We start from the raw sequence: 72,089 nt of genomic DNA, 5'->3' as shown, positions 1-72,089 counted from the left end.
ACTGCACCTCACTGCTAGAAGCCTCATTTCCCACAACTCCAGCCACCTCACACTCTCTCCCAGACCCATTAAGGTGGACCTTCAGCCTCCTAATCTCCTCCTGGAATAGCAAGACCTCCTCCTTCAACTCTCCAGCCTCAATTTTTAAAACACTGCAGAAGCAAGCCATGCTTTGTAACCGTCCACGCTAATCCCCAAAGCAGCTCAGGGTCTGTGACCTCACGTGACGACTGACCACTGACGACTGACCACTGAGGCGGGATCAGGAGCTGTGACTCGATCCCTGCAACAACAACTGAGTACAACTAGGCGAGTACACACACCAACAAATATACACACACCAAAACACAAATACACACACACAGAAAATACACACACACACACACACACACACACACACACACACACACACACACACACACACACTATAGGAGGACTACGACATGACCCAGCAAACAAATTTTCGGAGAATTGGGTGATTTGCGAAGGGAAAAAAAGCGTCCAGTCAAAGTGATTTTCAAGGCAGAGTCAGCTCGAAACCGGATCCTGCAGGAGAAAGCGCGCATAAGGGACAAACTGCTAAAAGAGAGGGTGTAATGTTGCAAGGAGGAATGGGAGTCAAGGAAGGTGGGGAGCAGGGGAAACCAGGCCCAGGTGGATGAACAAACACAACCCCCTCCACTACTACCCACAAAAGAAACCCAACCATGGCAATCCCAAACTAATCAAACAACCTAACCCCAAACCCACTCACTGTACCCTCTGCCCCATCCCCCTCAGCACAAACCCCACCCCCACAGAAACCCACAGTAACCCACACAATGTACCCTCTCCCCCATCCCCCTCACCACAAACCCCACCCCCACAGTAGCGCACAGCAACCCACACACTGTACCCTCAATCCCAATCCCCCTCACCACAAACCCCACCCCCACTGTAACCCCCATAGGCCCTCTCCCCATCCTCTTCACCACAACCCCCACCCCCACTGAAACCCCCATAGGCCCTCTGCCACCACCCCCACACCACAGGACCCACCCCCAGAGCAACCCCGTTTAGGCCCCTGCCAGCACACCTACCCCTAACCCACCATTCTCCCCAGACCACAGTTATAGAAAAGATGATGAAGGTTTGGTACACAAAGGCGGATGGAATAGCGAATAAATGTGAGGAGTGGCATGAAAGAATCAAGGAGATGTCCCCAGACATCGTAGCAGTCACAGAAACAAAACTCACTGGGACCATAACACATGCAATCTTCCCACCCGGATATCAGATCCTGAGGAAGAATAGAAGGAGCAGAGGGAGAGGAGGGGATGCACTGCTAATTAAAATCCGGTGGGGTATCAAGAAATGGAAGGAATGGACGAGATTGGAGAAAGGGACTACATAGTAGGTACAGTTCAGTCAGGGGAACATAAGGTAGTCATTGCAGTGATGTGTAACCCACCACAGAACTGCAGGAGGCCAAGAGAGGAATATGATGAGTGCAACAGACCAATGGCGGACACACTAGCTGAGGTGGCAAGAAGAGCTCACTCGAGAAGAGCTAAGTTACTGGTTATGGGCGACTTCAACCACAGGGAGATTAGGAAAATCTGGAGTCACATGGGAGTCCTGAAACATGGAGAGCCAAGATGATGGATGTGGTACTGGAAAATCTCATGTACCATCATGTTAGGGACACTACCAGAGAGGGAGGGGAGGATGAACCAGCAAGACTGGACCTTGAGTTCACCTTGAGTAGCTCAGACATTGAGGAACATCACATATGAAAGGCCCCTTTGAGCTAGTGACCACATGGTTCTGAGCTTTGAATACCCCTCAGGGAAGGTTCCTTGATGTTGATGAGGGGCTCTTGATTTAGGGAATTGGATATGTGCCCTAGTTCCCCGAATTAAGCCTGAATGCCTTCCACATCCCCCCAGACGCTGTATAATCCTACGGGTTTAGCGCTTCCCCTTGCTTATAATTATGAGCTTTGAATACATCATAGAGCTACAAGTGGAGAGGGTAACTGGAGTAGAAAGGGAAAAGCCAAACTATAAAAGGGAGGACTACACAGGTATGAGGACCTTCCTGGAGGAGGCTCAGTGGGAGAGAGAGAGTTGGTAGGAAAGTCAGTAAATGAAATGAACTACGTAACAATAAAATGCAAGGAGGCAGATGAATGGTTTGTTCCCAAGGGTAACAGAGATAATGGGAAGAACAGAGCCTGAAGGTGCAGGGAGGCAAAAACTAAGTGCGCTAGAGAATGGGAAAAGAACAGAAGGCAAAGGACTCAGGAAAATAAGGAAATTAGTCGACGAGCCAGAAACGAGCATGCACAGATAAGGAGGGAGGCCCAGCGGCAGTACGACAACTACATAACATCGAAAGCCAAATCTGACACGAAACTGCTTTGCAACCACATCAGGAGGACGACAACAGTCAAAGACCAGGTAATCAGGCTGCGGAAAGAAGGTGGGGAGCTCACAAGAAATGACCAAGAAGTATGTGAGGAGCTCAACATGAGATTTCAGGAAGTATTTACAGTGGAAGGTGAAGGGACACTGGGAAGACAAAACACCAACAAGAGATGTACCAACAAGTGTTCGATGAAATACACACAACTGAGGAGGAGGTGAAGAAGCTCCTAAGTGACCTTGATACCTCAAAGGCGGTGGGACCGGACATCTCTCTGTGGGTCCTTAGAGAGGGAGCAGAGACACTATGTCTGCCACTAACCACAATCTTCAACACATCCCTTGAAACTGGGGAACTACCTGAGGTATGGAAGATGGCAAATGTAGTCCCCATCTTTAAGAAAGGAGACAGAAATGAAGCACTAAACTATAGACTAGTGTCAATGACGTGTATAGTAAGCAAAGTCATGGAGAAGATTATCAGGAGAGTGGTGGAACACCTGGAATGGAACAAGGTTATAAACGACAGCCAGCATGGATTCATGGAAGGAAAAGTCCTGTGTCACAAACCTACTAGAGTTTCATGACAAGGTAACTGAAATAAGAAATGAGAGGGAGTGGTGGGTTGATTAGATTTTCTTGGACTGCAAGAAGGCCTTCGACACAGTTCCTCACAAGAGTTTAGTACAGAAGCTAGAGGATCAGGCACATATAACAGGAAGGGCACTGCAATGGATCAGAGAATACCTAATAGGGAGACAACAGCGAGTCATGGTACGTGATGAGGTATCACACTGGGAGCCTGTGACGAGCGGGGTCCCACAGGGGTCAGTCCTGGGACCAGTGCTATTCTTGGTATATGTGATCAGCATGACGGAAGGGATAGACTCAGAAGTGTCCCTGTTTGCAGATGATGTGAAGTTAATGAGGAGAATTAAATCAGATGCAGACCAGACAGGTCTATAAAGAGATCTGGACAGGCTGGACGTGTAGTCCAGCAACTGGCTCCTAGAATTTAACCACGTCAATCTGGCTACGAATTGCTTCGGCAGTTATTGATTCCATAAATTTTTCCACTATGGAGGTAAGGCTTATTGGTCTATAGTTCGAAGCCAAGGACCTGTCACCTGCCTTGTAAATAGGTATTACATTTGCCATTTTCCACTTATCAGGCACTATGCCAGTTTGTAGTGATATGTTAAAAAGATTAGCCAAAGGTATGCTAAGTTCCTCTTTACATTCCTTTAACACCCTTGTAAACAGTTCATCAGGACCTGGGGATTTGTTAGGTTTTAGTTTCTCTATTTGTCTGAGGACCATGTCACTAGTTACCGCAATCGTGCATAGTTTATCATCCTGTTCTACATAATCTATTATTTCAGGAATATCGTTAGTATTTTCCTGGGTGAAAACTGAGAGGAAGTAGGTATTGAGAATTTCACACATATCCTTATCACTGTCAGTGATCTGACCAGAGTTACTCTTAAGTGGGCCAATCTTGTCCCTAATCTTACTTCTGTATACCTGAAAGAACTCTTTTGGGTTAGTCTTTGAATCCCTTGTGACCTTAGCCTCATAATCCCTTTTTGCTTTTCTTATTCCTTTCTTTCTCACTTTAATTGAATATACCGATTTCTTAACTGTCCATCCCCTCTTTTGATACGCCTATATATGCTTCTCTTTTGACCAACGAGATGTTTTAATCTATTGTTCATCCATTTAGGATCATTTTTGTTAGATCTAATTTCCCTTCTCGGAACAAAAGTTGTCTGGGTAGCTAGAACTATGCTCTGAAAAACGTCATATTGGCAACCAAAATCACCTACCTGACCCATAGTCAGGACATCCCAATTTAGCCCACCCAGGTAATTTTTCAGTCCCATGAAGTCGGCCAAGCGAAAATCTGGGACAGAGATTTGATTGCAATTATCTGGGTAATTCCATGTTATATTGAAACTAAGTGATTTGTGATCACTTTCCCCAAGCTCATCATTAACCTCAAGATTATTAGCGAATCTTTGTTGGCAAGAAACAAGTCAAGCAGATTGTTTCCTCTAGTTGGTTCTGTCACAACCTGTTCTAAAACGCAATCCTAAACCGTATCAAGAAAGTCACTAGACTCAAGATTTTCAGTCATATTGTTCCAATCAATTTGTCTAAAGTTAAAATCTCCCATTATCACAACATTTTCATATCTAGATGCCTTATGAATTTCGTCCCATAACAGCTTACTGCACTCCCTATCAAGGTTTGGGGGCCTATAAATCACACCCAAAATTAATTTGTCATGTCCCTCGAGAAACTGTAGCCAAACAGATTCTGTGTTCGATGTTTCTAATCTTATATCATGTCTAAGACAACAATTTAAATTTTCTCTGACGTACATCGCCACTCCGCCACCCTTCCTGTTGGCCCTATCAGTGTGGAATAGTTTATAACCCTGTATGTTGCATTCAGAAGGGATTTCTCTATCTTTCAGGTTGAACCAGGTCTCTGTTATACCAATAATATCTATATTACCTACACATGCAAGTAATCTTAGCTCATCTATCTTATTTCTTAGACTCTTACTATTTGTATAGTAAACCTTAATGGAGCTAGTCACTCGTTGCCTTCTACTATCTCTCTTTGTTGATCAATTGATTTGCCATTACTAGCAACTATTTTGAATATTTCCTTTAAAACATATCCCTGAGATATCCCGGTAATAACTGCTGTTTTTAACCCTAATGTTGCAGCCTGATTGTTTCCCACGAACACCCATACCTCTATAATCTATCAGTTTAAATTCCTATACAAGCCATCAATTACCCTCTCAATTGAATTGGCTAATGCAACCACTCCATCCCCAGAGAGATGAACCCCATCCCTTGCATACATATCACGTTTGCCAAAGAATAGGTCCCAGTTATCAATGAATGGGATTGCAAGTTCCTTGCAGTACCTGTCTAGCCAGCAATTTATACCAATTGCCCTAGACATCCATTCATTGCCCTCTCCCTTTCTAGGTAAGATGCTACATATGACTTGGATCCCTCCCTTAGACCTAACTACTTCTATGGCTGACCTGTACTTATCCAGCAGCTCCTCTCTACTCCCCTTCCCAATGTCATTACCCCCAGCACTAAGACAGATAATGGGCTTGTTCCCATTACCTGACATAATATTATCCAACCTGCTGACTATGTCACCAACACCAGCTCCAGGAAGACACACTCTCTGTCTGACCTTTTTGTCTGTTACAAAATGCACGGTCCATATATCTTACCTGAGAATCGGCTATTAAAATAGTCTTACCTTGATTAGCAGGGGAATCAGTGGTACCTTCAGCCTCACTAACCACTGAAGTACACTCGTCATGGAAAACAGAGAATCGATTTCCTACCTTCACATCTTCTGTTAACTCTCATCTTCCTTTTTCCTGAACTGTGAACTACTTGCCACTTAAAGCGGCTGCCATTATCGCTGCTGGTGACCATTTCCTCCTTAACAGCTAAATCCTTCTCACATTCACTCCCAAACTCATCTAAGCGAAGCTTCAGCCTCCCATTTTCCTCCTGAAGTAGTAGAATCTCCTTCTTCAACACTTGAACCTGAGATTCTAAAACACTGCAATAAGCAATGGTGCTTGGTAACAGCCCACGCTAACTCCCAAAAGCTTAGGCAGGTATGACCACACGTGACCACTGACCTCAGCGTACTCTGTGATTGCAGCATCGGTAGACGATCTAGAAGAGTTCTTATTTTCTTCTTGAATTATTTTGATCGCTACTTCTTTTCGCAGTGGGCACCTGGTTGCAAGGGTATGATGGGCACCCTAGCAGTTTAGGCATGTTGGGGTAGAGTTAGTAATTGTGCAGTCTGTATGGTCGTGCCCTTCACTACCAGTTTGTGCAAATTTCCTATTCTTGATGGGGCAGTCCTTTGTAGCAGGTCCAGCAGGGAGAGATGTTTAAAACGTTCAGGTTCGATGTGGCTAGAGTGAATAAAGTATTATGAAGTGGCCAGTCCGTCAGATAGAGCTTGGGCAACCAGAGCGATGTCCCTGAAGGTGATCTTGATCATAGAAGAGGCGTTTGGAATCTTGGTAGTTTCCACCGAAGTCCAGATGTTCTGTTCTTCGATATATGACTCGAGTTCTTCACTTGAGAGGGCACTGACGATTCTGTCAAGATGTTACACGACGACAGAACGTTTCGCCTTCAAGTAAGGAGAGGTGGAATTTTCAAAGCCTCGGTCATGCAGAGTCGTGATGGCAGTAGTAGACAGGATTTTTGTCGGCCACCTCAAGGCAATTACATGCGAAAAGAAGGCGTCATTCAGGGTCGAGATGCAGGAGAATTTGACCTGCAGGCTGCTCTTCAGGGCGGCCACAAGTACAAGCTTTGAGGCATCATTCACCACAGAACTTGCAGGTTTAATCTTAACATGATGAGACATCGTGGAAAAGTACAGTGCCCTTGGAGAGTATAAAAATTTCCCTCTCCAACGGGAATCGAAGGGAGACTTCTTGAGAGTAGATTGTGTCTTGCCAGTAGTAAGGTCAGCAGTGGAATGGCAGTTGCCCTGTTTCTACAAATTTATTGAAGATTGTTGTTACCGGTACACACAGTGCCTCACACACACTCCCCCTCTGTACTCACCTAGTTGAGGTTGCGGGGGTCGAGTCCGAGCTCCTGTGTGTGTGTGTGTGTGTGTGTGTGTGTGTGTGTGTGTGTGTGTGTGTGTACTCACCTACTAGTACTCACCTACTTGTGGTTGCAGAGGCCGATTCACAGCTCCTGGCCCTGCCTCTTCACAGGCTGCTTCTAGGTCACACTTCCTGGTCCATATTATCCATAGACAAATTATGAATCGCAATTTCATTATCGCTGGTGGAGATCGTGACCCTCTGTTATGAAGCTGCTGGGTCTGACACATAAGTCAGACTGCTTCTTGGTATGTCGCCTCATACATTGTTCCATTTGTCTTTATTGGTATTAAAGTGACATACTATTATGGCAATGTCATTATTAATTAGCAGTTACTTTTCGTCAAACTGTGTGTCTTTCTATATGGAAAGACTATTAACCACAGAGTGTATCAATTATTTTTACCTCGATGAATTCTAAAATAAATGGAATCGTGTGCCTCTCTATCATGCTTTTAATCATAATTATATGAAATTCCTTGATAATTATTTGGATTATTTCATCATACGTTTTAGTTAGGGAGTGAATATTAATTGAAATGTTACGTCCAGTCACTGTTTTTGCCGCTGACAAGCTACTCCTAGAATCACTCCAAGATTATTCCCATTATTATTATTATAATCAAGGGGGAAGCGCTAAACCCGGAGGAAAGATTATTCCCAGCAATAAAATCATGGCTCTCCCAGGATGTTTTTGAAAATAATCTGCCAGTTTTTATATTACGTGATTAGGTTAGGTGAGGTTCGTCAGTGTGAAGGCTTACTCAGCCCTGTAACAACTTCAGACAGTATTACCAAGGCTGGCTCCTCCTCAGGAAAATTAATGAATAGAAAAAGAAATAATTCACAAAGATAAACACTTTATTATTTATTAAAGCAAACATAAAACAGTGAAACATGAAAGGTATATCCTTTTTGAAAGAAAAATGAAAAATGAAATGAAAAAAAGACATTTTAACTCAACGCTAATATATGGTGATACTGGGGTGTCTGGTGTTGGTGACACTGCGTGTTGTTGAAATCGTAGCCGTTGCTGATGATGTGGGGGGGGGTCGCAGGTGTTGGTGACAACCCACCGGCTCGTTCTTCACAGAGTCTATAGCCTTGAATAATTAGTCCAGATGACAGGAAAGCAGGTTTGTTACCACTGCTGTGATGAGGGGTTATGTCCTGAGTCTGCATACATAACAGGTAGATAGATCCAACATGGGACGTCTCAGGACGTTAGTCCGTCTCCTTCAATTCTTCTCGTTGGTTGGCAGGTGACCCAATCTGTCATTTCAAGCTGGAAAGAGAGACAGGTTACCCACTGCTTAAGAAATCACTCTCCATGATAAGTACAATACCTAAAAGACGTGGTGATTATTAAGACATTTAAGAGATATCAAGGCTGAAAGGACTAAGTTTATTATTGGTCAAAAGTGAAGCTTTCAACCAATAACCCCTCAAGGAAGGCTCCTTGATGTTGGTGAGGGGCTCTTGATTTAGGGAATTGGATCTGTGCTCCAGTTCCCCGAATTAAGCCTGAATGCCTTCCACATCCCCCCCCAGGCGCTGTATAATCCTCCGGGTTTAGCGCTTCCCCCTTGATTATAATAATAATCAACCAATAAGTCCACTAAAATATGAGCAGGCATGTACTGATAGTAGTGCTGGGAGCTGTGAGTCGAGTGATTACTGTTTGACCGGAGCCCCACACGTCACCTTTCGGGTGTGGGGATAGCGGGAGCTAGACTTACCCTACCTTAACAAGCAGCCGGCAATCAAACTATCACTTTCGGGGTGAGGGGAAAAGGAAGGGGATGATAGCGGGAGCTAGACTTGCCCTACCTTAACAAGTAGCCGGCAATCAAACTATTGTTACCATATACTCACTTGCTATTCCTATCTGTTGAACTTTTCCCTCACAGTCAGGAAACATAAGTGTTTCCCGACCCGGGTCTTAGATGATGACCCGCCGTTGGAGCTTTTGGTCATCTAACCAAGGTCTTCCACTGGCTTACCATCCCACCCCATTAAAATTTATATCATGTGGACATCCGTTTAAAGATTTATACATTTCATCCAAATGAACTTGTCTCTCAAGTGTAATTTTCACTATAAACTTCAAGTTCAACATCTCGCTCCTTCCCTCCCATCTTCCCTCTCTTTCACCTCTTACTTCCATTCTCATTCTCTGTGACACATATTTCTGCTTTAGCAAAATTCTTGTCAACCTTGCATTTTACACAGTATTCATATGCAGAACCATACCCCCGGCCGGGATTGAACCCGCGGTCATAGAGTCTCAAAACTCCAGCCCGTCGCGTTAGCCACTAGACCAGCCATCTGTTAAAACACATCGTCCATTACTAAACAATGTAATGTTTTATCCATTCCACAAAAGATTTGTATTTTGGTTTATTCCAATGGTTTAACTGTGTTTGCAAGAGTTTAAATAACGTCTTGTTACTAATCCTATGGCAACACGTCTCCTTTTTTAATTTCTTCAGGGGATTTACCATACAAGGTGTTGCCTCTGTTCGCTCGATTTTAAATCATTTGTAGCCACACGAGCCAAGAAAACTGTCTCGAATTGCATTAACTCTTCTTGATGAACTCGCGTATCTTTACTGCAGAGAAACAAAATCATCCCCATGCTCTTGTTTACAAAACAAGAATGAGCAATTGTTTAGCAGGGAAATATCTGCTAGTAGCGTGTCAGGTTCTGCCCGAGAGACTAAATCACTTTTCTAGATTTGTCCCTCTTAACGAAACCTTGAAGTCGCTTACATATAGAAACACAGGAAAGATCACATATACAGCACCTTTTCGGTGTCCCACGTTTTCATTGGCTTCAAACTAAGCCATTGTTCATTATGTTCCATCCGCCGGCGATAGTCACCGGTGGGCTAAACAATGGCTCAGATGATAGCCATGGAAATCTTTGAACACCGAAAATAGGTGCTGTACATGCGAGGCCCTCCTGTGCTGACAAACTCTGAATTAAATTGTTTTTGCGACTACGCCATATCTTTCTATTTTCAAGAACACGTGAGCACTTATCAGTCCATAAACCTTATCAAACATGGTGTTAAGCTTTTGTTTGTTCAGGTACATTGTCTTAAAAAAAAAAAAAAAAAAAAAACTTGTGTTAATCGCCGGTTGTCAGGCCAGTGAAAATATCTTAATGAAATTACGTTTTACATCCGTTAATCTTTTAATCGAAAGAAAACCCATAACACGATCTGTCATCTTGAAGGATGGGGTCCTTACAGAGAGCCAATAAGGTGACCAGGAACCCACTGCGTACCGGGAGGATAGCCAATAACCTTACTGAGTACCAGGAAGGTGGCCAAGGATCTTACCGACAGCTGGGGAAGAGGCCAGGGGTCTTACCGACGAGGGTCTTAATGACAGTTGGGAAAAAGGCTAGTGGTCTTATTGCCAGCTGGGCAAGAGGCCAAGGGGACGAGGTCTTACTGACAACAGGGAAAGGGGAAAGGGTCTTACTCTCTGATAAATAGACACATGTGCAACTCTTGGGTATCTTTATTAAGGAAACGTTTCGCCACACAGTGGCTTCATCAGTCCATACACAGGAGAAGCTTGAAGAACAGGAGGAGAATGAGGTAATCAGTCCCTCAACCTTGAGTCGATGTGGTCAGTCCATCAATCTTGAGTAGAATACGGCATATGAGCGGAGAAGGAGCTTATAAACCGTGGGAAGGAGAGGTGCCGTATTCTACTCAAGATTGATGGACTGACCACATCGACTCAAGGTTGAGGGACTGATTACCTCATTCTCCTCCTGTTCTTCAAGCTTCTCCTGTGTATGGACTGATGAAGCCACTGTGTGGCGAAACGTTTCCTTAATAAAGATACCCAAGAGTTGCACATGTGTCTATTTATCAACGTGCCGGTTCTGTGAACCATTCATCTACGGTCTTACTCTCTACTGGGGAAGAGGCCAAAGGTCTTATTGCCAGTGGGGAAAGTAGTTACCTATTTTGCTGACAGATTGGAAGTAAGCCATGGGTTTTACTGATAACTGGGATAGTGAGATAAAGGTTTTACTGAAAGTAAGGAAAGTTAAATAGGAGCCCAAAAATTACAGAGGTGCTACGGGTTCTTAATGAGAGCCGGAAATTGGGTTCAGGAGTCTTACTGGGAAGCATTTCTGGGTCAGGAGATTCACTTAGAGCTAGTAGTGTGCCAGGATTCTTACCGAGAGTTAGTAGTGTGCCAGGATTCTTACCGAGAGTTAGTAGTGTGCTAGAATTCTCTTACTGAGAACCAGTAGGCTATCGAGAGCGAAGACAACATTAAAAGATTATTTACAATCAAGAATCGATACTTTTTGCCGACTGTTAGACTGTCATCTTTATTTACGACAGAGTCTTTCCGGCCACAGACAGGAAAAACTGTCAGCTGGAACAACTTACAATGTGAAATAAACATCTGTGTTATCTGTGCTTATCCATAATAGTTACCGAGCGTAAATTAACTCTGCCAACTCTTGATCAAGTTTAAAGAACAGCGTACACTGTCACCTTACAGGGGAAGACCTGGAAGGCCAAAAGCAGAAAAGGAAGGAGAGGAGAGGGACGGGAAAAGGACAGAGAAGGGAAAGAAGGGATGGGAAGGATGGGTTAGGGAAGGGAGGGGGGAAAGTGGGTGGTAATTAAGTTCGGTCGTAGATAGAAGACTTAAGAGTTCAGTTCCTTAGATTAAAACCGTCTTCACCGCGCCAAGGAACTCCCCCTTGAAGAGGATATTTTGCCGATATTAAAAAAGGAAAAGAAAAAGGTGACAGGGGGCCCTTTAAACTATAGGCCGGTTTCATTAACAAGTGTATACCCGGAGTGTACCTGGAGAGGGTTTTAGTGGTCAACGCTCCCGCGGCCTGGTCAGTGACCAGTCCTCTTGTGGATCAGGTGGAGCATGGTGGATAGGCAGATTGTATTTACGTAGGCTTCAAGAAAGTTTTCTATAAAGTCCCACGTGAAAGACTAATTTGAAAACTGCGCAATATAGGAGGAATTATTGGTAAATTATTACTACGGATGAGAGACTTTTTTGGTTGAAAAGAAAATACGAGCAGTTATAAAAGGAGAAACGTCTACATGGGGGGGGGGGGTTGTCACATGTGGGGTGCCACAAGGTACTGTACTTGCCCAATAATTTTCTAACTTATATAATAAAATGCTAAATGGATATGTTTTTAGATGATACAAAATTGTTATGTAAAGTTAATAATAATATGACGGTAAATATTTCCAAGAGGATCTGGATACATTAATCACAGGAGTGATAGATGGCTGACGGAATTAAATGTAGATAAAATGCCACGTAATGGAAATGAAATTAAAATTGATAATATCAGATAGAGAAAGAGATGTAAGGGGAGATTATTAACAAACATTTGTATATGGAAGATCATATAAATAGGTGTGTAATGCTACACTGGCAAGCTATAAATAAATTTCGTGTATCTGGATGGGTAAATGCTATGAAAGTAGTTCATAACTTACAGTAGGTCAAAATTTTGGTATGGTGCCCACGCCTGAAAAAAATACATGTTGCAAAAACGCCGAAGGAATAGTTACAAAATGGTTGGCAGAGTTGTACATTACGAAGTGTGATGATAACGTTAAAGATGCCTATGATGGCTGACAGGAGGAAAAGAGGTACTGAAAGGACTTAAGAAATTTACTTTATCCACTTAATTAAGACTTGCAACAGGGATAACAAGAGGCCTTAGTTACAAATTGAGGAAAATATGAAGAGGAAAGGATAGTGGAGTTTAATTCTTCTTATATAAGACACACAAGCACACACACACACACACACACACACACACACACACACACACACACACACACACACACACACGTGCCCATACACCAACACAGTCCCAAGTGTATCCTCAAAATCTCCACGTCACGAGCAACCATTCCACACTGCGTCCACCGGATGTTTCCGTCACGTTAGTTCTGCGGGTGTTATTTGCATTTGATGAACACACTGGCCCGGATGCACGTCGCTTCCTTTGCAAGCGAAGAGTCACTATGATTGTTGAGTCATTATGAGATATTCACGGCTGCATTCACCGAGTGTTTTAGAGGTTACTAGACGTCAGTGAGGGAAAGATGTTCAAAATTTTATGCAGAATATGTGTATGTACGTATATATATATATATATATATATATATATATATATATATATATATATATATATATATATATATATATATGTGTGTGTGTGTGTGTGTGTGTGCTTGTATGCATGAATGTGTATATGCATACATGTGTGTATGTATGCATGTATCTATGCATACATGGGTGCATGCATGAATGTCTGCATGCATGTATGCATCTACGTATTCATGCATGCATTTATGCATACATGCACCTAAGTATGCATGCATACAAACATACATACACATAATTAAGACTTGCAACAGGGATAACAAGAGGCCTTAGTTACAAATTGAGGAAAATATGAAGAGGAAAGGATAGTGGAGTTTAATTCTTCTTATATAAGAGACACAAGCACACACCCACACCCACACACACACACACACACACACACACACACACACACACACACGCGCGCGCGTATGCGTGACTGAGGATGAGTTCACAGAGGAGAACTTGTCTTCATGTTTCACAAGTCACTGAGTCACCTACATCGCAGCTGAGCTTTTTACTGAAATATTTATTTTTAATTTTCTACGTTATGTTGCAAAATTTATTGTTGCTATGGAATAAAGTTGATAAATTAGACACATGTGTATCACTTGGATATCTTGAGTATGGAAACATATCGCCACACAGTGGATTCATCAGTCCATTACAAAGAAGAATGATGAAAACCAGGAGGAGTTTGAGGTAATCAGTCCCTCAGAATGAGGGACTGAAGAAGCGAAAACTCATGTAAACTCATCGTCCTCAATTCTCAAGCTGTGGTAGACCAGACGATGGAGAAAATTTAAGTATATGACAAGGAGCATCACTAAACCTTGTTCAAAGAGTTGCTTACTGAGCGTAAAATCCCTTATATGTTAATATTAAGAGGAAAAAAAATGACGCTCAAATCTTCTCAAACATTCCCATAAAAATGGGAATGCTTGAGAAGACTTAACTATATGCCAAAAGCTTGAAGGAGATTTTAGGGGCATAGATAACCAGCCGTGATTACCGTCCACATCTTACTGGAAAAAAATCAGAATATGTAGAAATTCAGATTTGCTGTAGTGTTCACTGGACCTTGTCAGTCTTCTGACAATACGCCGATTATTATAAGAACATAAGAACATAAGAAAGGAGGAACACTGCAGCAGGCCTGTTGGCCCATACTAGGCAGGTCCTTTACAATTCATCCCACTAACAAACATTTGACCAACCCAATTTTCAATGCTACCCAAGAAATAAGCTCTGATGTGCAAGTCCCAGAGACGTAATTGTAAACACGTTCTCTTTATATAAATATCTTAATTACTTATGCAATAGATGGATTTAAACTTTTTGTCTTGAAAAACTTCCGGGTGTTGAAAAAATTGGATCTTATCTTGAATGTACATTCGAACTAATCTTTGTAAGCAACTATGAGGGCCAGCAGAAAGTATTTAGTAATAAGAAAGTTGGAAGCTAACATCTAGAAAAGTGAAGTATGTGAAGTAGTGAATGATGCTTTCATTTCTAAATATGGATTAAATAAGGTTCTCTGTGTGAAAACACTGAAAGATGTTCACACACACATCAACATGTAAACCTTCTCATAGGTAGTGAAGCAAGGTTCACTTTCATTATCATTGACAAGACAACCTGCAAAGTATAACAGTACAGTCACAGGATGAAATGTCACGAAGCTTCGACCCTCTGTTGTGTGCACTTTTAAATATTTTTATCTAAACACTTTCAAGTTATAATAAGTTTTACAGTGCTGCTGCATGAAAGAATCAATGACACGGATGTTAAAGCAGTCAGAAAACATCTCTTTACCAGAAGTAACAGAATCTCTGACATTTCGTTTAGTCATCGTTGTTACAACATGTGAGGCTTCCTGGAACATATGATAGAGAGAAGGTGAAACAAGAAGGGAAGGTACAACAATTAGGATGGGGAAGTGGTGGACTTTACCTTGAAAGGGCAGACAAGACGTTTTTGTATACATCAGCAAGGTTATTGAGGGTTGCCAAGGGAGTTGAAAAGGTGGAGGAAATACTAAGGATTTCAAGGGTGACGTAGGACGCTTTCAAGGTACAAAGATCAAGTGAGATAGGCGGCTGCCAGGACATAAACACCAAGTTTATTAATGCGTAACACTGATAAATACAAAATAAAGTTTTGCAGTGACTTGAGTTTTTATTCTATTTGTCTGTCATGCTGACATAACCAGCAAGTTGTAGTATGTTATTAAACCATGAGGTTCCATTGTAATGGTAACATTATACCCAGTTCTTGTAATACTATGGAAATATTATTCATTGTTGCTGTACTGATGGTAATATAATACCCTGTGGAATGCAGTGTTGGTAACTTTATACCCACTAGTTGTAATATGGTAATAGCATTATGAGCATAAGTCACAACACAATTGCTGGAGCAATAAAAGTCATAATTCCCTGCTGGAACATCTCACAACTAACTCACACTTTAGGAAGGAAACTCTCATGCGGCATTTCGGTCCGTTCTCAATCATTATTAGTTGTGATTTGATAATAGTCAAAGACGGAAGGGTCCCATTTCATGTTATGGCTGTACCTAAGATCGTAATAATATTTCCTATTGCTATTTCTAGTGTGTATTTTTTTCTACTTGACTATTTTTGTCTTATATTATCTTCTAAAGGATTATAAAGTACAGCGGGGAAATAATGGCCTGTTGAGGTAGAATTAATCTGGAGATGAGACGAATACTTTAAAAGAACACAACCCATTCTTGATATTCCATAACGGGATCTTCACTAAAGATTTACGATCATTAGTAACATAAATTTCAACATTATGAAATCCATTTATCATGTTTTTGACAAAAACTTTTTTATCCGACTTGTATGTTATTTCCGCTTCCCGACAAGAATGATATTTCACTTCCTCCTCATCCGGTAAGAATAATTCTTTATTTCATAATCCAGAAAGCAAAAATAATTCTTCACTTCATCTTGACAATTAAGATTTTTTTTCATTTCTTCCTCATCCAGATTAGAATGATTCCTTTATTTTTCGTCCAGACATGAAGGACTCTTCACCTTTTCCTCATCCTGACAAGAATGATTCCTCAACCCGTTTCTTCAGTAACGAAAAGGACGATTCTTCACTTTTTCATCTCAACAAGAATGATTCTCCACGTCCTCATCCCGAGAAAATTTACTTGTCACATCTCAGTCTCTTATCAAATCACATTTAGGATTTTGGCCATCATCCCACTGCTGTTTGGGAAACTACAGCTTCCTGGTTACATATCGGACACACACGACTCACTCACTGATACCACGTGGAGGAACACCAGGCACCGCTTTGCGAGGACGGTCAATTCGCAATGTATGTTAATAGATTGTCTAGTCTATCAATGGGCCTACAGGATTCACTTCCGACGTTTCTGCTACTCCAGCACACTAACTGATCTCTTCCCAATTTTGATGTAGATTCTCTCTTTGACGTGTAAATAGGAGCTTATCGCACCAACTTCATTTCAAGTTTACTCTTGCACTCTCCTTTACCTCCACTAACCCCTACCTCTCACACACTTTCTCACCCACTCTTACCCATCACACATTCCTACTTTTGCAAATCCCTCCCTTCATGACCCTCTTTTTATGACACTACTATAATATTAAACAAAATGATTACAGTTACAACACAGATTCATTTTTTCAACTATGACAATCATCTATTCTTCACTTACCTGTTTTTGGTGTCACTTTCATCATTATCATTAACATCTTCATTAGTATAACCTTCAACAAAGTGTCATCACCATTGTCATCAATATCACTATCACCACCACCTGCATTGTCACCATAGCCAAAAATAACACAGTAACGACTACTGTCGTCTTCATCACTGACACCATCATTATCGCCATCACTGTCATCATTATCTTTGCTTCAGCTTTTTTTTCGCCATCACATTAGCAGGAGTTTCCTTGTTAACAACACACGCTATTACCTCGGTCACCTTCATGGGTGCCTCCAGCAAGGTCTCCCACTTGCTGTGTCATCCGTCACAGGTTGACATCTGCCTCATCACTGCCTTCCTTAATATCGGACTCCACTGTGTCGTATAGCAGTTGATGTTAATCGACACTCCTTGACATCTGTTACATCACTGCACTCCTCTGTACCTGCTGCAGCCCGTATCACACAGCAATATAAAGCAGTGTCTTCCGTTGCAGACTGAAGTCTGCCACCATTACCACATTCCACCATTAGCTGTCCTTGTTCATCACAGGTTGATATCTACCACCATTAACTATACTTGCCAGTCACAAGCTGACTTCTACAACCATCACTGCCATCCACCATAAACTGCTCGCATCCATCTACCACCATTCCTACCATCCACCTTTAACTATTTTTGTCAGTAACAGGTTGATGTCTGATATCATTATTACCACCTATCATTAAATAAGCCGCTAAAAGCTTGGTATCTGCCACCGTCACTGCCGTCCAGAACTGTAATGTATGTTAGGGGTAAAGAATTGATGTATTTTATTAAAATTATTAAATTATGTAGGGTATAAGTGGCTGCAGTTTTTTTATTTAGATAATGTTTTATATATATTAGACTGTCAGATTTGTATTCAGATGTTTGTTTACCATTTATAGTGTTTGTATTTTCTTGGGTATGAATTATAAAATCTCATGTTTTTTATGGCAAAGTTTCAAGAGTTTAATGATGACTGAAAAGTAACATAATTATATTTATTTTTTTTTTGTTGAGAAATTTCTTTCGTTTGTTAGGGGAATTTTTTGGAAGCTGTGTTTGTTTTGGAAGAATGATTTTGTACTAGCAGGCTTCTCCGATGTTCATGTTCTGATAATCGGCTCCTATTAAAATTTAGATTTCTATAAAGTAGGGTTGGAGATTTAATATTTTTGTAATGTGGCTATAAACTCTTTTTGGTGCGAGAACGTTAATTTTTTTTATATGTTTAATTTATATTTCAATGTATTAAAGATGCTACGAATATCCTTTTTATTTTTAATGATTAGGGAGCTAGTAATTAGCTGTTTTAGCGTTATTCATACATTTTGCTGGAGATTAGAAGGTAGAAAGTGTAGCAGGCTCCGCCGGGAGGAGACGTGGCAGTCGTCGTCCTGTTATGGGGACGTTAATATCGACCAGGATTAAGGTGAGAGGATTGAGACGTGAAAAGTGCATGTCAACAGCTGTTAAAGAGTTTAGTGTATTACTGGAGTGTTACTGTAGTGTTACTGTAGTGTTACAGTAGTGTTACAGTAGTGTTACTGTAGAGAGACGTACAGACTTTGATATCCTGTTTTATACTGTTTTAGTGGTGTAAGGCAAGAGGTCATGTTAATTTTAATCTTGTGTGCCTATAAATTGTTAAAAAGTGTTCAGATTACGAGTGGGATTATTAGATATGATTATAGCATTTTACGAAGATATTAGGTAGTTATATTTTGCGCTATGTGGTTTTTAGATGATGTAAAGCAGGTAATAACGAGGGATATAAGTTATGTGGTAACTGACTCACTGACTGACTGACTTTTATTATTTTTATTGGATGGCTGCTACTCAATAATCATTTTAAAGTTATTCCCTCATACATTATTAAGAACATAAGAACATAAGAAAGGAGGAACACTGCAGGAGGCCTGCTGGCCCATACTAGGCAGGTCCTTTACAATTCATCCCACTAACAAAACATTTACCCAACCCAATTTTCAATGCCACCCAAGAAATAAGCTCTGATGTGAAAGTCCCACTCAAATCCAACCCTTCCCACTCATGTACTTATCCAACCTAGATTTGAAACTACCCAAAGTCCTAGCCTCAATAACCCAACTAGGTAGACTGTTCCACTCATCAACTACCCTATTTCCAAACCAATACTTTCCTATGTCCTTTCTAAATCTAAACTTATCTAATTTAAATCCATTACTGCGGGTTCTCTCTTGGAGAGACATCCTCAAGACCTTATTAATATCCCCTTTATTAATACCTATCTTCCACTTATACACTTCGATCAGGTCTCCCCTCATTCTTCGTCTAACAAGTGAATGTAACTTAAGAGTCTTCAATCTTTCTTCATAAGGAAGATTTCTGATGCTATGTATTAATTTAGTCATCCTACGCTGAATGTTTTCTAACGAATTTATGTCCATTTTGTAATACGGAGACCAGAACTGAGCTGCATAATCAAGGTGAGGCCTTACTAATGATGTATAAAGCTGCAGTATGACCTCTGGACTTCTGTTGCTTACACTTCTTGATATAAATCCCAGTAATCTATTTGCCTTATTACGTACGCTTAGGCATTGCTGTCTTGGTTTAAGGTTGCTGCTCACCATAACCCCCAAGTCCTTTTCGCAATCTGTATGGCTAAGTTCTACATCATTTAATTTATAAGTACTAGGGTTATGGGCACTCCCAAGCTTCAGAACCTTGCACTTATCTACATTGAACTGCATCTGCCACTTTTCTGACCAAGAATAGAGTTTGTTTAAATCCTCCTGAAGTTCAATAACATCTACGTTTGAATCAATTATCCTACCTATCTTTGTGTCATCGGCGAATTTGCTCATATCACTAGTAATTCCCTCATCAAGATCATTGATATATATTATAAACAACAACGGGCCCAAGACTGATCCCTGTGGAACGCCACTTGTTACAGATCCCCACTCGGATTTAACCCCATTTATGGACACTCTCTGCTTCCTGTCAGTGAGCCATGACTCGATCCACGAGAGCACTTTTCCCCCAATGCCATGAGCTGCCACTTTCTTTAACAGTCTATGGTGCGGAACTCTATCAAAAGCCTTACTAAAATCTAAGTAAATAATATCAAATTCTTTATTGTGGTCAACAGCCTCAAAAGCTTTACTGAAGAAAGTTAATAAATTAGTTAGACAAGACCGGCCTCTTGTGAATCCATGCTGAGTATCATTAATCAAGCTATGCTTATCGAGATGGCTTCTTATAATCTCAGCTATAATTGACTCTAGTAATTTGCCTACAATTGAGGTCAGGCTTATTGGGCGGTAATTTGACGGTAACGACTTGTCCCCTGTTTTAAAAATAGGACTTACATTAGCCATCTTCCACATATCAGACACTACACCTGTTTGAAGAGATAAATTAAAAATATTAGTTAATATTAGTTAATATTATTAAGTAATCATTAATCATTTTGTTTATATTTATAAACATTCCAAACATTCCTCGTTTCTACTTCACTATTATATACATAAACTGGTTTCAACGTTCATTATTCGTGATATTTTCCACCATTATTTATATTTCGTAATTCCTGACATAAAATTGATGATAAACATTGCATACAGATATTTATATTAAATCCTTTAGAGATGATCTTCATAACTTACTTCCCATATTCATTACATTTATAGATACATTAGGATTTCTTGTTGATAAATTAGACACATGTGCAACTCTTGGGTATCTTTATTCCTCAATAAAGATACCCAAGAGTTGCACATGTGTCTAATTTATCAACATGTCGGTTCTCTGAACCATTCATCTACAGGATTTCTTGTGCCCCCTTTCATTACACCATTAACACCCTCAGTCACAGGTTGGAGCCTCCCACCAACACTACTGTCTTCCATACCTGACTTCCACAAGTGGTGGCACCACCCATTAAGAGACCTAGGAGACCGTCTAGGACAAGGATACTTTATCTCTTTACGGTTACAGACCCCCACTGGATTGCCTAATGTGTCCTCGTACCCCCCGTTCACCACTGGTGAAATCATTATCGCCAGTCCTATTAGGTATCAGAATGGTTTCAAAAGATGTCTATAGCTTGGTTTTACTATACGAAGGATAGATAGGAATAGAACAGGTGATAGTTTATTCTAATGTAAATACAACTGTTTCTTAAAATTGTTCAGAGATCGAGTCCCAGACTCCCATTATTTGGGAGTATGGGACTCGATCTCTGAACCTCAGTTAAGAACCTCTGGTCTAGGGTGACAGCATTCATGGGCGGAATAAAGGCGTTATATTTTTAAACAACTGCTATCTTCTATTGAAGTATAATGACTTCTTCCCCCCCCAAAAAAAAAAATGAAAGCGAAAACTCATTTACCATCATTTATTCAATGGCTACCTTGCCACAGGTGGGCAGATATTATAACTCATTTGACTCGTCAAGGTCAAGGGGCACAGGTACTGCTAAAAAACATTAAACTGTACATGAAATAAATTTATAATCATTGTATTATTATTTTTAAACTTTTACGTTTAAAATTAATAATAAACATTATTTTTCTTGTATTAAGTGATATATTTTAATATTTTGAGTCTGAATTCATGTTTTTTTTTTTTTAATGGTGAGAAAAGTGGCATATATATATTTTTTTTTTATTAACACATCGGCCGTTTTCCCACCGAGGTAGAGTGACCATCACTGTCTTGGCAAAGGAATGCTTACATTACAGGTTTAAAATTGCAACACATCTCCATTACTCCTTCGGAGTGTAGGCACTTCCAGGACTCAAGTCCGGCTAACCAGTTTCCCCGAGTCATATTATGGTACTTTGCCGACACTCCAACAGCACGTCAAATCATAAAAAATAATTTGCCTCTACACTTTGCTATCTAACACGCTCACGCATAAACTGCAACATTTATAAAACTGCAATATTTATACCCTTCCTTCAGAGTAGACACTGTACTTCCCATCTCCAGGAATCAAGTCCAGCCTGCCGGTTTCCCTGAATTCCTTCACTCCAACAGCACAAGCCCTAAAAACCATTTGTCTTCATTCATTCTTATCTAACATGCTCACGCATGCTTGCTAGAAGTCCAAGGCCCTCGCACACAAAACCTCCTTTACCCCCTCCCTCCATCCTTTCCTAGGACGACCCCTCGTCTCCTTCCTTCCTCTACAGATTTATACGCTCTGCAAGTGATTCTATTTTATTCCATCCCCTCTAAATGTCCAAACCACCTCGGCAACCCATTCTCAGCACTGTGGATAATACTTTTATTAACTCCGAACCTCCCTCTAATCTCCAAGTTTTAGATTTTCTGCATAATATTCAAACTACATATTGAATTTAGACACGACATCTCCACTTCCTACAGCCTTCTCAAACACTCACCACTCACGTTTCGCGCCCATAAGAAAGCGCTGATACCACGATACTCTCACACGTTACCCTTTTTGTTTCTATGGATAACATTCTTTGTATCCACAGACTCATCACTGCACCACTCACCTTTTTTCTCTAGTCAGTTCTATGGTTCACCTCCTCCTTCAGAGACCTATTTGCTGACAAGTTCACTCCCACATATTTGAGCTCATTCACTTCCTCCATACTCCCTCCATCGTTAACCTTATCACTTTGCTCTTGCCTGTGTTTATTTTTCGTTTCCTTCTTTTACATACTCTCCTAAATTCCTCAACCAACTTCTGTTCAAAATCTCTCAAAGACACAGTGTCATCAGCAAAAAGGAACTTTGATAACTCCACCTTTGTGTTAGATTCTTTATCTGTTCCACACCTCTTGCAAACACCAGCTCATTCACTTCTCTGACAACCCCATCTATAAATATATAAAACAACCACGGTGACATCACCCATCTAAGGCCTACTCTATTGGGAAATAATCTTCCTCTTTTTATTACATATTCTATCCTGAGCCTCACTATCCTCGTAAGAACTCTTAACTGCTTTCAGTAACCTACCACCTATTCCATACACTTGCAACATCTGCCACATTGCTCCCTATCCACCCTGTCATATGCCTTTTTCAGATCCACAAATGCAATGAAAACCTCTTTACACTTATCTAAATACTGTTCAATTATATGCTTCACTGTAACCACTTGGTCTACACATCCCTTACCTTTCCTAAAACCTCCTTGTTCATTTGCGACGTTTTCCGTCTTACTCTCAATTCTTTCAATAATAACTCCACCATGCACTTTAATAGGTACATACACTCAACAGACTTATTCCCCTGTAAGTCTTACACTCTCTTTTGTTCCATTTGTCTTATACAAAGAACTAAGTATGTTTTCTGCCAGTCCCTATTTACCTTCCCCTCGCTCATACTATATCCCCACCTGGTTTTAACATTTATGTATTGATCTTATCAATCCCAGCTGTTTTACCCCCTTTCATTCTATCCACAGCCTCACGCACTTCCTGCGCACTCACATCTAGCTCTTCCTCACTCCTAAAATTTGTTATACCTTTACGCCCAATGCACGAAATCACAGTTTTCCTATTTTTCATTAACATTTAGCAGTTCCTAAAAATATTCCCTCCATACTTCCATCTCGCCATCTAATAACTCTCCTATTCTATTTTTAATTTTTTAATCCATTTGTACCCTAGGATTTCTCAATATATTAATCTCGCTCCAAAACTTTTTTTTTATTCACAGCAAAATTTGTTGATAACATCTCACCCACTTTCTCATTTCCTCTCCTTTTACACTCCTTCACCACTCTCTTAACCTCTCTTTATCTCTCTACATACTTCTCCCTCCTTATATTACTTTACTTATTATGGGTGTAGTAGCAGCAGCAGTTTTATTATTATTATTAAAAATAATAAGCTGAAACAGCATTATATTTAATCCGTAATATTTTCATTATTATTGTTATTCATGAAGTGTTAAATCCGTATGAGTTCATTCAGTACGTGAACTGGTTGAGGTTCTATCCCTCCCGCACTAAACTCGGAGCAGTCTCTGACCAGTAAGTTTGTTGGTAAGTCTCCTAGACGTCCTACAGTGCCAAATACTCTCTCACTGTAACTGCCTCAGTGGTGCCAGGGAGTCATTACAAAACTTAAAAAAAAAAAAACTTTATATGCAAAAAAAGTGAAAAAAAAGTCCCGTTTTAATATACTTATCATTGCTGGAAAGCCATTTAACGTAATAGGAGGATTAATACATAGGGAGGTACCACCTCTAGAACTGGACTGGGGACCGTCATCGTCAGAAAAGAGAATAAAAGTACTTCAGGGAACACTCAGAATTCTCTCCGGAGCCGTATGAGTATTTTCCTCTCCTGGGGAGGATGATTTGTATAATTACAAGGTTCATTAGTTGCCGTTAAGAGCGTAACAATAAGCTAGCAATTCCATTACAAGAGCCATTACTGTTAATGTTTGTCATTATCTCCAGACATTTTGCATGGTGACTTTCCTGGGCTTCACGAGTCTGACTTTGTCAATAACAATCACATTACTGGCAGCCACCAAGGACGGAAATTATTCGCATCTCTTCATTAAATTAGAAGGAAGAACATGTCAAACCTATCATTAGAGTCTAATTATGAAAAAGATAAAGCCTTTTGAAATCACACGACATGTCCTTGAATATACTACAGTTATTACCCGAGTGGAAATTTACTCTGTCATTTATTAAAAACACTCACAAATAACAGTTATTTTACTGCTGGAGCTCATCACCTCATGCACCACCCAACTCACACACATACGTTTAAGTAGGTAATTACGCAAACATGCATGCATGCGTACGCGCACTAGCCCACACACACACACACACACACACACACACACACACACAAACAGTTCAACATGAGAAGAAATGCTGCAGACAATGTGCAATGAGGAAAGAACTGGGAGAAAGCATGTCTCCGAGATTTTGGCCAGAACGAGACATGAGCAGAACTAGCTGACTTGAGAACTGGTTTCAAAAAACTATATATACAATATATAATAGGTCCATAATTTAGTACGTAGCACCAGGTTGGAGCCCCTCGCTTGGTTAAACATCTCGAGAAACTACAGAAAACTGAAACGTTCACAACGAAGCTGCTGTTAGAACAAAGTGATATGGACTAGAACGTATGAAATTTAAGGTACTTAGACTGACAATCCAAAACAAAAGGAGGGCCAGGGGAGAGACATGATAGGGATATTCAAAATACATGGTGTATTGGAAATTATGGATTTCTGCAGGTTCTTCGAAAAAAAAGAGAAGTGAAAGGCAGGAAATGTAACTAGCAGCTAAGGTGAGTTACAGAGACATGAGGAAGCTGTGTTCAGTATTGTGCCAGAGATGGAAATAAATGGTATAAAATACCGACACAATGGCAATATAAACACAAATGCAGTATAATGTGATCCTTTATTGACTACGTTTCGCCCACACAGTGGGCTTTTTCAAGTCACAAACAGAACTACCTGGGGTGGAAGGAACGCGAGTATTTATAGTCCGGCTGAGGTCAGGTGAAGAATGCTGCATCTGATGATGTACCGAGTGGGGTTATAGAGTCTAAAAACTTGGGTAGCTTAGAAAGGAGATTGGATAAGAACACCAATACGCAAGCAGATCTGACGACACAAGGAATGCCTGCGTACAACACCGTAATTCACACAACCACTTGATAAACTACAGAAACTCAAGACTTATCGCCACAGAAGACAACACTCAATACCGAAGAATCCTGGAATCATCACTTATTTCTATATCCGACAACTTCAACCAGAATAGTGGCTTCTATAACATAGCTGAACCACTTGCCAAGAAACTTCTTCATCGGTATCCCACATAAGAACACTGTAGAAGGTCTGCTCACAAACTTATCCAATCCCCTTTCTAAGCTACCCAAGTTTTTAGACTCTATAACCCCACTCGGTACATCATCAGATGCAGCATTCTTCACCTGACCTCAGCCGGACTATAAATACTCGCGTTCCTTCCACCCCAGGTAGTTCTGTTTGTGACTTGAAAAAGCCCACTGTGTGGGCGAAACGTAGTCAATAAAGGATCACATTATACTGCATTTGTGTTTATATTGCCATTGTGCCAGAGAGCAAGTGAAACACACTGTGTAAATGTGAGGCGGGGGTAGATACTATATACAGCTTCAAGGGTAAATATGGTGTTGCTCTGGAGTCCAGAAATCATTGAAGAAGGTTGATTAAGCAATAAAGGGTAAATCTTTGAGGTATGAACAGACTTACATACACCACTAGATGAGTACATGTGATAATGTAGGTTGTTCGTGCGGTAATAATTAAATAACTACGGTGAATGCCTTTAAGTGAGACTGAAGCAACAGTAATCAGAAATAAAAAATCTAAAAAAAATCAAATTATAAGTAATGGATGGCAAAATAACATAGTGAATTACTGGGAGTGACCCGAATGCTGAATGACATGACAATGGAGGACGTGTGACATGAGCAACGGAGATTAGCTAACACCAGAGCAAGGAAGACACAAGAGCTTTATGAGTGGGATGAAAGGCGGTGCGAGGGACACAGGTCTTGTCTTGCCTGCTAACATAGGAATATTTTAATTTACAGCTGCTACAAGAATGGATGGATATAATGTAAGGAGAGTCCACAAAACTGGGCGAATTAAATATGCTGATAAGAGACAAAACCTTGAAATTGGCGAGTTGTAGAGATGCAAGAGAGGATATAGAGAAATGAAAGACGGATGAGAAAGTGAAAGTGAGAGAAAAGGAGAGGGAGAAAAGGAGAGGGAAAAAGGGAGAGAAAAAAGAGAGTGAAAAAGGAAGAGAAGGAAAGGGAGAGGGAAAATAGGAAAGGGAGAAAGTGAGATAGAGAGAGCGAGCGAGTGTACAAAGTAACAAATAGGAAAAACAGTCCACATCGAGACAATATGCTGACAGGAACTATCTACCTCTTGAAAGAAACATGTTGGGAAGATATCTTAAATAACATGGATCCAAAACCAGTGCCTCTAAAGGATCAACTTCCTGGCAGCTGAAGTATGTTCAAGGCATATTCTCGTAAGAAAAAAGAAGTAAACTGGGAGAGAAAGATGCTCCCTCTACAGAAGACGACTAAGAATCACTGTATTCCTCAAGAACACCAGATTATCTGATACACGGAAGGAAGCGCTAACCGTGGAAGTGGAAAGTATCGAGCTTAAGTTAAAGGACTCATACAGGATCCTGGAGATGCAGGAGGAGCTAAAAGCGATAAGTGAAATTTAAAGAAATTCGAAATATTTCTTTTCATTTGCCAAAAACAAGAAAAACCCACATCTAGTACCGGGTCCTTGATAGACAAGATAAAACTTACACAGATGACAACAAAGAAATGAGTGACATACTGAAATCTCAATACGACTCTATGTTTAACAAATCACTAATCAGTCTGAAGACCGACAATCCAAATTTTTTTCATGAATGAGCCTTAAAACACCGTCAATGTATGCTAAATTTCTGACATTATTCTAACTCCACAGGACATTGAGAAAGCCATTGACACCATGTCCATGCACTCAGCCCTAGGCATAGACCCATGGAAGTCTGTGTTCTTTAAGAACTGCAAGAAACCAATTTCGCGTGCCCTGAGTATGCTATGAAGAAGGAGCATAGACATGGATGAAATTCCACAGACACTAAAAACAACAGATGTCGCCCCACTCCATAAAGGTGGCAGCAAAGCATTAGCTAAGAACTCTAGACCAATAGCTCAAAAAGTCTCACATCAGAGTACTGAGAAGCATGATTGCAAATCATTTGGATTCCCCAAAACTGCACAATCCAGGGCAACATGGGTTCAGAGGAGGTCGCTCTGATGTAGTCTTGGATGCACTGGAAGACAGACACACACAGACTCTGCAAAAGCCTCTGACAAGTGCGATCATGGCGTAATAGCTCACAAAATGCGTGCTAAAGAGTTAACTGGCACAGTTGGTAGATGGATCTTCAATTTTCTAACCAATCCACCACAAAGAGTAGTGGTAAACAGAGTTAAATCGGAAGCTGCCATGGTGAAAAGCTATTTTCCATAAGGCACAGTACTCGCCCCCATCCTGTTCCTCATCCTCATGTCAGACATAGACAGAGATGTAAACCATACCACTAAGTCATCATTTGCAGACGATACTAGAATCTGCACGAGACTGTGTTACGACTTACTCTTTATCGTAACAATAGGGGTATAATTACTTCTCCAGTTTTTAAGTTAGTTTTATTTATTACCAATCATTAAGTTTTATTGGTATCTGGTTAGTGAATTAGAATAACCATTTACAATTACAAATAGAATAATGCTGTACAACGAGAAACCTAATCTTAAGTTCAAATTCTTATTAACCGAATATAATACAATTATTTCAATGAATAGTCAAAATGGGAATTGATAATCTACTAATCCCACCATTCAACGTTTCCAGCGACGTCTGGGGAAACAGAATAGTTGTCTTTCATAAGTGAAATGAATTACCAGACTTAGAAAATTAATAGCAAAGACAAGACAATGGACTTGGTATTAAGTTCTAGATTGAGCTCAGAGTTCTGGGTTGAAGACCCGATCAGAGTCAGAACTAGATGACTCACTTGCTTATTAAATACTCTATGGTCTGACGTCAACTCGGTCAGAGGGCGACACGTGGCGTCAATTCTGGAACCACCGTTCGGTCCCTACAGTAGTGGTTATACATTTGTAATAACTAACCTAATATAATACAATATAATTATAATAATACCTAACGAATAACAGACATCTTCTATAGTACAACCTTGCTCGAGAGTACCTTTTGTGATTTATACCGTACCCGATAATATATAGTGGAACCTGCTTTACCTAGCTAGTAATAAAGTCGTTCGCGATATATTATTACAGAACTTATTTTAACCAGGCCTTTTTATTTTTGTATACAATTGAGAATAAAGGAGAGGCGCGTAACAGACTGTCATCCACTGAGGACGCGGTTAACCTCCAAGAAGATATAAACCAAGATTTCGAATGGGCAACGGAAAATAATAGGATGTTCAATGAAGACAAATTTCTAGCTACTTCTTTATGGAAAACTGGAGGAGATAATAACTTGAACTGAATATACAACAAACTCTAATCATACAATAGAGCGAAAAAGTAATGTGAAAGACCTGGGAGTGGTAATGTCTGAGGATCTCACTTTCAAAGATCACAACAATGTCACATTACATCTGCGACGAAAATGATAGGATAGATAATGAAAACGTCCAAAACAAGAGATACCAAGCCAATGATAATCCTTTTTAAATCACTTCTCTCTAGGCAGGAATACTGCTGTACATTAACATCTCCATTCAAAGCAGGTGAAATGGCAGATATACAGAATGTACAGAGGACCTTTACTGCGCATATAAATTCCGTCAAACACCTTAACTACTGGGAACGCTTGGAAGCACTTGACTTGTACTCGCTGGAGTGCAAGCGAGAGAGAAATCATTATCTACACTAGGAAAATCTGAGCTTGCTACCACCTGCAGCTCACAAGACTGCCATCCCCACGAGCCCCTTTGGGGCGGGGCAGATGGCAGACCAGAGGCCTAGCTTCTCCCTACGAGCCCCGTGAGGGCGGGGAATGTGGCTAGGCCTGGGAACAGTTGGTCCCAAAGATGAAGGGGTACTTGTACCTCCTCCCATGGGAGACTTAAGTCTCGAGACACTCCCCAGATAGGGAGCCAAGGCCGGGTCACCATTACTTGGAAAAGACCCGGGCCAGGAGAATACCGGCGAATAAAAAAAAAAAAAAAACTAGGAAAATCCTAGAAGGAATGGTCCCTAATCGGCGCACCCAAAATCACTCCCAACGAAAGCAAAAGACTCGGCAGGCGGTGCAAAATACCCTCAGTGAAAAGTAGGGGTGCCATTGATACACTAAGACAAAACACAGTAAGTGTCCGGGGCCCAAGACTGTTCAACAGCCTCCCACCAGGTATAAAGGGAATTACCAATAGATCCCTGGTTGTCTTCAAGAAGGAGCTGAACAGATACTTAAAGTCAGTGCCGGATCACCCGGGCTGTGATTCAAATGTTGGACTACTTGCGACCAGCAGCAACAGCCTGGTTGATCAGAATCTAATGCACCGGGAGGCCTGGTCGTGGACCGGGCCGCGGGGGGGCGTTGATCCTCGGAATACCCTTCAGGTAGACTCCAAGTAGGTCCTGTAGTATCTAGGTGTTTCAGTCAAGGGTAGAAAAGCCACAACCTGCATGAAAACAGTGGGGAGAAATGTACGATAATTTATTAGCAAAATGGCATAGAATTTAGAGAAGAAATGAAACTGGATGTAAGACCTGGGCTTGAAACTTGTTGCATTTTCTATCTCACAGTTTTGTGCCATTGTCTCTAGTTAAATTCACTACTTTAAATACTTCTGGTCTGAGTGTATCACACTCACTTAAAATCTTAAAGATTTAAATCAAATATCATTATAGTCGTCTTTTTCTAAATTTAATAAGGGCTTAGCGCTCTGCTGCACACACTAACACTGCATTTTTAAATCTACTCCATACCATCTCTGCCCCCTCATTATAATTACCTGTGCTCTCTTTAGCCCATCTTTCTACCAACATTTGCTTATATCTGACCCTAACTATCTACTTCGATTTATAAATTTTCAGTTTTGTCTTACCTACTGATGACATTCTATTCTGCCTCTTACTCCCACTGTATTTATAACTAAAATAATCATTTAATGTAACTGTTTCCCGTCATAAGTTACGCTCGTGCAAAAGTCTACCCATCTACAAATACATAGTCCAACTATCATCACACCATATATCCTACTCTGTCTCGTATATTTATCCTTTTTTTTTTAAATAATTATTACCTATTATGATATTACAGTATATACGTATTACCAGGTACTATATTAGAAGCCCCATTACCGTTTATCCCGTCACCTCAAACTTACCTACTACACCTTCTACAATAGTTTCTCTCACCTTAGCATGCAGATCACCCACAACAAATATTTTCTGTAACCATTAGACCCGTAAGTAGGGTGAAAGAATAGGGGTTGAGGCAGCACCAGATGCATTCGTCAAAGGTAAGCAGTCACAAAAAAAAAAAAAAAAATAGCAAGTGAAGAGGCAGATGACGAAGCTCTGCCTAACTGAGCCGAGATAGTAACCACCTAGTTACAGGGTCAGTACAGTGATGTAGTCTGACATTCTTTAACACATTACAGTGCGAATTAGTTAACACTTCATGACAATAACCGGCTTCCTCGCTACTACCAGGTGGTAGCAAATCGTGACTCATTCAGACGTCTCAGACATTCTTGCTGGAGCAACATAGACTTTCCCCACACTTTACGACAGTAAATACCCAGTAACAGTATCATTAAATGCTCATTTTTTTGTTGTTGGCTGGCCAGTGTGAAGGGTCTTCCGGTAGCTTCCAGGTCATCAGAGATACAACTACACCTGCAACCGACTTACGGCACTGTCCTGGCGCAGAACTAGAGTTAAGAGTACACTTGTCTAGAACTGGGACAGTAGGTTTCTTATGCTGAATTCCAATAATGGGTTGATTGGATCACTAACTGATCAGTCATACACCCACACAGACACCCTCTATTCTAAACACTTGTTACTAAACTCCATAAACACTCAGCATCTCCCAGCATCTCGCTCTCCACTGCACTTCTCTCTCACCCAAGAGCATAAACACGTACCATTATACACTTCTCACATCCCATCCTTAATTTAATCTACATATTTCTTGACTTTATTAACTCACATCCCCTCTTATCTTTCCTTGACTGGGTACTCCTTCCTTAGATACTACTAACCTAACCCCATTTACACCACTCCACTGAAATTCTACTAATGCCTTGGGTTTCGTTTCGCTGATACCTACGACATTCACCTTATTTTCATTCATAATATTCACAATCACTTCTTTCTCCACATCATTATTACGACCACCAGCATTTAAAAAACCCACCTTCAAAATTTCTCATTTGTCCTTGTGAATTATACAGGAGAAGGGGTACTAACCCCTTGTTCAGGACGTTTTAGTTGTCTTTCCCAACATGCTTGTCTTAAGGAGGAATAATTTTCACCCTTTTCCTCGTAGATATGAAAGGAAACATTATAGGGAAAAGAACTGTTAAGAGGTTAGATAAAAACTTAGTTGCATGTGTATACGCATAAGTTCTGTGTAAATTTACAACTGAATGTGTATTTTGAGCTAAATGTAAATAGAAGAAGTAAGATATACCTGTCTTCTTACGTGTATATGTATATGCAGAACGAGTCACATGGGAATGGGTATCTTTCGCTCGAGATCTTTCACACTTTCGTGCGTCATCAGGAACTCTGCAATGTTGCACGTCTAGCAACAGATAGGAGGGTAAAATTCTGTCAAGGGCAACGTATGCGACGATGCTAACATGATTCTGCATTGTCAGAGATAATTTCCCCCTTGTACACACACACACACACACACACACACACACACACACACACACACACACACACGAATCTGAAGACAATGACTAATGTCGAAAAGCTGAAACTGACAATATGACAAAAGACGAAGTAAGAAAAGAAAAATATACTAACAATACTTGCACAAGGAAGGTAGAGAGAAACAGGAGGCAGGTGAAGCGGAGGAGGTGCGTACAGCAGGTAATAGCTTGCATCCCGTCATCCTCAAAACAGGACACAGTATATCTTGTAGCGTGTTGTATAACCTTACGTCATTCAGTGATTGCCTCTCATCAGTTGCACGGGAAACACGCGAATTTTTTGCACAGATAAAATTACAGGTAAAGAGGTTCAAGCGTAGTCATTTTTAATACGTATATACTACCCATTTTCCCATAGACACGTACAATAACAATCGAGTCACACCCGATACCTACAATCGGCAAGATAAACTGGTCAAAGAGGAGCGAAAAGATTTTCCCTTCTGCCTCACCCTGCCTTCCATTACTTGTGAGATTATTATTATTATTATTATTAGTAGTAGTAGTACTAGTAGTAGTAGTACTAGTAGTAGTAGTACTAGTAGTAGTACTAGTAGTAGTACTAGTAGTAGTAGTATTAAAACTAAGCGCTTGTGAGAAGAGTACTATACAACGTTAAGTGTAATTCATTTTACCTCGCTGTCTTCTCTTTTATCACGTAAATAACTAAAACGAAGACAATTGATGTCTGTAGCAATTTGTTCACAGAGAATTATATAATGCAAATTCCATCAGAATTACGTTCCACCGAGCACTGATGACGAACTTCCTCGAGGAAGATGCTATTACTGGTCTCTTTCTTCACTTGATTTCACAAATATTTTTTTTAAGAAATATTCTTGAAAACCAAATGCCTTCCGTTCATATTCCCTATTCTTCTTCTAGTGTCTCCTCTCCTCTCACTCTTCCTTCATCCTCGTCGTCCCCTCAAATGCACTCAAACCTTCTTTCCACTTTTTCTCTTATTAAACCTTTTTATCTTCTATTCATCCCTAGTTCCTCCCTTTTTTACCTCTTAGTCTCCCTTTTTACTTCACATTCTCTTATCACTGCCTCTATTTTCTCCTCTCCCTCTTCTTTTCCTCTCCCACTTTCCCTGCCCTCCGTCTAATAAACTTTTTCTAACCTCTAATTGTCCCTCAGCTCTGTGGTGTCCTGCTCCCACATAAAAAAAAAATAATAGTGTATACTACTTATTAATTCTCAAATTATATGAAATCGAAAATTAATAAAACTTCAATTCCAACAACTACTTAAAGTGGTCAGATCTTAATATATAAATATTACCAATTTTTTTTATGTATGTATGTATGTATGTATGTATGTATGTATGTATGTATGTATGTATGTATGTATTACGTCAAGTTTCATAAAATAATTATTGATTTTAAAATGAATGTTAGTTCAGGGTTTTAAAAATTAGATTTATTTATAATAGATTATTATAATCAAAGAAAGCGCTAAACCGACAAGTGTCATACAGCGATGAGGGGCAGAAAACAGTGCTGGGGCTATAAAGAGCTAGGTGGAGAGGGGATCAGAAGTGAGGGGAGAAAACACAATGAAATATAATTTTTTTCGTTAGGTTCAGAATGATTTATTGAGAAATTATTGCTTACACAAATTTTCGCTTGTCTTATTCGGCAAGAAGAGCGTTGTTATTTAAGCCAAAATCGCAAGCTTTACCTATTTGGCTCGATTATATATATATATATATATATATATATATATATATATATATATATATATATATATATATATATATATATATATATATATATATATATATATATATATATATGCAAAACAACCACTCTGAAAGAATAGAGAAATTCCAAGCGTTTTCGTGGCTACTCACATTATCAAGGAACTATGAAAGTAAAGCATCTGATAGTGAGGTGCTGGCCAGACCCCTTATATAGCTTCTTTGGATGCTTTACTTTCATAGTTCCTTGATAATGTGAGTAGCCACGAAAGCGCTTGGAATTTCTCTATTCTTTCAGAGTGGTTGTTTTGCATATTTTGAAATCACCTGTTTACTGTGATCTTATTGCATAATATATATATATATATATATATATATATATATATATATATATATATATATACATACATACACACACACACAGTGAGGTATGATCCAGCTACTGGTTAAAATCCTCTTGCTGGTTGACTGAAGATGACCACAAATGGCTCTCGTTACCTGCATTTTCAGATGGCAAAGATGATTACAGGAATTGTGGCTGGCCATGTCCGCAACACTCCATCCGTCAGAACACAATTGAACTTCCACAACCGTCATTTTTTTTTTTTTACAGAAAAATGCCATCACTTCTTTAATATGAAAAGTAATGAGACTACCTTCCTCTCCTTTTCCGACCCCAGCTGACTGGGTTCGTATGGAGATAAATACCATAGACACAGACAGTCAAGCGGTGTTCTCCATTCCTACAACTACCACAAAGAGACACTGGACAGTAGGGCCAATATAATTCTGTGTCACTGCTGTGGCATGCTAAGAGTATGCTACATTTTATTCGGCCTATGTCACTCACCCATATAGGCATGACCTCCCGACCAGCGAACCAGGTGCTAAGAGTTTACGAAAAGGAACCACATCGTTATACTAATATGTTGGATCAACCTGCCAGTGACAACGAAACCCAACAAAGCTGTGAAGGGATGTGATGTACTCATGAAGGCGCTTTGGCAGACTTACCTTCCCAGGTGGTCACTACCGTTCTCACCATGTCTTGTGTTTGCCACGCTAGCTGGAGATTCGTCTGTAAAAACTTGCATTTGTGGTCACAGAGGTGCCTGTGCTAACTTTCCTATGGTGTAGAAATATACCTAGTTGGATGAATCTTATTGTGGCTAGCTGGTCTAGTGGCTAACGCAACGGGCTGGAGTTTTGAGACTCTATGACCGCGGGTTCAATCCCGGCCGGGGGTATGGTTTATTTGCAATCGTGTCATTACGATTTCTTGAGTCAGTTGTGTTTGCCTCATTGTACAATATTGTAAATAAGTTATACATACACTAAATTACCAGCTTATTTTGGTCAAGGAAATACAATCATTTATTCACTCTGCTGCCTTCTTGCTCGTTCCTAAGTGGTTGTCATGCTACGGCAAGGTGTGAAAGCCGAAAGTCTACACTTGTGCGTATAAAAACCGGTGACGGAAGCAAAATGCCGCTTTAACTAAATAAGAGCCGCCAGAAAGAAAAAAAACGAACTTGTTTACTCTCTTTTTCCTATACAAAATGTGTGAGTTTCAAAATACACGATTGTAGATACAACGTCGAATGCCTTAGCTGGACATTCTTGTTTTAATTAAGAACATAAGAACGTAAGAAAGAAGGAACATAGCAGCAGGCAGGTCCAAGTACATCTCCCAGCTTAAACCAATGACCCACCTAGTCAGGTCAGGCCACATCCACTTATGGAAGGGGCACAGCATCAAACTTATTAGCAAAAGTCAGGTCTAATTCTCACCCACCCACACCCACTCCTGTATTTATCTAACCTTTATCTTCTATGACGGTACTCGGGAGTTTGCCTCACTCATCCACAACTCTTACCAAACCAGTGCCTTTCTATATCCTTCCTAAATCTAATTTTTTCCAACTTAAAACCAGTGCTGCGAGCCCTGTCTTGCCTAGATATTTCTAGCACGCTATTTATATTTCCTTTATTTATTCCTGTTTTCCATTCATACACTTCAAACATATCCCTAATTCTACGCCTTTCTAGAATGCGCAGATTCAGGGACCTCGCAGGGAAGATTTCTGATATATGGGATCAACTTTGTCATCCTCCTTTGTACGTTTTCCAGTGCATTGACATCCATCCTGTAATACGACCAAAACCGTGCAGCATAATCTAAATGAGACCCAATTAAAGATATATATATAGAGTTGAAGAATAACCTGAGGACTCCTGTTATTTATGCTCCTTGATATGAAGCCAAGGATTCTGTTCGCTTTATTGCGAACATTTGTGCACTGTTGTCTTGGTTTTAGATTACTGCTAACCAGAACTCTCAAATCCTTTTTGCAATCAGTAACATTAAGATCTACATTATTTAGTTTACATGTGGCATGGTTATTTTCTTGTCCAATGTTTAGAACTTTGCATTTGTCTATATTAAACTGTATCTACCACATCAACCGCTACATCAGTCTATTCAAATCTTCTTGGAGTGCTCTAATGTCCTCATTTGAATGAATTAGGCGACCTATTTTGGTGTCATCAACTAACTTGCTTATGACGTTATTTATTCCCTTATCAATGCCATTTATATAAATTGTGAACAACAAAGGGCCCAACACTGACCCCTGTGGACCACCACTCGTGACGCGCCTCCACTTTGATTTCTCCACATTGATGCAAACTCTCTGCTGCCTGTCACCCACGTCTCTATCCAGGAAAAAATTTCTCCTCTTATTCCGCGTGCCTTAGTTTTCCTTAACCTTCGATGTGGAACTCTATCAAAAGTATTATTGGAGTCCATATACACAATATCATATTCATTACCATGATCTACCTCCTCAAATGCCTTTTACTTTCTGTTTACGTAGGCCATGGAATTGTGGTCATTGTAGACCTGTATCCAATGCTACGAGGATGAGAAGACGGCTCAGGAGTGGTCCAGCGATACCACTGCTTTTTTTTATCCAGGTGTATGCCTGTTGGTGATTTTTCAGTTTTAAGGAGAAGAAAGACACGGGATGATGAATTTGCAGTAGTGTTGAGCAAAGTCTAGTCACTAGCATCCATTTGAAAAGGATCTTTTTTTTTCGATATTAAAGTTAAGGCTAGATGACAACTAGCTTACTATATTAATTTAGTTTTCTGGCTATTAAGGTATGTAATGATGTTGCAACATGAGCAATAAAGGAAGAACTGCCGATGAAAATCAACCAACTTCAAAAATAGAATCAGTATTCGGAGATCTTCATTCTTTATCCCCTCCTTGATTACTGTTTGGAAAACCTTCCAGCTCCATCCCCAAACATCTTACTGCTTGGTGATTTCAACCTAAGGCATACAAAATGGAAGAATGTAGCAAATAATGTTATAGCTGAAACAATCCCCGGAGGTAGCGCAGATGAAAGGTCACACACACATGAGCTACTAAGTCTCTGCGAAAAACACACCTTAAGCCAGCAGATAGTGGAGCCAACAAGACTAGAAAACACACTTGACCTTATCTTCACAAATAATGAGGACCTGATAAGAGACATAAGAATATCAAAAACAACTAATTCCGATCACAACCTAATCGAAGTCCAGACGTACATGCATAGGGGCCCTGATCAGCAGAATGCATGTACCTGTGAAGGTGTCTTCACAAAATACAACTTCAACAACAAGAACATCAACTGGGACCAGGTAAACCATGTCCTAAACGAAACATGTTGGGAAGATGTCTTAAATGACATGGATCCAAACCAGTGCCTTGAAAGGATCAACTTCCTGGTAGCAGAAGCATGTTCTAGGCATATTCCCCTAAGAAAGAAGAAGAGCAGGAGTAAACTGGAGAGAAAAAGACGCTCCCTCTACAGAAGACGACGAAGAGTCACTGAGCTCCTCAGGAGTGCTAGAACATCTGATACACGTAAGGAGGCGCTGACCAGGGAAGTGGAAACTATCGAACTTAGGCCAAATGACTCTTACATGAACCAGGAGAGGCAGGAGCAGCTTAAAGCTATTAGTGAAATTGAAAGAAATTCAAAATATTTCTTTTCATATGCCAAAAACAAGGCAAATACCACATCTAGTATCGGTCCCTTACTCAGACAGGATGGGACTTACACAGATGACAACAAGGAAATGAGTGAAATATTGAAATCCCAGTATGACTCTGTGTTTAGTGAACCACGAATCGGTCTGAGGATCGACGACCCGAATGATTTCTTCATGAATGAGCCTCAAAACTCCATAAATATATGCCAGATTTCCGACATTACCCTAACTCCGATAGATTTCGAAAAAGCCATTGACAACATGCCTATGCACTCAGCCCCGGGCCCAGACTCGTGGAACTCTGTTTTCATTAAGAACTGCAGGAAACCCCTCTCGCGTGCCCTAAGTACACTATGGAGGAGGAGCTTGGACATGGGTGAAATTCCACAGTCACTTAAAACAACGGATATAGCCCCACTCCATAAAGGTGGCAGCAAAGCATTAGCTAAGAACTTTAGACCAATAGCTCTGACGTCCCACATCATAAAAATCTTTGAAAGAGTGCTAAGAAGCAGGATTGCAAATCACCTGGATTCCCAAAATCTGCACAATCCAGGGCAACATGGGTTAAGGGCAGGTCGCTCCTGCCTCTCACAAATACTGGATCACTATGACATGGCCTTGGATGCACTGGAAGAAAATCAGAATGCAGATGTAATATACACAGATTTTGCAAAAGCATTTGACAAATGCGATCATGGCGTAATAGCCCATAAAATACGTGCTAAAGGAATAACTGGGAAAGTGGGGAGATGGATCTTCAACTTCCTAACAAATCGAACACAAAGAGTAGTGGTCAACAGAGTTAAATCGGAGGCTGCCATAGTGAAGAGCTCTGTTCCACAAGGCACAGTACTCGCCCCCATCTTATTCCTTATCCTCATATCAGACATAAACAGAGATATACGCCACAGCACCGTATCATTCTTTGCGGATGATACTAGGATCTGCATGAGGCTGTCATCTGCTGAGGAAGCGGTTAATCTCCAAGAAGATATAAACAAAGTTTTCCAATGGGCAACGGTAAACAATATGATGTTCAATGAGGACAAATTCCAACTACTCCGTTATGGAAAACTGGAGGAGATAATAACTAGAACAGAGTATACTACTGACTCCGGCCATACAATAGAGCGGAAAACTAATGTAAGGGACCTGGGAGCAGTAATGTCTGAGGATCTCACTTTCAAGGATCACAACAGTGCCACGATCGCACGTGCAAAGAAAATGATAGGATGGATAATGAGAACTTTCAAAACGAGAGATGCCAAGCCCATGATGATCCTTTTCAAATCACTTGTTCTCTCTAGGCTGGAATACTGCTGTACATTAACATCTCCATTCAAAGCACGTGAAATCGCAGATCTAGAGAGTGTACAGAGCTCCTTTACTGCACATACAAGTTCTGTCAAGCACCTTAACTACTGGGAACGCTTGGAAGCACTTGACTTGTACTCGTTGGAACGCAGGAGGGAGAGATATATCATAATCTACACTTGCAAAATCTTGGAAGGAATGGTCCCAAATCTGCACACAGAAATCACTCCCTACGAAAGTAAAAGACTGGGCAGGCGATGCAAAATGCCCCCAATAAAAAGTAGGGGCGCCATTGGTACACTAAGGGAAAACACCGTAAGTGTCCGGGGCCCAAAACTGTTTAACAGCCTCCCATCAAGCATTAGGGGAATTGCCAATAAACCCCTGGCTGCTTTCAAGAGAGAGCTGGACAGATACCTAAAGTCAATGCCGGATCAGCCGGGCTGTGGCTCGTACGTTGGACTGCGTGCGGCCAGCAGTAACAGCCTAGTTGATCAGGCCCTGATCCATCGGGAGGCCTGGTCATGGACCGGGCCGCGGGGGCGTTGATCCCCGGAATAACCTCCAGGTAACCTCCAGGTAACCTCCTCCATTCAAAGGGCACGCTAAAGGTATCTTCAAGGCTCGCTAAAAGACAGCTTTCTGTTCCATCACTGTCTCTTGTTTTATTTTCCACTAGTGTTTCCTTTAAGTTTTTCCCAACGATATATGATGTCATCTTAAGTCACCTGAAGTTCAAGGACTGATTTATGTTCAGTTATACTATTATACCAACCCCCTGTCGTTACTGAAAACAAGCTTCCCCCTCCTTCCTTCACTGAATAATCATATATTAGCTCCTTAGCACTGAAACCTACTGCGTCTTTGTCAGTCTTACTGATAACAAAAAAACAGCAATGGAAATCTTCGTTCCAGCCTGTGGTTTTCGGTGTTTGGTGGATTCGTTCCAAGGTGCACTGAGTGATAGGCTGCTTCATCCAAGGATGGATTGAAATTGCACTGAAGGCTTCGCTTATCATTACAGCCTGAGCCTTGGTCCGATTGGAGACGACATAACAATGCTACCTGAGAAAACTCATACTAGATTGCTTTCTTTTTTATAGTTCTCACAGGTGCTGCTTAAGGGTATTTTGTTACCTTCCACATCACTGCAAATGTATACTAATTCTCTGACCTTGATTTAGGTAGCAGGTTTACACAGTGTATTATTAACTCTATATATGGTTCCTCCAAAGTCGGACTCATGCGGGTGCTGTGGATCCGACTTTATTAAATGATTTTATTTTTTTTCCTATGTAGTAGGTTGGTAGACATCAGCCGCCCACAGAAGTACTGTCGTCCTGCCAAGTGATTGTGAAGCTGAAACCTGTAATTATTTTACATAGTTGTAGGATTGCTGGTGTCTGTCTCAAACATGCAAGGTTTCAGGTACGTCTTGCTACTTCTACTTACACTTAGGCCACATGCATGTATAAGTATATACTCACCCTTCTGGATTTTCTTCTATTTTCTCACTAGTTCTTGTTTATTTCCTCTTATCTCCACGGGAAAGTGGAACAGAATTCTTCCTCCGTAAGTCATGCGTGGCCTAAGAGGCGACTAACATGCCGGAAGCAAGGGGCTAGTAACCCTTTCTCCTATATACATTTCTAAATTTAAAAAGAGAGACTATCGTTTTTCTTTTTATGTCACCCTACCTCGGTGGGATATGGCCGGTTCAAAAAAAAAAAATCCTATCATTTGACGTTCATGACAGGCTTTTGATGTATTGTATAATATTTTTCCTAATGTCCGGCCTAAAGAAACTTCTGATTATCCTAAACATTGTTTTGGTTGCTCCGAAGTGACCACCTATGAAAGAGTTATTGGCGACACGAGACCCCTTGTAATGAAAACATTTTGATATTAGTCCCCTCTGATTTTCTCCCTCTGACCCTTTACCATTTTTAATATTCCTTTATGACGACTCTATTTTTATGAACAAGAATAGAGGTAAACTGACTACTTAGGCATTAAACAATGCCGAGTTAAATGGCGCAGCCAAGCAAGGGGATGGGAATATTTGGCAATCCTGCAGCCATAGTGTAGGATGTGCTGATTTTGGTATTTTCATTTGAATTATGCTAAATCGGCCACGTTCTATTGTTAAGCAACAGGTCTGACCCAGAGTCTGTATCCTCTAAGGAAGAGTTAACATTCTCTACGGAATCCCCCTTTAACACAGCTAGTGTTACAACATTATCTAGTAGAGTTCAGTTAATGCAGCCTTTGCTTTATCTACATTTACACTAGTGGCACCGGACAAAATTCGTTAGAAAACACAAAATTCTTTTTTAAATATTTTATGTAGTGATACAGAAATTACTACACTCTGAGCTCTAGTAACAGATAATGGTTCAGGTAAATATCCTCTGATATCAGTGGGATATCTTCCCGTGAATATCAGTGGAGCATTTGTCTTGTTCATTATAACCTCACTCACTTTTTCCTGGAAGGTGTTCCAGGGGTCAACGTCCTCGCAGCCCAGTCTTTGACTTTCCAGAGGTTGCCGGACTTTTCTTTTTCTTTCTTTCCTTTCTTCAATTTTTCGTTTTTATTTTGTCCGTAACTAGATAAGTCGGTTTCAGATCTTCGGAATGTTCAGGTGTCTTATGTCCAAAGTTCTGAGCCCATTCCCAGAATCCTCGAAAGGTTCGAATAACTTACAAACCCCTCAGCGACGTAGCTTCAAAGGCTATAAAAGTTCCTCCTAATTCGTCTGTGGCAGACGGTGAAATTCAAGTGTGCTAGTGCACTTTTGGCCATTTAATTTGCACGATAATGTGACATTTTTATTTCCATTAAATCACATTAAAAAAAATCGGTTTACTTCTGAACGGCTTCAATAGTTAATGGATGATGCATCTTAGGGCCGGGATAGTTCCCGGTAAGTTTTGTTTACGTGTGGGTAAATTTTCTGATGTAAATTAGTTAAAAATACATTTTAGTCGTTGGAATCCGTGCCGTAACTGGAAAATGATTCATTCGATTTGCTTCAGATTTTCAGCACTTGTAAATTTTCCTGACCACAAAGGTCATGTTGCTATTGAGAGATATAAGTCCTAATTTGCCAATATTTTTGAAAAATAGTGATATTCATTTATAAACAGTATGTAAAGAATGCTTCTTCCGATTGGTCTCAAAACTTTAGATGGATGATCCCTGTAAATCAATTTTTTCTTAAATTGTTAAATAACTTTTAATTGTTGGTATCAGATTTATTACTGGAGAATTACTTTTCTTCTCGGCGTTCACTTTGAGTTGTGTAAATTTCAATTTGCCAATTTTTATTAATAAATTATTTCTCATGTAATCACGTATACATGTAATCGTGTATTGATCGCCTTCAGACCTTAATTAAATGCTGGTGAAATCTGCTTCCAACAGAAGCATTTTTTAATTGATTTTGGGCTGTGCAGGCGCCAATTTGCCATTTTTAAAACCAGAAGCGCGAAGAGAAAGGAGCCCTCCTCTCGTATCCTGGCTCCCTTCCCATCGCGCTTCTGTGTGACTAGTTAATGGTCCAAATCGGACCGAAACGTCATTTTCATTTTCCTATGTGCAGGTTATTTATGTAGTGTACCTTCATAAGACTTACAATCAGTATAAACTGCAATGGCGTGAGAATGAGCTCGGAAGTGGTTAAAAGAAAGGAAGCGAATAGCTATAGTAGGTAAATGAGCTGTCGCACACCTAAGCGGGGAAGAACAGAGACGAAACGTGGGAACTTCCCACACTGGAATACAATTAGTCCGATGGTCACAGAGATGTGCTTCGTCACAGAGATGTGAACTTTTAGTAGAAAATTACTCGAATGAAGTGCTGCACTCACAATTAGATGGCAAACACTCTTCTTTTCACACCTCGCATCCTCTAACATGGCTACAGAGGTCTTTTTCACGATGAGAGCAAATGTTTGTGAACTCAAGTTTCAGCTTGTTTCATTGTCTATGTTGAAAAGATATGGCATATGCAGGTGTCACAAGTGTAGCTGGGTTCTTCAACACACTAACCAGTGGAATGGATCCACTGGAGGAGAATAAGAAGGCGCAAGACTATCTGGAAAGCTATACATACGACCAGTCTGCCTAGTCTTAAGTGTACCTTGGTTACATTGTGATTTTTCCTGAGAAATTATTAGAATTTTTTCCAGCATGGACATAAAAATTTGTCGTAATCTCAGTTTGTGGCTGAATTGTGGCCATGATACAACTGATACTGGTTTTCATCCTTTTGATGTCAGAGATATTTTTTTCCCCCAGATTCTCGCCAGCAGCTCTAGTCTCAAGTGGAGAACCAAGGAAAGTACAATCGGTAGTGATGATAACCTTCAGTGTGATTTGCTCAGCGGTGTGTTGACTGAAGAACACTAGCTCACATTTCAAGGAGGTTATGGAGAGAGCTAGTGTCTCTAGTTGCTCCTTCATGATTCTGATGTCCTCTAGCAGGGATTCTGATGTACTCGCCACCGTCCAAGAAACATATCTTAAGCTTACTATCTTTCTTATATTAGTGTAATATGGTTGTAGTAGGTTGTTCCATGATATCAAGCTGTGAATATCACAAAGTATAAGTATACTGGATGGGAATTATTTATGGTGTGTTTTTGAGAATATACCTCCCAAAAGATGTATAATTATTTTGTTTATTTTTATCCCCGAATTCATTTTATAAAATTAAAGATCCAACATGTATATTTGTTTTATCATTTCTGGATATTTATTTACCAAGCATTACACAATATGATGCATTATTTAACGAGCTGAAACACCGTGACCATAATACATGAATTGTCCTGTGAAGCAGTGACGTGTGGTACTAGGAACAACTGTTATTGCATAACATGAGACTTCCTGCCTCTCTACCACTATTGTGTGTATTTTACAGAAGGTGGTGAAACAGGAACAGGTGAGGTCCTAGTGTGGACTTGTGATAGCGTAGAAGTCTACACGAATCCTGTTTATTTTCCCTCATTCCCTGTTTCGTCCTTTCTCTCTACGTGGAGGGAATTTTCTGTTTTACTTTCTGATCTCAGAGGAGGAACAATATATTTAGTGGAGCAAGGCGGGGCTTTCCCTATGTTATCTAGAGCAACTGGTTTCTTTCCTTGTGTAGGTGTTTCGTCAGCCTTTGAGCACTAGCACGTGATGACAGTCAAGATTCTTTTTATTCACCTCTTTATACTTGTTATTAGGAACGTGTTTTGTCATATATGACTCACGATATCGTAATGACACGATGCAAACAAACCATACCAAGGGTGGGATTTGAACTCGCGGTCAGAGAGTCTCAAAGCTCCAGACCGTCGCGTTAGCCACTGGCCACTCTCATATATATTGTTATTACTCTGGTGCGAATATAAAAATGGGATATACTGTTGACATGTTCTGAAAGTGAATCATGGAAGAAGTAACATAATACGGGCATACAGATGGCACGTTCCCGAGTGCATTTGTCGATGAAGGATGAGGGGAATGTGGACCATACAGGTGGCACCTTCCTGAGTGCACGAAGCATGGAAGGATCCAAGCAGAATATAGGGCATTCACTTGGTATGTTAGCGAGTACAAGAATCACAAAGAACAACATAACATGTAGAATAAAAGCTGTATATTCTTAAAAGCAAAAGTCGTGGAAGGTGAGAAACAGTTGCGGCACTGAGTTCAGAACTTCGTAAATATGGTTGTTGAGGAGTTTATCTAAATATAAGAGCCACACACTGTGCAAAAGCAAATGAAATATTATATCTGATAAGAGATAAAGTGAAATATTTTCCAAATCTGAGGATATATTCTAATATTTTGGATACATTCTTAGCAATCATAGAATTGTGAGCTGAAAAGGACTTGATTACTGTTTTAGATAATGATACATTCTTCAAGTTAATTTAGTCATTGTGAAGACAGTAAAGCAAAAACGTGTACTTTATCGTCAGAAATTCTCCACGTATTATTAAACACAAGAAGTTTCAAGTTCGCTTTCGAAATTAAAATATTAAACACAATAAGAGAACAGGTCTGCCGGATGAGAGATTTACTGAGAGCTGCAGCAGGTCATGACTGATCTATGAGAAATAGTGCATATAATAATTAAAGAAGAAGTAAGAGCTGAACAGCACCTAGAGGAACATAGCAGTTCTTTGAATGTAACAACTACAAATCCTCCTGCAACAAGGGAGACGGAGCTATCAAACAAGAGAATTTTTTTTTTCAGAGATGAAGAAAAAGTAAATGAATGCAGTTTGGAGAGAAAATATTTTCACTATACTCTGACAATAGATTTTAAAATATCCAGATCAGTTGCGATAGATTCGTCGTACTTTGTAAGCAACATTAAGTAGAACTCTGGTAGATATTCGGTAAAGCTACTATAGTTCTCCACTAAACCTCCAGTAGATCTCCAGTAGATCTTCAGTAGATCTCCAGTAGATCTTCAGTAGATCTCCAGTAGATCTCCAGTAGATCTCCAGTAGATCTCCAGTAGATCTCCAGTAGATCTCCAGTAGATCTCCAGTAGATCTCCAGTAGATCTCCAGTAGATCTCCAGTAGATCTTCAGTAGATCTCCAGTAGGTAAGACACATATGCAACAGTTAGACAACTTTATTCCGAAACGTTTCGCCTACACAGTAGGCTTCTTCAGTCGAATACAGAAAGTAGGCAGGAACAGTAGAGATGTGAAGACGATGTAATCAGTCCATCACCCTTAAAGTCGTAGAATTTGAGGTTGTCAGTCCCTCGGCCTGGAGAAGTTCAGTTCCATAGTCAGGAACTATCTGAAGATCAAGCGACAGTGCGGAGACTTAAATACTGTCGGAAGGAGAGGTGCAGGGTAGTAGTAGTAGTAGTAGTAGTAGTAGTAGTAGTAGTAGTGAGAGGCAACTGAGAGGTCATGTCCCTCTCAGATCAAACCCTTCTCACTTGAAAAGCTTGTCCAAGGTGTTTTCTGTACCAAGATGCCACGTGTTGCAGTGTCTGACAAGATGAACATCAAAATGGTATACAATACCGACAGGTTGTTAGGTAAGACACATATGCAACAGTTAGACAACTTTATTCCGAAACGTTTCGCCTACACAGTAGGCTTCTTCAGTCGAATACAGAAAGTAGGCAGGAACAGTAGAGATGTGAAGACGATGTAATCAGTCCATCACCCTTAAAGTCGTAGAATTTGAGGTTGTCAGTCCCTCGGCCTGGAGAAGTTCAGTTCCATAGTCAGGAACTATCTGAAGATCAAGCGACAGTGCGGAGACTTAAATACTGTCGGAAGGAGAGGTGCAGGGTAGTAGTAGTAGTAGTAGTAGTAGTAGTAGTAGTGAGAGGCAACTGAGAGGTCATGTCCCTCTCAGATCAAACCCTTCTCACTTGAAAAGCTTGTCCAAGGTGTTTTCTGTACCAAGATGCCACGTGTTGCAGTGTCTGACAAGATGAACATCAAAATGGTATACAATACCGACAGGTTGTTAGGTAAGACACATATGCAACAGTTAGACAACTTTATTCCGAAACGTTTCGCCTACACAGTAGGCTTCTTCAGTCGAATACAGAAAGTAGGCAGGAACAGTAGAGATGTGAAGACGATGTAATCAGTCCATCACCCTTAAAGTCGTAGAATTTGAGGTTGTCAGTCCCTCGGCCTGGAGAAGTTCAGTTCCATAGTCAGGAACTATCTGAAGATCAAGCGACAGTGCGGAGACTTAAATACTGTCGGAAGGAGAGGTGCAGGGTAGTAGTAGTAGTAGTAGTAGTAGTAGTAGTGAGAGGCAACTGAGAGGTCATGTCCCTCTCAGATCAAACCCTTCTCACTTGAAAAGCTTGATTACATCGTCTTCACATCTCTACTGTGTAGGCGAAACGTTTCGGAATAAAGTTGTCTAACTGTTGCATATGTGTCTTACCTAACAACCTGTCGGTATTGTATACCATTTTGATGTTCATCTTGTCAGACACTGCAACACGTGGCATCTTGGTACAGAAAACACCTTGGACAAGCTTTTCAAGTGAGAAGGGTTTGATCTGAGAGGGACATGACCTCTAAGTTGCCTCTCACTACTACTACTACTACTACTACTACTACTACCCTGCACCTCTCCTTCCGACAGTATTTAAGTCTCCGCACTGTCGCTTGATCTTCAGATAGTTCCTGACTATGGAACTGAACTTCTCCATCCCGAGGGACTGACAACCTCAAATTCTACGACTTTAAGGGTGATGGACTGATTACATCGTCTTCACATCTCTACTGTTCCTGCCTACTTTCTGTATTCGACTGAAGAAGCCTACTGTGTAGGCGAAACGTTTCGGAATAAAGTTGTCTAACTGTTGCATATGTGTCTTACCTAACAACCTGTCGGTATTGTATACCATTTTGATGTTCATCTTGTCAGACACTGCAACACGTGGCATCTTGGTACAGAAAACACCTTGGACAAGCTTTTCAAGTGAGAAGGGTTTGATCTGAGAGGGACATGACCTCTCAGTTGCCTCTCACTACTACTACTACTACTACTACTACTACTACTACCCTGCACCTCTCCTTCCGACAGTATTTAAGTCTCCGCACTGTCGCTTGATCTTCAGATAGTTCCTGACTATGGAACTGAACTTCTCCAGGCCGAGGGACTGACAACCTCAAATTCTACGACTTTAAGGGTGATGGACTGATTACATCGTCTTCACATCTCTACTGTTCCTGCCTACTTTCTGTATTCGACTGAAGAAGCCTACTGTGTAGGCGAAACGTTTCGGAATAAAGTTGTCTAACTGTTGCATATGTGTCTTACCTAACAACCTGTCGGTATTGTATACCATTTTGATGTTCATCTTGTCAGACACTGCAACACGTGGCATCTTGGTACAGAAAACACCTTGGACAAGCTTTTCAAGTGAGAAGGGTTTGATCTGAGAGGGACATGACCTCTCAGTTGCCTCTCACTACTACTACTACTACTACTACTACCCTGCACCTCTCCTTCCGACAGTATTTAAGTCTCCGCACTGTCGCTTGATCTTCAGATAGTTCCTGACTATGGAACTGAACTTCTCCAGGCCGAGGGACTGACAACCTCAAATTCTACGACTTTAAGGGTGATGGACTGATTACATCGTCTTCACATCTCTACTGTTCCTGCCTACTTTCTGTATTCGACTGAAGAAGCCTACTGTGTAGGCGAAACGTTTCGGAATAAAGTTGTCTAACTGTTGCATATGTGTCTTACCTAACAACCTGTCGGTATTGTATACCATTTTGATGTTCAGATCTCCAGTAGATCTTCAGTAGATCTCCAGTAGATCTTCAGTAGATCTTCAGTAGATCTCCAGTAGATCTTCAGTAGATCTTCAGTAGATCTTCAGTAGATCTTCAGTAGATCTCCAGTAGATCTCCAGTAGATCTTCAGTAGATCTTCAGTAGATCTTCAGTAGATCTTCAGTAGATCTTCAGTAGATCTTCAGTAGTTCTCCAGTAGATCTCCAGTAGATCTTCAGTAGATCTTCAGTAGATCTTCAGTAGATCTCCAGTAGATCTCCAGTAGATCTCCAGTAGATCTTCAGTAGATCTTCAGTAGATCTCCAGTAGATCTTCAGTAGATCTCCAGTAGATCTTCAGTAGATCTTCAGTAGATCTCCAGTAGATCTCCAGTAGATCTTCAGTAGATCTCCAGTAGATCTCCAGTAGATCTCCAGTAGATCTCCAGTAGATCTCTAGTAGATCTCCAGTAGATCTTCAGTAGATCTCCAGTAGATCTCCAGTAGATCTCCAGTAGATCTCCAGTAGATCTTCAGTAGATCTTCAGTAGATCTTCAGTAGATCTCCAGTAGATCTTCAGTAGATCTCCAGTAGATCTTCAGATCTTCAGTAGATCTTCAGTAGATCTTCAGTAGATCTTCAGTAGATCTTCAGTAGATCTCCAGTAGATCTCCAGTAGATCTCCAGTAGATCTCCAGTAGATCTCCAGTAGATCTTCAGTAGATCTTCAGTAGATCTCCAGTAGATCTCCAGTAGATCTTCAGATCTCCAGTAGATCTTCAGTAAATCTTCAGTAGATCTCCAGTAGATCTCCAGTAGATCTCCAGTAGATCTTCAGTAGATCTCCAGTAGATCTCCAGTAGATCTCCAGTAGATCTCCAGTAGATCTTCAGTAGATCTTCAGTAGATCTTCAGTAGATCTTCAGTAGATCTTCAGTAGATCTTCAGTAGATCTTCAGTAGATCTTCAGTAGATCTTCAGAAGATCTTCAGTAGATCTTCAGTAGATCTTCAGTAGATCTTCAGTAGATCTTCAGTAGATCTTCAGTAGATCTTCAGTAGATCTTCAGTAGATCTTCAGTAGATCTTCAGTAGATCTTCAGTAGATCTTCAGTAGATCTTCAGTAGATCTTCAGTAGATCTTCAGTAGATCTCCAGTAGATCTTCAGTAGATCTCCTATAGAACGGCATTTACGAAACGTGCTGTTAATCAGAGTAATCCTGCGTTCAAAGAGCAGACGAACCTTGATATTAAGGACTGATTCAAACATATGTGGTGAAAGTGACTGAAATATAGCGAGAGTCTGAGATCAAGGAGCACTCACATTTCTTCAGCACAAGCTTAACCAGTCATCACATGTTTCCAAAGGAGAGGGAGAAGCTTTAGACGAAATTCAATGAAGAAATTGCTCAGTTGGAGTAAGTGCCAGACAAGAGTTAATTTGCCAGCTTTATTATATACCCCAGACTTCCTTAGAACACGAGGGACGCACAGTCATACCCAAAATTTCTAGCTATACCTAACTGGAGATACCTGGAAAGGATTTTGGGGGTCAACGCCCCCGCGGCCCGGACTAAGCCACACTAATAATATATTATGTTAGGCAAACTTATAAATACAGGAGGGTACACACCATCTTAATTCAGTTTTATTCTTATATTACTATTACTACTATTTCTTATACTTCTTCCTCCAATTATAATAACTATAAAATAATCATTACACTTATTACAAGTATTACTCCTGCTACAACTACTACTAATAATAAATTTAAGAATAAAATAAAATTTGAAGGAGTCGATTAGTGTCCTGGAGATAAGAGGTAAATAAGTTTGGAAAAAAAAGGCGGGCATGACAGATTCAGTTTCTTGGTTTAAAAGTTAATCACTATAATTAAGGCAGCGCCTCCCCCCCCCACACACTAATACACTCGGCGTTTAGGGTGAGCAATGACAGTGCTGTTGCTGATGACATTGTTAGTGATGATGGAACAAACATTTCTCCTGTGAAACGTTTTTGTCATCACCACCATATGTCACCTGTGAAATACCTGTCATCACCACCACTTGCTTATCGTCAAGTGGTTTTTGTCATCACCACCACTTGCTTAGCATCTAATCTTGTCTCCTCTTTTTTTCGTCTCTTCACATTGAGCCTTTCGTGCCTTTTCCTCTATGTTTTGTCTGTTTTTATTAACATGATCCAGTCGGTCCTCTTAACCAAAGTCATCATAGCACTGTTGTAGAACAGTGCTGAAATATAACTTTACTGAAGCAGCGCAGAGTTCTGCTAGCGCGGCAGACATTTTATGGCCCTTTATCTTGCATTTACAGTTCTTCTAATCTAACCTAAGCTAAAATTAACTGTCAATGTGATGTCAGCCGTTTGTACAAAAGTGATGCAATTGCTAGAAGGATGGGTTGCAAGGTACAAAGAACACACGTGACAGCAGGAGTGTAGGTGATCATCAGTCTCTTGCGTAGTTCCTGTTGTGATCACTCACCAGGCTGTGGATCCTTGACACCTGAAGACTTGTCTAACTTCACGGTGACTAGCAGAATCAGACCTCCATTGTTTCACCCTCCCGGCTTCATGCTCCACCCACGGGCGTATCTACGGAAAATGGCGCTGAAACTGAGCCTCTGTCCAAACTTCTGATACTCATCTTTCAGACATACTAGACAAACTCGTTAATCGTTTATCTATTTATGGTGCTACTTAAAAATTACAGCAGCACTTCCCTGCTTTCACTGATGTAGATTGATCTATGATGTGCTCATATTCAGTTTTTTTTCAGTTTCTTCTCTTTCTACACTCAGCAGAGCAAGATGACAGAGTCTGCCTGAACCCATGAAGGCTCTGAAATACGAAAGTATTAGTTTTGACTTGCTGAATGATCTCTCACAGCTGGCGATGAAAACAGCGATTTTTAGCATTTTCTAAATAATAATGCGAAGACTGGGGAAGACGCTCTCATCTCCATAGCCCTGTTACTGGAACTTCCAGCAACAGGACTATGACACAGCTCTCAGATAAGTCAAATAGGAGAAAAATAAACGCTTCTAAATCAAGCTTAATAATTCCCGCTAAATAAATTATCTGGTACAACAGTACTTTTAATCCGGTCCTGGTGGGAACAATACTCTGAATGCTATGTAAATATTTATCAGAGACCGTGAGAACTCCAAGGTCCTACTAAGGCTTTTATTTTATCTTACCCTGTTACCCTAACTCATCTGCTGTACAGGTGTTAAAGGGCAGCGGCTGTGAGGAATTCAGATTGAAGATGAAGGTAAAATTTCGAAGGTGAACGGTCCTCCGGTGGGACTTCAAATATGAAGGGCAAAGAAATGATTTTAAGGTACAGGGAAAGATGGTAATGCTTGGAGGTATATGAAAGAGACGGAGGGAATTGAGGATATGTTGGCAGTGTGACAGGAGAAGGAAACTGTAAGAGAGGAACATGATGGAGTAAAAGCTAGCGAACGAGAGTGACGGAGATGGATTATTGAAGTAGAGAGAGTTAAGGCCTGAAGAGAGGTAATTACAAAATCTAGCACCTTAGTCGAGAAAGGACTGTTCCTTACACTTTATTAAGGGTTTAGGGAATATAGAATTCGTAAGAAGATTAAACAGTGACTGCAACAGGTAAATACACATATATGTGACACCCAGCATCCTTTTCCCCTGCATGCACTTCACCGTTAAGGGAAATATAGATTATAGTTTAACATGATACTTATTTAATAAAATAATATTTAATGTTTTCAAATATCCTCACTCAGAGAGGAAACTTTAGATCATGTTTCGGTCCTTTCCGGGCCATTATCAGCTTAATGAGAAAAAGCAGAGATAATATGAAGATTGTTCACGAAGTGGGAGGCGAAAGAACTTGGTAGCAGTAGTCGTAATTGTACTAATATTAGTGTTAGCAGTAGTAGTAGTAGTAGTAATAGGGCAACTCTACTCCCAAATTAAGAGAACGAAACAATCTGAGAAATAGAAGCAGAAATGCAATACTTGAGATATTTATTAGGAGACGTTTCACCCTCTGGGGTTTTCATCAATCTCATATAAAGAAGAGAAAATCATAAAATATATATAAATATATATTAGAGAACAAGTGAATCCAGTGAGGTCAGGTTGGGTGTGGTTGATGCCGCTGTTTCAGTCACCTGCTCGTGCTTCTCATGGCTGGGCAGCAGTGACGACACTTAATACTCCAAAATTATGAGAGTTCAAGTTTATTGTTATTTCACCTTCATTCACTTTATAGCAACCACCACACTGGATGATGGGTGATATACACTTCCGTGCTGATCTCAGCCACCCTTGTAGGCTGCTTTACCAAACCCTCATACGTGGATGACCAGCTGGTCGCCACCTTCAACTCGTGACACAGCTGACCACCTTCCCCATTGTCATAATGACATACCAGACTGTCGAACGTTCTCTTGTGGCTGTGCACGCCTCCTGTAGTCAGAAATGAGGAAACTGTAGGATATTTCATCTTACAGTTTCCTCATTTGCCTCATTGCAGTTCCTCGAACCGTAGGATATTTCATCCTACAGTTTGAGGAACTGTAGTTAACAAATTCTATGGGGTCAGTGGAAAAACCCGAGAACGACGCCATGATCAAGATTATGAAGCGAGAAAAAAATTTTCAGATCATCCTTATTCGTATTTTTTTTTTCTGTGCTTAGTTGAACATCGAAGAACGGCCGTTTTTTACCCTTTTCCAGCTCGAGACTAAATTTAATACAAGGCTCAAGGGCCATGTCCTAACTTTTATTAAAAGGGTAAATCTGTTTCCACAATACAGTTGACCAAAGTTATTGGTGCTTAGCTTCTTGGGGAATATCATTCATTAAACTGTGTTTCCAGTTCGCCTGTCCCACTGTCTCATACAGCTTGTTCCACTTGTTAAAGGCTCTGGGAATGAAAAAGCTTTTCTCAGCATTCTTTTGTCTCATTTGTGTTTATATCATCTACACCTCCCACCCTGACCCTGCGCCGCCTTGGATTTCTAGGTGTTATGTATCTTGTCAAATTCTCTGAGTATTATGTCTTCTCTGGTAATTCTCTCTTCTTAGGTTCATCTGTTCAATCTCTTCATGGTTCATTTCTTCGGTGCTGTGACCTGTCTCAGCACTTCTGAAAGGGTGTCTTTGATTTTTTTTTCCTTCCTCCACCTTTTCGATTTTATTTCGCAAATAACTCGAGAATGCCTCATCCAATCGACTTCAAACTTTAAATGCTTCTTTACAGTAACGAAGACCAAATTCTTGAAACTGGCATGTTCACATACACAATGACCAAAGTTACTGAACTCATGACCATCTTCCTTGGATATCTTCCAAAATCCTTAATGGCGTAGATTATAAGGTTAAAAAATGATGCCAAAAATCGACCAAGGTGGAGAGTGAAATTCAAATATGTAGGTGCAAATCTATTTTGTGTGTCAGAATGAAAATATTATTCCCGTTAAAACACTTAAAATAATTTCCCCTACCATTCGCCAGTGAGTGTCTGTTCCCAGGTAAAGATATAGTCTCACTGGATGAACAGTATCTAATTCAATGTTATTTTGTTCTATTTGACTTCTGAACATCCAAAAAGTTATAAAGTTTAAGGACTGACTACAAAACTTTGGACTTTTAGTGGCTTAATTATTTATGCATTATAATTCATTTATCTTGTTCCTTCACCTCAAGTATTGGACAGCTTCTCCTCGGGTGGAAACTATTAGATTATATACATGTATTAGCTTTGACAAGTCCTTATATTTTTAATTATTTTCATTTATGCTAATATTTAATACAGGTCTTGTTAAATTAATATGCCTTATTTAACCCTCATTCCTTTTCGTTTATTGGTTATATTTTCATTGTTACTTCACTACAGCAAACGTTTATTATCACTTCCCTGACACCTGATGTATGTTGTGTACATTCCTAAAACAGTTTTTTGGACACTACAAGCAGATCTAACCTTGTATATCTTTATGTTATGCAAATTATATGCGCCACTTATAATATATTCAGAGCAATATTTGCTTCTTTATTTTTTTCTCCTTGCATAATATTCATATTTTCTCGCTTCTCCTTCTTTCTTCATCCACAGATTCCATAACCTTTAAATTGTTTGTGTGGCATTATATTAACCATTTTGATACACTAGTCTATTCCTGTTGCCTGTTATCTCTTCATATCCTTCTCCTTACCTTCACATCACCGACAAACATTAGAAATTAGGAATCATTCCTTTCTGCCAGGTTATATGCAAGTACAATTACATTCTTGGGGTAAACACAAAAATAGTAAAGGTCAAACAGTGCCTGGGGAAAAGGAATGCAGTCAGGTTCAACCCAAGGAAATTGAAGATTCATGCAGTTCACTGGATGAAGGCCCCTCACTTGCGTCTAGGCATCTCACCTGGCGGATATATGTATAATAAAAATGGTTGTAGTACTAATTTTGACCTTAAGGGTTAAGGGGGGCGAGAGAGGCAGCCGCCCATAACCCTTTTTTTTTGAATCCACTTAATCATGTGTACATTATATTGTTCACCGAGTCACCTTAAACAAGAGAGAAGGGTAAGTGAAAGAAATAAAAGAAAAATTTACGAGTCTCAACAGACTGCCATTACTACTTGTTCCTGTACAACATTACAGAGTGTGATCGTTTATATGTTGCGCAGCAGTGGTCGTGGAGGACAAGCAAGGACACATCCCTTTACTTAGTACATGTGTTACACTTACAACTGAACACAATGGAAGAGTTCACAGTTATGTCTGGTGAAGTTGGGGATTAAAACATTTTTGACGAAGTCAGTGATAAATACAAATACGACAAATACAAATTCAGGGGCCAGATCTTTCCTTTCCTAATTTGTTGAATTTTACAAAGTCCGACAACTTTGGGTATTTAATTAATAAACCATTGATACTAAAGAAATGCCAGAAATAAAAAAAAAATTTACATAGGGTCGAAAATAAGTTGTGCACGAGCAAAGTCACTAGTGACTTTGCTCGTGACTTTGCTCGTGCACAACTTATTTGATGAACTGATTGCAAGGGTTTAAAACGTATCTCAACAAACTGGCATAGTGCGGGGTAAGTGGAAAATGGCGAATGTGATAGCTATCTAGAGAGCAGGAGACAGGTTTACAGCTTCGAATTATAGACCAATTAGCCTAATATCTATTGTGGGAAAATTGATGGAATCAATAATTGCCGAGGCCATTCAAAGCCACTTTGAATGTCAAATTGATCAACGAACCTCAGCATGGTTTTACAAAGGGGTGTTCCTGCATAACGAATTTACTAATTTTTTCTTCTAAGCTATTTGAGAAGGCAGATCATGGTAATAAATATTATATATTGTATATGGACTTCAGAAAGGTTTTTGATACAGATCCACATGGGAGATTGATTGAAGAAAGGAGGCATACAGAATAAGACAATTTTTTCCTGGTTAACAGGCAACAGTTTGCATAAATGGGGAGAAATGAGAGTGAGGACACGTCACAAGAAATGTTCCACAGGGGCCAGTGTTGGGCCCTTAGTTGTTCACAATATACATAAACGTCATAGATAAAGGAATAAATAGCAACATGAACACGTTTGCCGATAACACCAAAACATGCTGTCGAATTAATTCTGACGAGGACACTAGAGCGCTACAGGGAGATTTGAGTAGACTGAGGCAATGGTCGGAGAAGTGGCAGATGCAGCTTAATCTAGACAAATGAAAAATTCTAAGGATTGGGGAAACAAAATAACCATGACGCTTATAAACTAAATAATGTTGATATTACTCTGAATGTGAAATTTTTTTAGGAGTTCTAGTCAGCGGTTATCTAAAACCAAGACAATAATGCGTAAGTGTCCTCAGTAGAGCAAATAAAATTCTTGGCTTCATATAAAGAAGCATAAATAGTAAAATTGGTGGAATTCTGGTGTTGCGTACAACACCGGAATTCACCTCGTGAAATTCAACGACGCTCGACTAGTGATCAGAGAACCTAATTTCCGCAGAAGTAAATGCCTTTAATCATCATTAATCGCTGTTTCTAACACCGTCAAGCAAAATATAGACAGCTTCAACATCTCTAAAGTATTAGCAAAAAACTTCCTCGCAACAATAAACTCTGCCATCATATAGTCGCTGCTGCAAATACTACCCAAGACAATATCAGAGGAAGAACACTGAAACTGATTTTCTCAAACCCAGTCACTAGCATTTGTCTAACCTATTTCTATGCTACCCAAGTAATATCTTTTATAACCTTTTACTCATGTGAAATTGTTCTACAACATGTATTACTACTACAACTAATATTACTACTGCTACTACGAGTAGTATTACCCTCTGTGTCTATGTACTGTTTGTAACGCCTTGATAAAACTCTTGGAAAGCGAAACGTTGCCACAAAATGTCACATTAGTTGCACTTATGTCCTTTAACCTAACAACTCTATATTTCGTTGGCTAAGCCTCATTTAGAATATGCTACACAGTTCTGAACACCGTATTGTAGAATGCACATGCAGTGGAAAATGTACAGAGAAGGATGACAAAGTTGATCCCATGTATCAGAAATATTTCCTACGAGGGTAGACTGAGGGCTCTGAACTGCACTAGAAAGGGGTAGAATTAGGGGGATATGACTGAAGTGTACATGGTGTACAATACTGACAAGATGAAAATTAGACACACATGCAAAGGACTGATTACCTCATCTTTTGTATACAGTTCTTTTGTCTTCCATTCATGTCCTTGAATTTCTGTTGATAAAGCCACTGGATGGCGAAACGTCTGTGCCAATAATAATGGTTATAAATGACCATAATTTTTAAAGGGGTGGACCGGTACGCCAACGGAAGGCCTTGGTCAGATGACCAAAGCTCCAAAGGTAGGTTATTATCTGTTTAAGACCCGCGTCAGGAAACACTTGTCCTGTTTCCTGACGAACCATACCTAACCTAACTTCCTCTATAAGAGCTCTGTTCTCCTCTGCTCTCGTTATGTAGACAGTTTTTGTGGCAGAGTATAACCTCGTTCGTGATCTGAGACGTACTTCTTGCCCTTTGTGTAACTCTGTTTCCCAGAGACCTATTTAAAATTATAGATTTTTGAAATTCTGGGGTTGTGTGTCGTGAGACACACTTGTGAAGGACATATCTTTTGTTCTTAGTCATTTTTTTGTCTTCTCCTTCCATACCTGAAGCTATGCTGCTTACAGCTTTGTGCACATGGCTGTTTAGTGAATAAATCGCATTATTGTTCAAGCAAGCTGTTCTTGTTATCAGCCACAATCACTGCCGAGTCTGACACATCACACACATTCATGCACATTACTTATTCTAGTACTCATTGCTATAATATTGTACAGTAACGTGACAGATGGTACAAGCTATTACTACAATTAAAATATTGTAGAAGATATAAAGGATGTCTTCAAGAGCACAGTATAAGCGAATGTACAAATATACTGAACAGACATAAGTAATAGTAACAGAAGCTATTTACCCAGGTGTAAGAGAATAATTTCATCATTATTACTTTTGATGTCACATATTAACCTTAGACAGCTATTTTGGTTCAGTATATTCCTCAAATTCTTTATAGTTGGTAAAAATTCTTCCAACTGTAATTCTGTTACAAAATCCCAAGTACAGGCATATTACAAAAGATATTTTTCCTGCCCAGTGAGAGTAAATATATTTGTAATTCTGTTATAAGCCCCCCCCCCCCCAAAAAAAAAAAATAGGCTAGATGCTAGACTGGAATAAATGAGTAGACTTTTTAGTATTCTTTGGTAGATGTCTATACTATATTATTATTATAATCAAGGGGGAAGCGCTAAACCCGGAGGATTATACAGCGCCTGGGGGGGGGGGATGTGGAAGGCATTCAGGCTTAATTCGGGGAACTGGAGCACAGATCCAATTCCCTAAATCAAGAGCCCCTCACCAACATCAAGGAACCTTCCATGAGGGGTGTCTATACTATAGATATCGATTTTGTAATACTAAGAAAAAATTTTTTCAAGCTTCATTTCCCTTACTTGAAAATATCCATCATCCATTGCTCATCATCCTGGAATCTTCAGCTAAAGTCCTCACTCATCTATATGTTGTTGCCTTTGAGTGTTACTCACACTTTAGTCTTTATTGCTGGGGGGGGGGGATTTTTACATAGTTGAAGAATGCAATATTAATAGACCAGTGTTGGTCTTGGGGTACTCATCTTCATGTTGACAGCTAAAGAATCCCAGCAGCCACTGTTCTGGGGTCTTAATTCCCACTGGGCTGTAATAGAGTGGGTTACTATAATTAACACGACATGCTCCTGACATTGTTATAGTATGCCAGGGTTATACTAGGTGAGGCTGTCTCTTACCTGTGTTGGACGGTCTGCCCTCCCATGATGGCTCTACTGCAGTGTTTTATTAAGCTGAGGCCGGGGGGAATACATCTTATCTGGCTCATTGTAGCGGAAGTCCATGGCATTACCACATCATTAAAGTCGGTATTGATGGCTTGATTGAAGATATGACATTGGACGACATCTTTCATCACTTTGGCCACGTTAAGCATCACCTGACTTGATCACCACTCGTCCACAGTGCGGAGAATTACTGGCGACTTAGCGCTTAGCAGAGATAATTATTAGCATTTCAACACAGTCTCTGCTTCAGCTCTTCTTAATGTCTGTGATTATTCACAGCAGGGAGTGTGACTGAAGCTACCATGCGCAGGAGAGCTACTTATTTGTGTCTCGACACTATCTCTTCCTCGATTCTCTCTTGAGATTGTCAGTACACGACAAAGTACACATGGATACGGCCACAAATATTTCTACGTTTCAACATGGCACGGCCTCGCTGGCAACACTCGTTCACTGCTTGATATCATTCATCACAATTGCAATGTAGCTCTTGGAATGCCAGCACATCTGTATATAGTTGATTTTCTGCTGTCAAGTGTCTAAGGGCATAGATGACAACTTAGCTGGATTAAAGAATGCAGATTCATTGACTCTAAGGTGCTGGTTATCGAGTATAATGTCACTGGCTATGTCAGGTTAGAGGCTTATTTCAACTTATTTTTACAGATCATATGCATAGAAGCTTCCATAGACAAACCATGTGAAAATTTTTTATTGCAGGTTCTCTTGCAGGAGACGAGAGTCAGCTGTACACATGCAAAGATCGTATGCCGATTTTATCTACTTTGATCTAGACCCAACATAGTGGCAATCTAAATTTGCATGGTTAGAAACACATGTTAAGACGTATGGCTGATGTGGTATGGGTTAATGAAACTTCGTTGCAAAATGTAAGATCCTTCTTCATCTCTGCTAATGAAAAGAGGAAGGAATCATGACCTCCTTAGTCCACATCTGCATCTGGTCAGTGTGGGAACAAAGAGGGGGCTCAACCCCCTCATCAACCCTGGGAGATAAATTTCTCCACAACTGTCATCTTCTTCCTTCTTTATGTGACCGTGCAGTAGCTTTAGTTTTGACTGAACCTCTAATCTTGATTTGCTAATGAATTTCCTATCTAATCTTACACATTCCCAGCACTTCTGCTTCTCTTTATATCATATTTAATATACCATGACCTTTCAAGTCTTGTTTTTCCTCCCTTTGGTTTACTTGTAACATTAGTTGTACCAAAGAATCTCTCTTTATTTAGCTTTTAACAACTCTTAATTCATATAACTCGTATTCCAGATTCGTACCGATTAGTCCCCATCATCCCATTTGCTTATTTGACTCTCCGTTTCTTTTTCCCTTTTAGTTTCACTAAGAAACTTCATCACCTCTATTTAGTCCACTTTTATATCATCAGGATTATTGTCCTCTTTCCATTTGCTCTAATCTCAATTTTGTCAAATATTAAAAACGTAAGACTCTGTCGTCACTAGCTACTAGTCGTAGACTAAATTTATTATTTTTCTAGTTTTCTCAGAGGCGAAAACAAAATCCAGTCGTCAGACTCTTCTCCTGGTCAATTTAGTGTGGGTTCTTCAACATTTTGGGGAGGTGGAAGACTGATGGAAAAAAAAATTATTATTCATTTTCCACTTTCTTCTCCTCTCTGGTGCAGATCCATGTTCATCCATGTTTGTGAGTGTAGTCGCTTAAGAGTAGCACCTCCACATCTGTAATACTTGTTTGGTGCCGATTTTTCAAAGATGAATATGGTTGCTCTGTTGTTCTGCTTAGATTTTTCGATTCTCAGAAATCTGAAAGGTGTGCGTAATGAGGTTAACAGATTACTTGGCAGGGAAATCACTACTTCTGTTGCTCTAGATTTCTTGGTTGGTAGAACTAGTTACTGAATATTCCATTGTTAAAAATTCTCGACATCTTTAAGTAAAAATGGCTCTTACTATTAATGTCAAACTATTCTATTTTCCTTTTCTCATATTAAGATGTACTCCTCTGAGAATAATACAATGGTTATCAGTCCAGAATGTTTTCCATGTTTAGATTTTTAGTTTGTCACTTGTACTCGTGATTATCTATAATAATGTACAACAGTGAGTCTAGTGTCAGTGGTGCTCAGTGGAGACCCACTGTCTTGGAAAAAAAAGAGAACAGTGCTACGGAGAAATAACTTACCAATTCTCCCAGAAGCTGTTTGATGACTAGTCAGCAAAGGCTTCAGTTGCCATCTAAAACATGAGTTTCTGACTATTTTTTGAATTCAAATTTTAACTTAGTTTTGCGTGAACACGTACAGTTTCTGTGAAACCGAACCCCACCCTCACCCCAGTCACTTTCAGCTATATTGTGTTCTACTGAGCACTTGGTCATTTTATGAAAGATGATTTATGGTTTCGTTTGATTTTTGTGATTTATGAGAATGTTTTATCTCTAATGGATTGCATATTTTCTCTTTTTTCAGAGTAGGTGGAAAGATTTTTTTAACATACATATGCGGCAGCTTTGTTCCGACTCTGAAGACGCATCACACCTCTTATGCAAACAATCTATCGTCACTGCTATGGTGTGAATATCGGTGATTAGGATAAGCTATGGGCACCTCATCACTGTTGTGTGACTTGCTCTAACTCCTTACGCAATTGGTGTACCGGAAGGAAGTCATGCATGCCATTTGTAGTGCCAGTGGTACGGAAAGAAAGGATCACACTCGCCTTGATTTTCAAGAAACAAATCCAGAATAATATACACAGATTTTTCTTCTGCAATCAGGCTGGTGGAACATTCAGGGAAATTTCTGCTTCCAGTACCACTGTCCTGTAAACATATATCTCCCGTTGGAAGATGAATAAGAAGCCACAAACTCGGATTCCAAGTTTGAACCAGCCGAGTCAGCAGCCAGGAACTATATCTCGTGACTCAAAGCGACCTTAATGATCTTCTGCGTAATCTTAGAGTCACAGCTACTTGCCTCAAGATCGCTCCAGTGGAATATAATGTTCTGAGACACAAGAATCAGTTCCTTCACAGAGTGACAAATTTCCTTTATATTGGAAGAATAACTACGTTACTGTAGAGATGTTAATGGAATTTTCTATGTTTTGGGTAAATATCATCCCGCAATGTGGCGTTTGATAAATTACACACATATGCAACACTTGGGTATCTTTAATAAGAAAACATTTCGCCACACAATGGTTTCATCAGTCCATACAAAGGAGAATGGTGAAGAACAGGAGGAGTTTGAGGTAATCAGTCCCTCAGCCTTGAGTCGATGTAATCAGTCCATCAGTCTTTTCATGTGTTGCTGTTTCATGTGCCTCTAAGACAGTCGATGTACAAAGCATCCTTATATTCACAGTTCGTGGTCAACTCGATAATCGTATGAGGTAGCCGTGAAGAATGTTCAACACAGACTATTAGGTACGAGTTATTCAAAACTTCGTCAAGCTTTGAACAAAGAAGACACAGGGTTTACCTATCTGAAGGAGAGGTTTCCCAGAGTTAGTGACGCCAAATTGAAAGATATCTTCGTCGGACCCCTAACTGGGAAGTTGCTAAATGATCCTCGTTATTTTAAAGAAAGTCTTGAAGATGTTGAACTAAGAGGAGGCAGTTAACAAGTCATCACAACGATAATTACAGAAATACTGCAGAAGAGCTATTGACAATATATCTATGGGATAGCGACTATTCAAGATTCATTTCCACAAATCTCACCTTGACATCTTTCTCTGTGATGTTAGTGATGAACACTATGAAAAATTTCACCAAGATATAGTCATCATGGAGAAGATATATCAAGGAAACCTCATTATCAGTTTGATGGTCGATTATTACTGCTCACTAGTTCGGCAGAGCGATACTGAACATAAACAAAAAAAACTGAAAACTGAGGCAGGCCAGGGCTCGACCCCACGACACATTGTCCCGCCTCAAGAGACAACACAACGTACATGTCACCTTATCCATTCAGCCATCGATCCCACAAAGATCACGCACCCAGCAGACCTAGGTGTTTTTCATGATCCGAGGACACTCGTGGCAGATGTATGCTCAATGATTAATTTCAGCCTCCTCCTGTTTGAATACCCGCCTCGACAAGCAGTCTATACAGCAATGAAACCACGAAAGAAGTGGTTTTGAATCATTTACCAAACTGTGGCAGGCCAGGGTTCGATCCCACGACACACTGTCTCGCCTCAAGAGAACACACAATGTACATGTTACTTTAATCACTCAACCATCGATTCTACAAACATGAGCCTAGCGAACAAGGCTTGTATGTTGAATGATTCATAACTTGTTTCATGGTTTCATTACTCATATATATATATATATATATATATATATATATATATATATATATATATATATATATATATGTCGTGCCGAATAGGCAGAACTTGCGATCTTGGCTTAAATAGCAACGCTCATCTTGCCATATAGGACAAGTGAAAATTTGTGTATACAATAATTTCGCCAAAATCGTTCTGAACCTAACGAAAAAAATATATTTCACTGTGTTTGTTTAGTATTAAATTACTGTAAACAAATCTAAAATATATTTAGTTGGGTTAGGCTAAAATAAATTGTTCTTGTTATAATAAGGTTAGGTAAGTTTTCTAAGATTCTTTTGATGCAAAATTAAAAATTTTTACATTAACATCAATGAAAAAAATATATCTTTAAACGTATAAGAGAAAATTTCAGAAAGGATTTAATTTTAAATGAGTTCTTGCTAATTGACCAGTTTTACATATTCGGCACGACATATATATATATATATATATATATATATATATATATATATATATATATATATATATATATAAGCAGGAGGATCACAGTAAACATGTGACATCAGAATATTCAAAACAACCACTGAGAAAGAATAGTGGAATTCCAAATGCTTTTATGACTTCTCACATTATCAAGGAAGTATAAAAACAAAATATCAAAGGAAGGCATATAAAGGGTCAAGACTACACCTCGCCATCATATCTCACAACAAAGTAACACCTCACACACGCGTGACAACACCCGACCCTGTGAAACGCACCTAATATTCTACCCAAAAATTAAGATTTATTACTTGTTTAATGTATTATTAAATTCTTCCCAAATTTTTTTCTTAGTAGCTTATACATGGAATTTTTTGAAACAAGACTGCTTAACACAATCCTCCCTAATCGAGCTAAATGGTTTAGATATGTTGATGATATTTTGTGTCTTATGCCTAAGAAAGTAGATATAAACCATTTCCTTGTTAAATTAAATTAAATTCTATAAACTTTACTGTTGAGTTCGAAGCAAATAACTCATTGCATTTTCTAGATGTTTTAATTATTAAGGCTAACAATAACTTTAAATTTACAATTAATAGAAAACCTACAAATAACTGTTCCCATGTACACTTATTATTCTTCACATCGAGATAAAGTTAAACTGTCGGTTTTCACATCAATATTTTTGAGAGCTTTGCATATTTGTAGCCCAAAATTCATAGATGAAGAAATATCCAAAATTTATGAAATAACTACTGATCTGAAATACTCAAGAAACATAATTGATAAATCTTTTAAAATTGCTAGAAATATTTTTTACAATCCAAAAAGGGACAACCAGCCTTATTCAACTAAAAATATGTTGGTTCTCCCTTACCATGAAAACTTGGTTGATATGCCTTCTCTTCTTAAGACTTTTAATATTAAAGTTGTATTCAAAAATCTTGATACAGTAAAAAAACTTTTGATAAAGAATTCCCCCCAAAATGCTGATGGATGTGTCTATAAGATTCCTTGTAAAATTTGCGATAAAGTTTATTACGGTCAAACTGGTAAAAATCTCGAACTAAGATTAAACATAAATATAGCATTAGAACTGGACAAGATTCCAATGCTCTATTTATTCATGTAAGAGATTTTAACCATCCAATTGATTTTCAAAAAGTTTAGAAAGTAGTATCAAGCAAGTCCATGGTCGACAGGAATATAATTGAATCTTGTTTCATAAAAAGCAGTTTTGACAATAATATGAATATTTCCTTTGGTTTATATAAATTAGATCCATTTATAATTAATAGAATTTGGGAAGAATTTAATAATACACTGGACAAATAATAATTTTTAAATTTTCTTGGGTAGAATAGTTTGTGGGTGAGTTGTGCAAAGGACCTATCCAAGTTGGGTCGGCGCGCATCAGGTGTTTAACCGTTGTAGAATCTGATAGTAAGGTGTTGGCCAGACCCCTTATATAGCTTCCTTGGATGCTTTACTTTCATAGTTCCTTGATAATGTGAGTAGTCACGAAAGCGCTTGGAATTTCTCTATTCTTTCAGAGTGGTTGTTTTGCATATTCTGAAATCACCTGTTTACTGTGATCTTATTGCATTATATATATATATATATATATATATATATATATATATATATATATATATATAGATATATATATATATATATATATATATATATGAATACAGGAAAGAGTAAGGTTATGAGGATAACAAAAAGATTAGGTGATGAAAGATTGAATATCAGATTGGAGGGAGAGAGTATGGAGGAGGTGAACGTATTCAGATATTTGGGAGTGGACGTGTCAGCGGATGGGTCTATGAAAGATGAGGTGAATCATAGAATTGATGAGGGAAAAAGAGTGAGTGGTGCACTTAGGAGTCTGTGGAGACAGAGAACTTTGTCCTTGGAGGCAAAGAGGGGAATGTATGAGAGTATAGTTTTACCAACGCTCTTATATGGGTGTGAAGCATGGGTGATGAATGTTGCAGCGAGGAGAAGGCTGGAGGCAGTGGAGATGTCATGTCTGAGGGCAATGTGTGGTGTGAATATAATGCAGAGAATTCGTAGTTTGGAAGTTAGGAGGAGGTGCGGGATTACCAAAACTGTTGTCCAGAGGGCTGAGGAAGGGTTGTTGAGGTGGTTCGGACATGTAGAGAGAATGGAGCGAAACAGAATAACTTCAAGAGTGTATCAGTCTGTAGTGGAAGGAAGGCGGGGTAGGGGTCGGCCTAGGAAGGGTTGGAGGGAGGGGGTAAAGGAGGTTTTGTGTGCGAGGGGCTTGGACTTCCAGCAGGCATGCGTGAGCGTGTTTGATAGGAGTGAATGGAGACAAATGGTTTTTTAATACTTGACGTGCTGTTGGAGTGTGAGCAAAGTAACATTTATGAAGGGATTCAGGGAAACCGGCAGGCCGGACTTGAGTCCTGGAGATGGGAAGTACAGTGCCTGCACTCTGAAGGAGGGGTGTTATGTTGCAGTTTAAAAACTGTAGTGTAAAGCACCCTTCTGGCAAGACAGTGATGGAGTGAATGATGGTGAAAGTTTTTCTTTTTCGGGCCACCCTGCCTTGGTGGGAATCGGCCAGTGTGATAATAAAATATATATATATATATATATATATATATATATATATATATATATATATATATATATATATATATTTATATATATATATATATATATGGACATGAGAAAAAAACTTCCAATATGAAGGGAAGAAAAAAAAAAGGTGGGGTGCACTAAAAAACATCATGGTCCAAGGAAGTGATGCCCATCGATGCTCACATCGATGGGCATCACTGCACGCCTTCCTGTGTCTGGACAGATACTGCAACACAGGAGGCATCGCTGCTTCTGAGCTTCTGGCAAGCTACTCATGACATTTCTCGACTGGTACTGTCGCTGGGGCTGTCACTGCCAGCGACTGTGGAGTGAGTCATGGCAGCGACGACTGGGTGAAACATCTGGGAGTTGTAGCAGTGAGTGGGACAGCAGCCAAAGTGACATCTTTGTGTAGGCTGCTCACTGAAGTTATGATACAAGTCAGACAGTTGCCTACTGACAGGGCTACTGTGGCTGAACAGTGTCATTCTCTCGACAGAGTCGAGTCATAGCAGATGTTAGTCTAAGCATCCTCAGACTGGTTCTCTACATATAACAGCACTCTGACAGGAGATGGAGAGGAACGAGTCTCGACTGGAGAATCGTAGCAGGTACTACTCAGCAGGGCATCTACAAGCGGCGTACATAAAGAACTTTCTGTGCAAGGGACTCGGATGCTCGTAACTTACGTCTGGACTGACTAATGTCAGCTGTCAACGGTCAAGGGTGTAGTATATGGATGCTACAGTGGTCTGGGCAAGTCCATACTGTGGTCCACACACACAACTGGGCTCAGAGCACTTAATCAGGGACACACATAAAACTTGCAAACACCTGCACATGCAGGTATAACAAGGCTTGCACTAGCAAATGATGCTTTTCTGTGCACAAATCGACACTAAGCCATACACAACATGTGAGAGCACTGATTGAGTGGAATTAATTTACACATGACATATACCTTCTCTCAATCTTCTTGACAATATTGAAACAAAATGCTGACTGTGAAACTAGAACATTCGACGTGACAATGTGGTGATGTCAGCGTGACGTCGTGGGGGATGTCGTGGGGTGACATAGTGAGGTGATGTCAGGCAGACGTCCAGGCAGCATGGTGACATCAGCAGATGTCGCGAGGTGACGTCAGCAACGTGGTGACATCAGCAACGTCGTGACGTCTGGAGTAATGCCAGGCAGCAGACATTTGGCTAGTAGGTCCACGTGACTTGTCGATCCACATGGCTTGTAGATCCACACGTGGCTTCGTGATCTACGTGGCTTCAAGTGACCTCGGGCACTCGGATACACAGCTCTGGCAAAGAATTCACAATGAATTCACAGAAAATCGGCAGAGGGAGTGAGAGCATAGTGGTGGAAAGGGTGGTGGTAGGAGTGTGGTAGCAGCGTGAGGCAAGCGAGGTGTTATGGCAGAGCCAGGACCGCGCACTTTGCTAGTCTCACCTCACAACACCCGAGGAGAATAGTGCAGATTCTACCACACTGGGCACAGAAATCACCACAAACTCACCTCTAACTTGTTGAAATAGCCGTGCTGGGCTGAAAAAAACAGCAGCAACATAAAGGTGATGCTGAACACGAGACTTGAGAACAGCGTGGGGCGCTGTGGGATGAAGTCGCAGGGACGCCACTTCTATTTCTCTAAGAAATTCGCCAAATATCGGCCTGGATCCTGCTGATCCTGTGTCTGAATGATGAAACTGGCAGACACAACTTCAGGATAATGTGTAGAGAGACGGATGCTTCTTGTATGGGGTGATGAAGTGAAGATATCTTCATTCTTCCCCATCCCTCTCGGGCAACACAACTGCTGCGACCGCCGCTGTCACCAATGTTTTCTAGAATAATTACATGGAGTTGTCAAAGCAGTGGTTAATGATAAGGCTTCGGAGGCTTTTTCCTTTATTTGCGAAAATCGTGGGTACACAGGCAGTATGTCTAGTGCCCTGGCTCCGGGGGGTGGGGGCCTATAATGTGGCAGCACGAGCATGGCTCGATATATGAACTCAGCTGGGCATACAGTAGGCTTACTGTCTACAAATATAATACATACGACTGCTATGTAGCATATGTGGTTTTAGAAACTTAGATAGCCAAAATATTGATCATAAGATATCAATAAAACCTTATGTGACACAGACTAATCAAGCTAAGATTCGTGATCAACACCTGTATGACTCATACAGTGTAGCATCAGCGCCTCAAAGTTAGCTTAAAACCACCAATTTTGTTTCAGAACCTGATATAAGCTAGTGTTATCTTCACTATTCTATGTCGTATATTTCTCCCTAAAACTGTTATGTCAGTGAATACATTGTAAATAATATTAGCTGATGTGAAGACATTTTTTCTCTAAATCGCTTTAAAAAAATTAAGCAAAATGGTGTCTCTGGTGTCCTTGATTTCCCTAACAAGTTAGTCATATAACTTTTTTTCGAGAATTTGAATAAGCACTTTCCTATGATCTGATCATATTAGGACAAAGCTCTAGTATGTTTCAAGACCCTTATATTTGAGGATCTTCTGGGTCTTACTGAAGCTGGTGGCGCCATTTCATTAAGCTTTTAATGCCTTGAAGCTGTTATTGTAGGCGCACATGTATAAACACTTTGTTCTTCCCTTCTGTCCAGGGAAGTATCGTAACTTTCTCTCTGGACTATCTTGTCTATCGCGCACTGCAATAAAGAAAATACTTCATCTAATATCAATGACCTTTCATATTTTGCAATATTTTATTATGAGTTACATTTATTTATTTACTTATTTTTGTATATATTGCGAAAATTAAATAAACCTGAATAGCTCAAACTAATGTTCATTAGGAATTAAAAGTAATAGGCAAACAACAGATAATGGTAACACGCAACAGATGACAAAAGAAAGGGATAATCGCACATAATAAACGATGAGAGCAGAATGGAATGGATACAATACAAATTGGCTACATAACAAGGGTCATGCGTAACAGCAATGGGAACAGTAATGACAAAGCAGAATGGTCACCCGTAATAATATTCAGATGTAATAAACGAAAATAACCCTCATTGTTATATACTAGGTGATGTAGATCAGAATTATACAGAATGTGAAAAAGACTTGGAAGTCATGGTATGCAGAGATCTGAAAGGTGTGCTCACTAAGGCTAACAGATTACTGGCATTTATATCAAGAAGTTGGTTTAGAAAAACACATAAGCAAACGCTAGGATATATTTATTAGAAAACGTCTCGGTCCTAATGTCCTAGCGTTTATTTGCGTGTTTTTCCAAACCAACTTGTCGGCATTTATTACCAAGGTTTATAGTACCCTATCAAGAAGTACAAGCAACAAGAGTCCAAAGGTTATTTTACATCTCTATTCATCACTGGAAAGGCCTCACTTAGAATATGCAGCTCAGTTTTGGCTATACTACAGATATAAATTCTTTAGAGAACATTCAGAGAAAAATGACAGAATTAATCCATTGTATAAGGAATCTCCCATATGAAGATAGACTGAGAATCTTGAACCTTCACTTCTGAGAGACGTAGAAGAAGAGATGATGTAATTGAAGTTTATAAGTGGATGATGGGCATAAACAAAGGCGATATAAATAAAGTACTGAGGATGTCAAATCAAACAAGAACCAGAATTATCGGTTTTCAATTAGATAAAGTAAGATTTAAAAAGGACGTAGACAAGTACTGGTTTTCAGAGTTATCGATGCGTGGAACAGTCAGCCAAGTAGGGTAATAGAGGCCAAGACCTTTGGGTAACTTTAAAAAGATTGGATAAATATACGAGTGGAAAATGCTGGGTTTGATTAGTACCAGAGGTCTTGAAGCAAATTATTGGGCAGCTCTGGGAAAAGACTGGAAAAATACGTGGGTGGGAATAAATGGTTTTGATAAGGACGTGCCTTGTATGGGTCAGTAGGTCTACCGCAGTGTCCCAACATTCTTATGTTATATTTTTACATTACTCAATTCAATGACAGATTTTCTGAGTGATCTTGAGTATCCTGAGCTGCTTCGATTCGCTTCGCTTTTCTTCTGTATAAATAATGCACTATCCTATGTAGACTATCTGAAAATAGTTTCAGAAATCAAATTCACTTCGATGTGATTTTTAATATTAGTTATTAAACATATTTATCCTGAAACAATAATTAAATATACATACTGCGCTTTTCTGCCAGCTTAACAGCTAGTAGAGATACCCAGCTGTAGCGCACGTGTCTCCTTCATTTATTTGTTGGTATTGTATACCTTTATTACAAAATAATAGTACCTGGAGTACTGGTGTCGAGGTTGTACACTACTGCAGTGATACATAACACCAGTACCTGGAGTACTGGTGTGGAGGTTGTACACTACTGCAGTGATACATAACACCAGCACCTGGAGTACTGGTGTGGAGGTTGTACACTACTGCAGTGATACATAACACCAGCACCTGGAGTACTGGTGTGGAGGTTGTACACTACTGCAGTGATACATAACACCAGTACCTGGAGTACTGGTGTGGAGGTTGTACACTACTGCAGTGATACATAACACCAGTACCTGGAGTACTGGTGTGGAGGTTGTACACTACTGCAGTGATACATTACACCAGTACCTGGAGTACTGGTGTGGAGGTTGTACACTACTGCAGTGATACATAACACCAGTACCTGGAGTACTGGTGTGGAGGTTGTACACTACTGCAGTGATACCTAACACCAGTGCCTGGAGTACTGGTGTGGAGGTTGTACACTACTGCAGTGATACATTACACCAGTACCTGGAGTACTGGTGTGGAGGTTGTACTCTACTGCAGTTATACATTACAACAGTACCTGGAGTACTGGTGTGGAGGTTGTACACTACAGCAGTTATACATTACACCAGTACCTGGAGTACTGGTGTGGAGGTTGTACACTACTGCAGTGATACATAACACCAGTACCTGGAGTACTGGTGTGGAGGTTGTACACTACTGTAGTGGTACATAGCACCAGTACCTGGAGTACTGGTGTGGAGGTTGTACACTACTGCAGTGACTTCAACGCTTGCCCACCCTTTGGACGACGACCTACTTAAACTAGTGGCAGGTCCCACTGTGATCCCGCCTCCCCCTGCTTGGACTCATCTCACCGCAGTATATAAGCCACCTCTCTGGCCCTATGCTGCACTTCCTACAAGAGTGATGGACTAAACACATCGATTCCAGGTTGAGGGACTGATTACCTCAAAACTTCTACTCTCCTTACCCATTTCTACTTTGTATTGGACTGATGAAGCCACTGTGTGGCGAAACGTTTCTTCAATAAAGATTCCCATGTGTTGCATAAGTGTCTCAATTCTTCAACTACTGCAGTTATACATA

This window comes from Cherax quadricarinatus, chromosome 15, assembly GCF_038502225.1.
Source record: "Cherax quadricarinatus isolate ZL_2023a chromosome 15, ASM3850222v1, whole genome shotgun sequence".
Classification (NCBI taxonomy): Eukaryota; Metazoa; Arthropoda; class Malacostraca; order Decapoda; family Parastacidae; genus Cherax; species Cherax quadricarinatus.
This window is presented reverse-complemented; position numbering follows the sequence as displayed.